Below are 72,089 nucleotides of genomic sequence, written 5' to 3' on the forward strand. Positions count from 1 at the left end.
AGAGAGCGGGAAAGGGGAGTGTTGCTGGTGTGAGGGAAGTCAATTGGGAGGGAGGAAGCCAATGTAATCCATAAGCTGTATTTTGGAAATCTATATTCATGAAATAAAAGTTAAAAAAAAAGAAAGCAGGAGAGGAATTTTATGCAATGAATAAAATTTCAATCCATAAAAAAGCTGCATAGTATATTTAATGTATAAGTGCTGAATATCTTGCTGCTAATTATATGAAAAAAATCTGATAAAATCTGATGAATATAAACCTCCACAAGTTAAGTAGATTTCAAGGATAGTTATTGTGGCACAGCAGGTTAAGCCATTGCTCTATACACCTGCATCCCATATCTAAGTGCCCAGATTGAGTTAGGGCTACACATCTTATGATCCAGCTTCCTGCTAATGTATACCCTGGGAGACAGCAGGTGAGGGTTTAAGTATTTGGGTTACTGCCACCCATTTGTGAAACCCAGAGTGAGTTCCAGGTTCCTGACTTCCACCTGGCCAAGCCTTGGCTGCTGTGGCCATTTTGGGAATGTATCAGCAGACAGAAGATTCTCTCTCTATCTCATCACACTCTTTCAAGCAAATAAAAATATAAAAAAAATTAAAAACATATTTCAATACATGGCTGACAGGAATTGTTTTAAGACCTAGACAATGAGGATATAGAAGAAATTAGCAAGGGTAAAGTGTGCAAACTTTTTTTATTAATGAAGAGATTGGTCAATTAAGTAATGGATCTTTTCTCATCCACCTCAGCAGAAACCAGATGCAATTATCCAGGAAACATCTACAGGAGACTCTGTTGGCTACTGACATGAATCCCTCATGACATAGCCGGGATATTCACACAGCTTGTGAGAATTATGTACCAAGAGAAGTACTGGCAGTTTGGACTGAGAGGGATGGGGACAGAAAAAATGGAAAGAAAGTCATTGGAATCCTCACAAGTGGGACATGTTCACTAAAAAAATTGTAAGCAAAATACTATTCAGGTAAACATATGTTACCTTTCAAGATAACAGCAATATCACTTCCAAAGCAAAGCCACAGGGCCAGAGGACAGAGTTATGAGCAAACTATGTATACCTGGGCCACAAAACATTGTTCCAGTTCCTAAAATTAATGCAAATGTTCTTGCTGGATTTCAGAATTGCTTGGAGCCAGTGAGCCACTATATTCTTTCTGTGTTGTTCTATTTTGAATGGAATCATTTAACTGTATGTTATGCCTTCCTTATCATTGTTCTTTTGAAACAGATGACTTTTTTTTTTCACAGATCTACAAAGAATTTTGTCCAAGGATACATTTTATCCATAGTTTTACCCATACCTAATTTGAATTTTTTTATTTTTTATTATTTTTTGACAGGTAGAGTTAAAGACAGTGAGAGAGAGAGACAGAGAGAAAGGTCTTCCTTCCATTGGTTCACTCCCCAAATGGCCACTATGGCCGGAGCTGCTTCAATCTGAAGCCAGGAGCCAGGTGATTTTTCCTGGTCTCCCATGGGGGTGCAGGGCCCAAGCACTTGGTCCATCCTCCACTGCTTTCCCGGGCCACAGCAGAGAGCTGGACTGAAAGAGGAGCAACCAGGACTAGAACCGGCACCCATATGGGATGCCAGTGCTGCAGGGGATAATTAACCAAGTGAGCCATGGCGCCGGCCCCCTGATCTGAATTATTTATATTATGGGTGGTGGTTGATATAGAGAGAATACAGGGCAATAAGAAGATGGAGCTAAGATAGATGTGAAAATTAGTGATAGAACCACAAGCCAAGAAATGCTCACACCCACCAAGAGTTGAAGGAGGTAAATAACAAGTTCCCTCTACAGCCTCCAAAATATATTGCAATTTACTAATGTTTTGATTTCAGTCCAGTGAAACTGATTTTAGACTTCCAGAACTATGAAAGAATAAATTTTTATTGTTTCAAACCATCGTTTGTGGCGAGTTGTTAAGTAAAGTCTTAGAATGCAACTTCAGATACCACCAATCAACAGAATCAAATCCACACACACAGAAAAGCCCATTCAACAAAAACAACAAAACATTCCTTCTAAGTGGTTACAAGACATGTACAAGACCATATCCTAAAATATATATCAATAAATTAAATGTAATTTCAATTATATAGAGCATCTTCATCATCCACAATGGAATTAACCAGGAAGTCAATAGCCCAAATATGCTAGAAAAGTATCCAAACACTTGAAAAATAAATAACACACCACCAAATCATCCATGAGTCAAAAAGAAAGCCTCTGGGGGAACATACACTAAAATAAACTAGGAAAAACAAAAATATCAAAATTATAGGACACACAAAAAAGTGCTGAGTGAAAAATGCATAGCATTAAATAAACTCAAATCAAGCATAAGGAGGGAAACAATAAAGATAAGAACAAATAAATAAAATTTAAAACAGAAAAACAGAAAAATCAATAAAACAGAACCATTTTCTTTAAAAGATCAATACAACTGGGGTCGGTGCTGTGGCTTAGCTGGTAAAGCCACTGCCTGCAGTTCTGGCATCCCATATGGACGCTGGTTCGAGTCCTGGCTGCTCCACTTCCTTTCCAGCTCTTTGCTATGGCCTGGGAAAACAGTAAAAGATGTCCCAAGTTCTTGGGCCCCTTCACCTGCGTGGGAGACCCAGAGGAAGCTCCTGACGTGGCTGTGGCCATTGTAGCCACCTGGGGAGTGAAACAGCAGTTGGAAGACCTCTCTCTCTCCCTCTCTCTCTCTGCCTCTGCCTCTCTGTAAATGCCTTTCAAATAAATAAATAAATCTTTTAAAAAATATCAATACAACTTTCACTCCCCTAGAGAGACTGTAAGAAAAAAATAAGAAGACACAAATTATCAATATGAAGAACAAGACAGGATGATATTACTACATATCCTTAATATATCAAAATATTAAAGGAATAATAGGAACAACTGTACATGTATTATGTTTGGCAATTTAGATGAAATGAAATGTTTGAAAAAGTATAATCAATCAATCAGAATCATATAGATAACTCAAATAATCCTCTACCTACCAAAGAAAATGAATTTGAAACTGAAAGCTAGTAACAAAATGAATAAAAAGTGATAAAAAACAAAAATCTTCAAGATCAGGTGATTTCACTAAGGAATTCTGTCAGGTTTTTAAAGAATTAAATCCAATTGTTCACAATCTCTTGAAAAATATAAGAAAATATGACACATCCAAAATTATTTATGAAGCTAGAGTTATAGTTGTTCAGTTATAAAATCCATGCACTTTTTCAGAAGGTTAAACATAGTTCAGTGAAATAGAATGTAGATATGTAACTACACAAATGTGCACAAATTACCTTAACAAAAATGTTTAAAACAAATCAATCAGAAAGGTAGTCTTTCTGATGAGTGATTCTAAATTAATATAACATCTAAACATTGATAGCTTCCCCTTTTGTGTCCACCAAGTAAAAATAATAATAACAACAACAATAATAGTAATAATAAGGAATCTTCTTTCTTGCCCTAACTGATGCTTTCAGAAAATATTAACTTAAAATAAACTATAGATCCAAAGCTCTGAAGAAAATTTTCAAAATTGAGGGTTAAAACCATTCTTAAGTGTGGCATGATCCATAAACAGGAAATTTATATATTTTGACTTCATTAAATTTTAGATATTTTGTTCTGTTAAACTTTGTTAAGCTACAAAATAAGTGGAACTATCTCTAGATCACGTATCCAACAAAGGAACACTACAAATTCATATGAAAAAGTAATAAAAGAACATAGTTTTAAAAATATCCAATCCAATTATAAAATAGTAAAGGACAGAGATTCAACAGAGGTTGTATAGATTTGGAATAAGTGTACGAAAATATGTTCAGTATCATTAGATGAAGGATAGGACATAATGTGGAGTATAAAAAAAAAAAAAAAAACTCTGAGATGTCTGGATCTTAGTACAATCCTAAGTAAGAATGACCAACAGGTTAAACATATATTTAAGTATTGTATTACCTATCTCTATAATGGTAAAGGGCCATTCCCAATAAAATAATAGCAAAGGATTGCCTTTGCTGGTCATTATCCTAGATCCACAAGATTCACTAATACCTTGCCTATAACATTCCAGAGCAATCTTTAGAGAGTTACAAAGAGCCCGTTACAGAATGTCAGGTATTTTCTGCAGAATCTGAGAATAGATATTTATGAAAAAATAGTTGTAAATAACACCAGGATAAATGTTCTCAATTTTAGGTATCATTTGATAACAACAGAGAGCCATTAAATGGAATATTATAAAAAAGTTTATATCAAATTACCCACTGCAGGCAAAACAAACTGCCAGTATAGTCAGTGAGGTCTTCCATACCCTGATTCACTCCCTAGGTGGTTGCAATGCCTGGGACTCAACAAGGCTAAAGTCAGGAGGAGCCAGGACCTTCTTGGATCTCCCACATGGGTGGCAGGGGCATGAAACTTGAACTATCCTCATTCCATTGCTTTTCCTAGGCCATTGCCAGGGAGCCGGATCAGAAGTGGAACACCCAAGACATGAACTAGTTCCTGTATGGGACACCAGTGCTGCAGGCGGCAGCTTTAGCCCCTATGCCACAACACTGGCCCCTTTGAAGCCACTTTATTACTGCTTGACATAAATTTTCAGGAAATGTGTGAGAACCAACAGATATTTTAAATTTAAAGTCAAACAATCTACAACTAACACAATTGGGCCTCCATAGGTAATCATGTGATCTCTGGCTTTTACGATCACCAATAAATTATCAGTTATAATGCGAAAATCTGAAGCTCATCAGGTTGAACTGGCTACAATCTCAAACCACAGTGCAGGTCTAGAATGATCATATCTCCATTAAATAATGGTCTGTACTTTAGGTCTAGGTGTACTTTGCTTACTAAAATGTATAGGTCTCTGGACTTGTGCTGGGGCTTAGAAGGCTGTCTCTGCTCATAATGCCGGTATCCCATATGAGTACTAGTTCATGACCTGTTTGCCCCATTTCTGATCCAGCTCTCTGATTATGGCCTGGGAAAGTAGTGGAAGATAGCCCAAGTCCTTAAGCCTCTGCACCCACGTGGGAGATAGGGAAGAAGCTCATTGATCCTGGATCCTGGCTCCTGGCTCTTGGCTTCAGATCTGCCGAGCTCCAGCCTTTGGGGCCGTTTGGGGTATGAACCAGTAGATGAAAGACCTTTCTCTCTGTCTTTCCCTCTTTCTGTCTATAACTCTGCCTCTCAAATAAATAAATAAAATCTTAGAAATATGCATAGATCTGGCTGGCGCCGTGGCTCCCTTGGCTAATCCTCGGCCTGCGGCGTGGGCACCCCGGGTTCTAGTCCTGGTTGGGGTGCCGGGGACTAGTCCCAGTTGCTCCTCTTCCAGTCCAGTTTTCTGTTGTGGCCCAGGAGGGCAGAGAAGGATGGCCCAAGTGCTTGGGTCCCTGCACCTGCATGGGAGACTGGGAGAAAGTACCCGGCTCCTCACTTCGGATCAGCGCAACGCCAGCCGCAGCAGCCATTAGGGGAGTGAACCAACACAAGGAAGACCTTTCTCTTTGTCTCTCTCTTTTACTGTCTAATTCTGCCTGGCCAAAAAAAAAAAAAAAAAAAAAAGCATAGATCTGTTTGTACACTCTTCATTATATTCCATTCTTCTAGGGGTCTTTGCTCATATTAATGTCACACTTCTTAGGAAGCTATACGTTTTTTAACAACCTTTTTACAGCATGGCTTGCTATAGGGAATGTAATAGAAGAGGAGAGACAGGCCTTATCTGCTGAATCACTCCCAAGTTGCCTGCCCAGACTGGCTCAAGCCAAAACTAGTTCTTGATTAGTATTTCAGGTGTTTATCATTTTAGTAACTGTTACAATTCAATTTTGAATTTGTTGAATGTTTGCTTAAGTTCCTCTCCGATATTCTTTTGCTCCTGTTCTTACCTTTATTCTTGCATTCTAAATTTCTTTGTTTTTATTTTTTTTTTTCTGTATTTTCCCAGCTTCTTAAAATTAGAATTTTGGTTTTAACATTTTTGTACTTCAACTGAATTTACAAAACAATTCATATAATTAATTTTGATTTTAATAATATTTAATTTCTATGATAATTCTAGGTCATTATAATTTGTCTTTCAACATTTCAAATGTCTTTCCTTTGACTTTTGACATTTGTAGTTTCCGTTGTAAAATGAATAAGACTTAACATTATTTTTGTGAAAATATCATTAAAAAAGATGTATTTATTTGAAATGCAGATTTACAGAGACTGAGGGAAAGAGAGAGATGGAGCTTCCATCTGCTGATTTGCTCCCTAAATGTGCCAGGTTGAAGCCAGGAGCCAGGAGCTTCTCTCATTTGTCTGCAGGGGCCCAAGTACTTGAGCCATTGTCCACTGCTTTCCCAGGCCCAGTAGCAGGGAGCTGGATCAGAATGGAGTCGCTGGGCCAGGAATCGGTGCACATATAGAATGCTGACAAGGCGGGCAGCAGCTTTATCAGCTAATCAACAACGCTGACACTCATGCTTTGTTTTTCACCTTGCTGTCTTAAGGATTTTACAAGTGTTCTTCAAAAAGGCCATAAGAAATGTACATAGTTTTTAATTCTATTGATTCATGTACTTTTTGAAGCAACCTCCTGTCTTCAATTTTATTTCTAGGAGGTTTGAGTATGGAATGTGTATATGTGATTTTCCTTGTTTCGTCTTCATGGACCCTCCAAAGCTTCTTGATTCTGTGAGGGTAAAATCTTTCTTCAGTTCTTGAAAAAATTAGTCCTTGTCTTCTAAAATATTTCCTTCAACTCACTTCTCCCTCATTCTGGTATTCTATTTATACTTAAATCCTTTGCCTATATGCTACAGTTCTTTTCTGCTTACTTCTGCATCTTTTCTCCTACTTTTTTATCTTCATCTCTTCAGTTTTGCTTAATAATTTTCTTCAAAATTTTCAATTCTGCAGTTTTTCAGATGAACATCCTGCTATTAAATAAATCCAGTGATTTCTTAAGCTTAGATATGTTTATCTTTCTAGAAAAATAAAATTATAATTTGCTTAAATTCTTTTAACTCATGAATATTTGTTTGATATTTTCTTTATTTTATTGAATAAAACATTTCAAGTATATGTTAATAACTACACTGGAATCAACAAGAAGGTCCATTCTAATTTTCCATGTTTTAGACGTTTCTTCTATATTCTATTATGATTCATTTATTTTTTCATTTATTTCCTTTTAATTTTATGATGATTTTACAGATGTTTGAAAGGCTTACTGCATAATTTGTTCAATAACATTGGTTCACTTAAATCTCATGTGAGTAAATCTGTCATATTTCTCTTCAAGTATTCTGAAAATGTGTACACTTTTAAAAAGAAAATAAATAAAACAAATAATGCCTATACATCAACTTCTAAGAATTTTTGTATTCTCAAGGCATGCATTTCATTTTACTTGGTTATTTATATCTTCGAACATTTGAATATTTCAAGACATTGAAAAAAAAGCATAAAGAAATCCCATATCCAACTTGCACAGGCTCAACAGATTATAAAATGTCCTTTAGTTTTCAATGCCTAATAAGTGTATTTCCTAAAAAGAAAATGTTTCACTTAAAGAATGTTGTAGCTTTCATGCTTAGAATATGTAACATTGACACAACACTTTAAGGCACTATGCATTGAAATTCATATTTTACATGTTGTCTTATGCAGATTTCTGTCTGTTTTACCCAAAAGAACCCAGTGAGCAAACAAATTTGCCATTGTTTTCCTTGCTCACTTTCCTTTATCTGGAAGTGTTCCCCAGTCTTTCATTGTCTTGGCAATGCCAATACCAGTTATTTCAATTTGGGACTAACTGTTTTCTGCCTTTTTTCTCCATCCTTATTTGGTTCAGGCAATGCATTTTTGGCTACAATAACATAGCATTGACACTTCCATCTCAAAATATCACATTTTCAGGCACATGGTACTTGTTTATATATATATATATATATATATATGTTAGTTTCAATAATTTGAATAACATCCATCTGGTTTCTCTATACTTATTCTATTTCATTTTGCAGTTACTATGTAATTTGTACAGAAAAAATTATGACTCTGTAAATACCCTATTCATGGTAGCTCTAAAACCCTATTGTAGGGGCCAGAACTGTGGCAAATAGTGCAAGCCTCCCATATAGGTGTTAGTTTGAGTCCCATCTGCTCCACTTCTGATCCAGCTCTCTGCTGTGGCCCCGGAGTACAGTGGAGGATGGCCCAAGTCCTTGGGACCCTGCACCTGCGTGAGAGACCAGGAAAAAGCTCCTGGCTCCTGGATTAGGCCCAAAAAAAGCTCCGGCTGTTTTGGCTATCTGAGGAGTGAACCAGTGGATGGAAGACTCATGCTCCCAGCTTCAGCCCCATCTCAACTCCAGAACTCATGCCATTTGTGGAGGAAATCAATAGATAAGAGTGCCATCTTTTTTGCTCTCTCTCTCTCTCTCTGCCTATGAAGTTATTTAATTAAAACAAAAAGAAAGCCACAAAATATTTTACTTGTACATTTTTAGTAAATAACAATTTTGTCTATATTTTCTTTACTCTAGATCAAACAAATGAAAGGAATTCAATATACAAATTTTAAATCACTAAAATAGCAAAAGATTGAGGGTAAAATGGCACTTAAATGATAAAGAACATATATTCAAAGGTTTGCTTAAAAATAACATTTTTGTTCTTTTGCAATCTGTATGATTTTCCTCAAACCAGTCCTGCACATTACTAATTTGCCTTTTTGTTATGTATTTTGCAAATTTTGTGGATTTATCAAGCCACATAATTTTTCAAAGGACAGTTAGTGTGCTTAAGTTGTTTTCTTATTACTAATGGTATTATTTTTCCTTTCTCTCACTTAGCCAAAACTAGTGAAGTCAGACAATACATACAAAAAATAATACAGAGATATCTCTTAAAGAAATAAATCCCTACAAAATATATACACATTCTTTTAAATTTGGAATAGGAAATGACACTGATAGACTACAGAGCATTTCTATTTTCAGTCAATGCATAGTAGAAGCCTAGTCTGGATTTCTCCCAAATTAGAACTTGAATCACAGCCTAACATGTTGCATTACTGAAGTGGGAGACTGCAAGAAATAGCAATGAGGCTAAAGCAGGAAAGGCTATAAAATAATTCCCTGTTGTGAATTATTCTGCAGTGAACATGGGGTACAGATAACTCTTTCAGATGCGGATTTCTTTTGGTTTGGATAAACTCCCCAGGAGTGGGATGGCTGGATTATATGGTAGGTCTGTATTTGGATTTCTGAGGTATCTCCATACTGTCTTCCATAGTGGCTGCACCATGTTACATTCCCACCAACAGTGGATTAGTGTATCTTTTTACCATATCCTTGCCAGCATTTGTTGTTTGTTGATTTCTGTGTGAGCCATTTTAACTGGAGTGAGGTGAAATCTCATTGTGGTTTTGATTTGCATTTCCTTAATGGCTGTTGATGCTATGTTTTCAAATATTTATTGACCATTTGGATTTCCTCTCTTGAAAAATGCCTGTTCAAGTCCTTTGCCCATTTCTTAACTGGATTTTTTTCTTTGTTTTTGTTGAATTTATTGAGAATTTCCCCGAATCAAAAGAAACCAACATCTGAAAGAATAATCTGTACCCCATGTTCATTGCAGCATAATTCACAATAGCTAAGATATAGAATCAACCCAGATATTCATTGACTGTTGACTGGATAAGGAAATTATGGTATATATGTGCTCTGGAGTACTACTCAGCTGTTAAAAAAAAAAGTGAAATCCTGTCTTTTGCAACAAGATAGATGCAACTGGAATCCATTATACTAAGTGAAAAAAAAGGACAGATATCATATGTTTTCCCTGATATAGGATAACTAATATATTGCAATGAAAGGACATTTTGAGATTTGATGATTGTTTATAGCCCTTGTTGCTTTTGTTGAGGAACAGCTTTTTTTTTTTTTAACTTCATGCTATTTGTTGAACTCTTTTAGTTGTTGCAGGGTTATTTATATGATCATTAACTAAACTGAAAACAGATCTTTGTAAAAAAATTGAGAGAATGTGAGAGGGAGGAGGAAGAAGAATTTGGAGCATGGGAGAGAAAGTAGGAGGGAAAGTTTCATTATGTTCCTGAATCTGTATATTTGAAATACATGAAATTTGTATAACTTAAATAAAATTAAAAAAAAGATTCTGTAAAGTCACCTCTTTTTCACTTTAATTCATGAAGGTTTTCTGACAAAGTTGTTCTTTAGTTTTGCTGTCATTCAAACCACCAGCTTAAAACTTGGGCTCAGATTTCCTGTTAGTTTCCTTTCCTATCCTGCTTGCTACAAGGGCCTCTTCTTAAATAATGGTTTGTGTAGATTTATATATGATGAGCTAGAGATGCCATGGTTCTTAACAGCAGAAAATCCTAGTCACAAAATCCTGTTGGATGCCACTGCAAGCCATTATAATTCGTGAAATAAGCCTGTCCCAAAAAAGACAAATATCATATGCTTTCACTGCTCCAAGGTAACTGGTGAAGTACCTAAAATGTAATGTTTTGGGAATAGAATAGAAATTTTGAGATTTGGTGATTGTCTACAGCCCTTTTCTCTTCCATCAAGGAACAGTGGTTTTTTTTTTTTTTCTTCACACTATTTGTTGCACTCTTAGTGTAAGGTAAACTTTATACTCATTAAGTAAACTGAAAATTGATCTTTGTAAAAATTAAGAGTAGGAACAGGTGAGGAAGGAGGAAGAAGGATTAGAGCATGGGTGGGAGTGATGGTAGGATAGGAAGCATTAATATGCTCCTAAATCCGTATATATGAAAGACATGTATAACTTAAATAATAATAAAAAAGGAAGACTGTCAGAATGAATAAATTAAGGTAAATAATTTTTAGCCCCAACTTATCTAATAAATTGCTATTCAGAGTAATAATAGCAATAAAAAAAAGACCTGGGTACTCTAAAATATCTGCTTTTCTCTCAGTCCACTCACATGAGAATGGATAATTTTTGCACTTTTTCTTATCTCTCATTGATTTAACATTTACCCCAAAGTTCATTTTGCAGAGTTTCCGACTGGTCTTGGGTGACTGAGTTCTCATCAAGTTAGCTGGGGCTACATCTTGGTAACTACAGCAGTATATGAGAAAAGAAATAAGAAGAAAAAAAACAGGGGTAAGAATAGGTACTGTAGTTGGAAATGCTTGGTAAGAAATGCTTAGTACATTAGGTAAATTGAATAAACAAGAAACAGTGTATCTTTGGGTACATTTATTGAATTTTAGGGGGAAGCATACTTAATAAATCTAGGAATAAGCAATTAATTCACAAAAGCAAGACTTGCCTAAGTTAAATAATATTTTTCATAAGGCTAAAAGTAAGGACTAGTTTTCTTGCTCCCATCAAACTAGCCAGAACTAATGCTGTCTCTGTTTCACCCATAAGAATTTTAATAGGAATTGGATATTAGGAATTAACAAAGCTAATATAATTGAGTTCCACATATTTTGAATATTTTTTGTGTTGCACTAGGCTATCGCATGAAAAATAATTGCTGGATGTGACAGAAGTCACAGAAAAAATGCCTTATTCTTTTGTTTCTTCTTCTTACATGGAGACAAATGAATAGCCAACAGACTACTAATGGCAAAGAATAACAGAAAATGAGCTCCATCAGGAATCAGTTATTTTACAAAGCTATTTTGATTAAGAATGGGTAGGGAAAATCGCTGCTCATTGTGTCACTTGCAATGTGGGCATCCCATCAGAGTGCCACTTCTAGCCCTAACTCTCTCCTTCTGATCTAGTTCCCTACTAATGCGACTGAGAAGGCTCTGCCACCCATATGGGAACCCAGATGGAATTTGGCTTCAGGCTTGTCTGGTATGGCCACTGAGAAAATGTAGGAAGTGAACCAGCAGATGGAAGGTAAATCTCTCTGTCTTTCTCTCTGTGTCTTTTAAATAAATGATAAATCTTCAAAAAACAAAACAAAACAAAAAAAGGAATGTGCAGGAAAGAAATAAATATCCCAAAAGGACTTTGTTATGTGACATATGTGCCAAATAAGAACAAATTTAAAATTACGGAATTATTAAAGATAAAAATATTGCCACATATAAAAACATGTAAAGGGAAATGATAAAATGGGTATTTAACTTATTAATAGAAATAAAGTGGATTAAGTTTCTTAAGGTCAAATGTAAATTTTTTAAAATTTTTGAAAATAGTATAGAAATAAGTGTTTCTGACATTACAAGAAGGATAGGATGCATTTATAACAGAAGAGAGTAGATTCCAAGATGGCAGATTAGGGAACAGTATACTGCAGTAGGTTAGGGATAAACAGTAAAGATAAAAAAGTGTTGGAAGTGCAGCGTCATGGCAGAAATGGAGAGAAAACCACACTAGAAATCCTACAAGAGGATGAGGAACACCATGGACCTGTGTGGAGGGTGTGGATGCCCAGCACAAAAACAAGCACAACTGTAGCAGTTGAGAGCCAGACAGCAGTTTGGAGATGGAGGTGAGACCAGACTGCAGCAACCTGTAGTGAAACAGCTAGAGAGAGCATGACGTGAGTCCAGGCTGGAGCCTTGGCGGCTAGTGGTTGCTAGTGGCTGCCCACGGACCCAGTGGAAACAGATTGGATACATTTAACTCCTCCCAGCTTCCAAACAACACTGCCCACTGACTAGCTAAGAAAGGACAGGAGCCATCTGGGGTTTGGGCAGGAGCTGCAGAAGGCTTTGTGCAGATACACAGCAACTGGCTGATACAGGACTCCATCATTTTGACAGTACTGGTGGCAATTGTGGGGAGAGAGCAACATTCAGCCGCTGGCTCTTGTGTACGTGTGACCCAGAGATTCTGTCACAGGGGTCAGTCTGCAGTAATCACTGACTTAGAGCCTGATTGGGAGGTGGCAGCACAACCAAGTAGGATGGTGAGGTGCACACAGCCTCCCAGGATCAATACACCCACACTGAGCCAACACAGGGAACATATGCTTCTCTGTTGATTGGTCAGGCTGGTAGGGCAGACAGAAACCTCTGTGCCCAGTGACTGTGAAAGTCCTGTGTGCTGATATCCTGGAGACGCAGTGGTTACATGAGAAGGTGCATGGTGTAGCTAGGTCTCTGGGCAATAACTGTGTGGTTCCACACATTTGGAGATACTTGGTTGCCTACAGCAGATCATTGCAGTGGGAACTATGTTCACAGTGAAGGCTGTGCAGATCATTTGTGGTGTTCATATTGTAGCATGGAACAACCAGGCATCGATATCTACCATGCCCAACTTGAGTGTTAACCTGGATACTTGGCCCACACTGGAGCATTGACCAAGCTTTCTGGCCACACTCACCACACACCACTTTGTATCCATTGAAAGTGCAGATATTACTCTAAGCCACAGAGGCATATCTCAAAGATAAATGCCATCATAGGAAAAAAAATCAATTACACAAATTCCCAAAAAACAAATACATATATTCAAGAAACAAAAATAAGGAAGAAAAAATTATCCACCCAAATAATAGAATAACATTTCAATAATGGAATGTGAAGATGAAGAGATTGTGGAAATGCTGGAAATGGAATTCAAAAATTAATCATAGGATTACTCAAAAGTAGTCAGAATCAATTCTATGAAATAAAGAAAACTATACATGACATGAATAAAAATTTTTAACATCAAATTGAGATTTTAAAGAGAAATCAAATGAAATATTAGAAGGGAAGAATTCAACAGATCAAATTTAAAAATGCAGTGTAAAGCAGATTTGATGAGGTAGAAGAAGTAGAAGAAAGAAAGAATAGCTCAACCAGAATACAAATTTTTGGAAATATTATAGTCAGACCAAAGAGAGAGAGAGAGAGAGAGAAAGAGCGAGAGAGAATAGAAAACTAATTAGAGCAGAGTTGTACTATCCAACAACACAACATACAGGTCTTAGGAGTTCCTGAAGGTGTGGAGGGAATGACTAAAAGCCCTATTTAGTGAAGTAATTACAGAAAATGTTAGCAATTTGGAGAAAGAAAGGTACTTCAAAGTAGAGGAAGGAAACTCCTAATAGACATGATGAGAAAAAATATTTACCACAACACATTGTAATCAAATTTTTCACAGTAAAACATAAAGAAAAGATTCTAAAATATGAGAAAAACACCAGATTACTTTCAGAGGTCTCCAATTAGAATCACAGCTGACTTCTCTTCAAAAACCCTACAGGCTAGGAGAGAATGGCAAGATACAGTCCAAGTCTTAGAAGAAAACAACCTGTCACCCCAGGATACTGTATCCTAAAAGCTCTCATTTAGGAATGAAGATGAAATAAAAACCTTTTGTAACACACAGAAATTGAAAGAATTTGTCAGCACTCATCCACCCTTACAAAAGTTGCTTAGGGCTGTGATACACATAGAAACACAGAAAGCCATCAGAAAGAAAGAATGTGAAGGTAGAAGAACCCTCTGGAAAAGTACAAATGAAATCCAAAGTAAACAATAGGAATACTTAGGGAAAAATAACAGGGCCAAGTCCTTATCAATAGTTACCCTGAATGTAAATGGACTTGATTCTGAAGGTAGAAATACACATTGACTGAATGGATTAAAAAATAAGACCCATCTATTTGCTGCCTACAAAAAATATATCTCACCAACAAAGTTATTCACAGACTGAAAGTAAAAGGAAGGAAAAAAGAAATTCCATAATTGAAAGCAAAAAAGGGCAGGTATTACCACCCTAACATCAGGCAAAATAGACTTTAACACACACACACACACACACACACAAATCACAAATCTTAAAAGAGATGAAGAAGCATACTATGTAGTGATTAAGGGATCAATTCAACAGCAATACATGACTACAATAAATATATACACACATAATTACAGGGCACTTGGCTATTTAAAAGAAGTGTTAATGGATCTAAAGAGAGAGGGAGACCATAATACAATAATAATGTGGGGATTCAACACCCCACTTTTTTTAATGGCCAGATAAACTAGACAGAAAGTCAACAAAAAAACTACAAAGCTAATTGACAATATAGACCAAAAAGAACTAACTGATATCCATACAACTTTTCACCCCACAGGTGCAAAATGCACATTCTTATCACTGCATGGAATTTTCTCTAGCATAGACCATCTGCTAAGCCATAAAGCAAGTCTCAACAAATTACAAAATAATAAAAACTAAATCATACCATACGTCTCTATCATACCAGACATCTTCTCTGATCTCAATGGAATGAAATGAAATCAACAGCTCAGAAATCTCTAAATCATATGCAGACACGTGGAACTGAACAACATATTCCTGAATAAATTGTGTGTCATAGACAAAATAACAAAAATCAAGAAATTTCTGAAAATAAATGAAGATGACAATACATCATAGCAAAACTTATTGGATACAACAAATGCAGTGTTAAGAGAGAAGTTCATAGCAATCAATGCCTACATGAAAAATACTGGAAAGGTACCAAATAAATGAGCTATCAATGTATCTCAAGGACATAGAAAACCAACAACAAACCAAACAAATTTAGTAGGAGAAAAGAAGTTAAAATTAGAGAAAAAAAATAACAAGAACCAAAACATAATCCAAAGATCAGTGAAATAAAAGATTTGATTTTTGAAAAAGTAAACAAATTGATACACCATTGGCTTAAATAACAAAAAAAAAGAGTGAGAAGAGCCAAATCAATAAAATCAGAGACAAAAAAGAAAATGTAACAACAGGTATCACAGAAATAAAAAAGAATCATCAAGAAATTGTACAAAGAGCGATTTGTCAACAAATTGGGAAACCTGGAAGAAATGGTTAGGTTTCTAGACATTCACTATCTAACAAAACTGAGTAATGAACACATAGAAAACCTAAACATACCAATAACCTAGGCAGAAATTGATTCAGTAATAAAGACCTACCTCCCTGCCTGAACAAACAAAAGCCCAAGACCAGATGGATTCACTATTGAATTCTACCAGTCATTTAAAGATTAACTAATTCCAATTATTCTCAAACTATTCAAAATAATTGAAAGGGAGGGAATCCTCCCAAACTCCTTCTATGAAGCCTGCATCACCTTAATTCCTAAGCCAGAAAAAGATACAAAAAGAATTGGAACTATGGAGGAATATCCCTGATGAAAATAGATGCAAAAATCCTCAACAAAATATTAGCTAATTGAATCCAACAACACAACAGAAATATCATTCACCCAGACCAAGTTGGATTTATCGCTAGTATGCAGGGACAGTTCAACATTTGCAAATCAATAAAGCTGATATGCCACCTTAACAAAATTGAAGAACAAAAACCATATAATTATCTCAATAGATGCAGAGAATCATTTGGTAAAATACAACATACTTTCATGATGAAAACCTTAAGCAAATTTGGTATAGAAGGAACATTCCTCATCCAAATCAAGGCAATTTATGACAAACCTGCCCAGCATCCTAAAGAATGGTGAAAAACTGGGAGCATTCTCCCTAAGATCTGGAACCAGACAAGGATGCCCACTGTCCATTGCTATTTAATATAGTCCTGGAAGATTTAGGCAGAGCCATTAGGCAAGAAAAAGAAATAAAAAGGATACAGATTGAAAAGGAGGAAGTCAAAGTACCCCTATTTGCAGATGACATGATTCTATAAAGAGGGGATCCAAAAATTCCACTGAGAGACTGTTGGAACTCATGAAAGAGTTTGGTAAAATGTCAGGATATAAAAGCAACTCAGATAAATCAAAATCCTTTGCATACACCAAAAATGCTATGGTTGAAAAAGAACATGTAAGATCAATTTCATTCATAATAGTTCCAAAAAGAATTAAATACCTTGTAATAAATTTAACCAAGGATGTCAAATAATCTACAATGAAAATTGCAAAACACTGAAGAAAGAAAGAGAGGACATTATAAAGTGCAAAAATCTTCCATTTTCATGGATTGGAAGAATCAACACCATAAAACACCTCTTCCTCTCGTAACTCTGCCTTCCAAATGGCCAACAGACAATTGAGAAAATGCTCAGGATCACCTGCCATCAGGGAAATGCAAATCAAAACCATGGTGAGGTTTCACCTCACTCAGGTTAGAATGGCTCACATACAGAAATCAACAAATGACAAATGCTGACAAGGATGCAAGGAAAAGGTACCCTGGTTCACTATTGGTGGGGTTGTAAAGGGGTGCAGCCACTGTGGAAAACGTGGAAATACCTTAGAAATCTGAATATAGACCTACCATCTGATCCAGCCATCCCACCCTGGGAATTTACCCAAGCCAAAAGAAATCAGCATATAAAAGAGTTGTCAGTACTCTCATTTTCACTGAAGCACAATTCAGAATAACTAAGATATGGAATCAACATGGATGCCCATCAACTGTTGACTGGATAAAGAAATTATGGTATATATACACTATGAAGTACTATTCAGCTATAAAAAAATAAAATCCTGTCTTTTGCAACAAGATGGACAACACTGGAAACCATTACATTTAGTGAAATATGCCAGTCCCAAAAAGACAGATATCATATGTTTTCCCTAATTGTAGGTAATTAATGGAGTACCTGAAATGTAATGTATTTGAGTGAGATAGACATTTTGACATTTATTGATTGCTTATAGCATTTGTCTCTTCTGTTGAGGAACAGTGTTGTTTTCTTCACATTATTTGTTGTACTCTTTTACTTATTGGAAGATTAACTACATGAACATAAAGTAAACTAAAAATCGATCTTTGTAAAAATAATAGTGGGGGCCGGTGCCGCAGCTCACTAGGCTAATCCTCCGCCTTGCAGTGCCGGCACACGGGGTTCTAGTCCCGGTCAGGGCGCCGGATTCTGTCCCGGTTGCCCCCCTTCCAGGCCAGCTCTCTGCTGTGGCCCGGGAGTGCAGTGGAGGATGGCCCAAGTGCTTGGGCCCTGCACCCGCATGGGAGACCAGGAGAAGCACCTGGCTCCTGCCATCAGATCAGCACGGTGCGCCGGCCACAGCGCATTGGCAGCGGCGGCCATTGGAGGGTGAACCAATGGCAAAGGAAGACCTTTCTCTCTCTCTCTCTCTCACTGTCCATTCTGCCTGTCAAAAAATAAAAATAAATAAATAAATAAAAATAAGAGTGGGAATGTGAGAAAGAGGAGAAAGAATGGTTGGACTTTAAGGAGGAGGGAGTGTGAGAGAGAAGTGTCACTATGTTTCTAAATATGTATAAATGAAATACATGAAACTTGTATAATTTAATTAAAATTTTATAAAAGCTCTAAGTATAAAAGAAGATAGAATAAAGTGTCTACACAGGAATATCTTTTCTTCAAAAAAATCATAAAAAAGTGAAAAGTGAGTCCTAAACTTGGAAAATAACATGAAATTTCTTTTATTTATTATGATTAAAGCTTCACATTATGTTTTCTCTTTTCAAAGACTGTTGTTGCACATTTTTTATTTCTTATAGTTTTCTATTTTTTTTTCTTTTTTAAATGGGTATTATCTCTTCAGTTATAATTTTGGCTATTTTCACATATATTATTTTAAAATTGTTTCACATCATTTTATCAAATTTATTTAACAATATAGAAAAACCATGCATCATTTAAAATTTGTTTTGCTTTGCTACATTTCATACACTACATAGGCAGCAGATTAAGGCCTATACCGTGCATAAAAGAACATAGTTGTTGAACTATATGGATCAAATTACCAATATCTTTGTCTATTTTTGAAAAGAAAAAAAAAGAAGAAGAGTATTTAGAGGTAAACAACAACAGCAAAACTCTTGCTTATGGAACGTAATCAAGAACTTGGGAATTCAAGAGTGGTAAGTCATTGGCTCACTAGGCTAATCCTCCACCTGTGGCACCAGTACCCTGAGTTCTAGTCCTGGTTGGGGTGCTGGATTCTGTGTTGGTTGCTCCTCCTCCAGCCCAGCTCTCTGCTGTGGTCTGAGAGTGCAGTGGAGGATGGCCCAAATGCTTGGGCCCTGCACCCCATGGGAGACCAGGAGGAAGCACCTGGCTCCTGGCTTTGGATTGGCGCAGCACTGGCCGTAGCGCGCCCGCCGTAATCGCCATTTGGAGGGCGAACCAATGAAAGGAGGACCTTTCTATCTGTCTTTCTCTCTCTCACTAACTCTGCCTGTTTAAAAAAAAAAAAAAAGAGTGGTAAGTCACATTTTTCCAAAACTATATTGCTTATATCTACTAATCTTTTCTTTCTTTAGTAAAAAAAAAAAAAAAATTGCATTTAGGATACTTTTTCCACAATTTTTACAAACAGAATCATTTCTTTAATCTAGATTTAATAATTAAATAAAACAAAGGTTGCAAATGTGTGTGTTAATAAAGCAAGGACCATTACACGCTAAATAAATTTCCTGAAGTTGTATTATGGTAGAAGCATGAGCTATTGCTGGGAGCTTGATCGGCTTTCCCCTCGTAATTAAGACAGATTGAAGCAGTGAGGGCCAAAGCTCCAATTCCCTTGGGAAAATCTTAACTAAAATCATTTTATATGCGCTTATGGCGCAAAGTAATATTTCTTGTACTACTAGTAGAGTTTATTAGAAAGTTGACCCTTTAGTCATGACACATTAATTATTGAAGTAATTCTCTGTAATACTTGATAAAATATGGTATTAAGTAGGGAGCCCACTTCTTCAATTTCCACTTACTCTCTCCAAATGGATTCATTACTTGGGATAAGAACTTTATTTCATATTATAAATGAGTATATTTTCACATGACCCTATTATCACATGGAAGGTGATTAGATAAAATACAAGAGGGGAGGGAAGAAGAAAGAGGCAGATAAAAGATGGCAGGAAAGAATATCTATTTAATCTGTAAATGTACTAAAAGGATTTTGAATATTTTACTTTTAATATTTGAATTTCTGTTTTATTGATCAAAACTATTTAAATAGCAAAAGTGATATTGAACTAAAATAAGTGAAAGAATAGCTCTGTATTCTAACAAGTGAAATTTGAATTCAATGGCTATAAGCCAGGAATTCTTTTCTGGTAATGGAAAGTAAGTATGGAAACATGAAATAATGAGTGTGCAAATAAGTGATCCATGCTAAAAATTTTTAAAAGATTTATTTATTTACTTTACAGAGAGAGGAAGAGACAGAGAGAAAGATCTTCCATCCACTGGTTCACTCCCTAAATGGCCACCCTGGCAAGATCTGGTCTAATCTGAAGCCAGGAGCCAGGAGCTTCTTCCGGGTCTCCCTTAAGAGTGCAGGAACCCAAGCACTTGGGCCATCTACTACAGCTTTTGCAGACCATAGCAGAGAGCTGGATCAGAAGAGGAGTAGCTGGGATACAAACTGGTAACTATATTGGATGCCAGTGTCACAAGTGGAGGCTTACCCCATTATGCCACAGTGTCCACCCTCCTTGTCAAAATTTAATGGCTGCAGAATGTAGAGGCCTGGGTGAAGGCTATTGAGCATAACTAAAAAAACGTTTAACAAGTGAAATTAACATCTTTGATATGATTTACTGAGAATAGGTAGCATAAGTTAGACATAGCACTAATTATTCTGAAATAAGGGTAAAATGCCTTTCATATATTTATCTATTTATTTGAAAGGTAGGGTAACACAGGTAGAGGAAGAGCTCACCTATTTTCTGGTTCACGCTTCAGCTGGCCCTAAGAGCAGGGTTAGAACAAGGCAAAACCACAGCCAGGAACTCCATCTAGGTCTTCCAGCTGAGCAGCATTGGTCTAGGTACTGGAGCCATCATCTTTTGCTTTCCCAGATGCATTAGTAGGGAGATGGATAGAAAGCAGAAGAAGACGGTCCAAGTCCTTGGGCCCCTGCACCTGCGTGGGAGACCCAGAAGAAGCTCCTGGCTCCTGGCTTTGGACCACGCAGCTCCAGACATTGTGGCAATCTGGGGAGAGAACCAGTGGATGGAAGACCTCTCTCTCTGTCTCTACCTCTCTCTGTAACTCTGTCTTTCAAATAAATATAATAAATCTTAAAAAAAAGAAATAACAAAGAAAAGTACGAGTAGAAGCTTTTCATTCAATCAGCTATGTCACAGCGATCAGTGGCAGCTATGTTTTTTTAAGCTTTATTTTATGTATTTGAAATATGTTAACTTGCACTTCATTTTATAGTTTTTTTTTTTTTTTTGGTTAGTTGGACCAATGGTACATCATTTTTTTTCTTTTTCTTTTTTTTAAAAACTTTTATTTAATGAATATAAATTTCCAAAGTACAGAATATGGATTACAATGGCTTCCCCCCCATAACGTCCCTCCTACCCGCAACTCTCCCTTTTCCTACTCCCTCCCCCCTTCCATTCACATCAAGATTCATTTTCCTTTCTCTTTATATACAGAAGATCAGTAAGTAAAGATTTCAACAGTTTACTCCCACACAGAAACATAAAGTGAAAAATACTGTTTGAGTACTAGTTATAGCGATAAATCTCAATGTACAGCACACTAAGGACAAAGATCCTACATGAGGAGTAAGTGCACAGGGACTCCTGTTGTTGACTTAACAAATTGACACTCTTGTTTATGGCATTAGTAATCAAATATAGTTCTAAACATTAAGTTTACTAACTTGACTTTTAAGCTCTTTTAGAACAAACTTAATACATCTATCTTTTAAATTTGTGTAATTTTATTTTAAATTATAATATTTAATTTTGTATAAAAATATACTGACATTATTCTAGTAAGTAAAATCCAATGCATAAACAATTTAAACAAATCAAATTATATGTATAAGAGCAATTTTCTACTGAACTATGTTCATTTTTACTTTTATTTGTTGTACTCTATTTACTCAAGCTTTAAGCTTTCACAGTAATGTAAATTTTTTATATTTCACCTTAAAAATTAAAAAGGAAAAGGAACAGAGGAAGAATAAAATAAAGGGGAGAAATGAAGGAAGGGAGCAAAGGAAATATCATTATATTCTTAGAATTCTATCTGTGAACACCATGGGATCTCTTCTCTTTCTATTAATATTATTTTAACATGAGAATTGATGAGAACTGTGTTGTAGTAAATTATCATGTATTTACTGTGACCTTAAGCATCCCATATATTGATGAATTCCTTTGAAAATTACTTCTTCTATCTTTGAAAATGTAATACCTGCCTTGGAAGTCCAGTTTGTGTAAGCAGTGTTAGAATTTATATTCATATTCAAATTAATTTCCAACCTTTAAAGCTCAGTTGGGAGGCTGGCACTGCGGTGCAGCAGATTAAGGCCCTGACCTGAAGTGCAGGCATCCTATATGGGCGCAGGTTCTAGTTCCGGCTTTGCTCCTCCTCAGATCCAGCTCTCTGCTTTGGCCTAGGAAAGCAGTAGAAGATGGCCCAAGTTGCTGGGCCCTTGCACCCGCATGGGAGACCTGGAAGAAGCTCCTGGCTCCTGGCTTTGGATCCGTACAGCTCCAGCCCTTGCAGCCATCTAGGGAGTGAACCAGCGGATGGAAGATCTCTCTCGCTGTCTACCTCTCTGTAACTCTTTCAAATAAAATAAACTAAAAAAACAAAGCTCAGTTGGAAAATTATCCCATAACTAAGTGTGAAAATGAATGGGCCCAATGAAACTTCTTCCTAAAATCAAAATGTTTTAATAAATAAAATGTTTGACCTATTTTTATATGAAGTTTGCCTTCAGATTTAAATGAAGCACAAAAAGATTTTTACTTAAACATATTATTTTAGCATACTAAGTACACTGAAAATTACAACAATTTTTGATATAAAGAGTTATTCAAAACTATAACTAGAAATGTTTCAAAAACAAAAATTTCAAAAAAGAAATTTTGCATTATCAGTACCAGTCAAGATATTGAGTTAACTGAAATGTAAGGATTTTTACTGTAAGCAAATAATTGCTTAGCAGACTCTGTGTGGTAGTATATTGCATTGCATTGTATGTAACTATATTGTTTTCGCAAATTTGAACTGCAAATTTTGTAAATTTTACCTAAGCTTGACCTTCCCAGCTAGTTCATCAGTCACATTAAATAGCTTTTATTTCCCTTCTAAAAATATAAAATGGAATTAAATAGGAATAAATTACCTTTTACACTGGTAAAATTCAATTAACCAAAGCAAATTATACACACAGTTTATCATAGTATTACTGAATTTTGTTCTCTCATTACTTTCATGTATTATAATATACTGTCATATTTAGAATACCACAGGATTATTTAATGTAAAAAATAAACCTAATCTTTTTAAAACGATACTAAATGTTAATCAATCTATGCTGATATAAACAATAGATATTTGTGTAATGTATGCAAATGATGTCAAGCACTAAAATATTATCAAAAGGTTATAATTATAACATATTTTGTGGAATTACAAATACAGTTAAATATGGTGATAAGCCTTTTTCAAACTTCAGATATCTTGATCAGAGAACGAACACCATAAAGCCAATAATGGACAAGAAATTCCAACTGAAAAAAGTATGGTTAATTCAGGTTACTAAGAGCAGGGTGTAATTGTAACCAATTAATGGTAATTTATGTAAAAAAACAGGTTTTAAGAAGCTATTAAGAAAACTTTTATTCTATCTTGTTCTATTTTGCACGTTATGCTATATGAATGTACATATTGTATGTCTAGATGGGAAAATTTATTTAGAGCTCTGATTTAATTGGCTTATAGGTAAAAGATTGCTCATAAATTTAAACTGCTAAACTTAAAAAAAAGAAACCTGTTCTCAAACTGCATTAACCAGATCTCTGTGATAAGCGAGCATTTTGTTCTCCCTCTCAGGAGGGCTATCTCTGTTTTATATCCCTTTCTACTCTTCTGTGAATTCATGGAGAATTGAGACTTGGCAAAATCACCACTTATCCACCAAAATACATTCATTGGTTTGCCCTTCACTTACTATTCAAAAGAATTGTTATTTTAATTGTTGTTTCTGTCATGAAACAAAAGAAAAATGAAATATTTTAGGAAGGAATTAAATAATTTTAGATGCTACTTTTATAGATAGATATAAGAACTTATGAAAAAAGATTTTGTTCCTATTACTCAGGATAAGTGAAACTATTATATGACATAGAGATAAAATGTAATATCTCAGCTCTCCTGTGCCATGTGAGTGGTAGTGGGGCTGTCTTTCTCTGATTTCCCAGATACATTACCAGGGAGCTAGATTGAAAGTGAAGCAGCCAGGATTTGAGCTGGTGCTTATATGAAATGCCAGTGTTGAAGGTTGTGGCTTAACGACTGTGCCACTATGCTGGCCCCTTGATCCCACTTTGATGGAGCATATGCTCTTAGCTTTGAAAAGTGGTGCTGCCCAAAATATAATGATCAGAAAAGGGAAAGGTTAACCTGAGATATATATGTATACCAATCAAGATGAATTTCTGCCATTTCTATTAATAGAAGGGCTGTTATGTGATCAACTTGGCACTTGACACCGACTAGAACCTCTGAGGGATAATGCATAATTGGGCACAACATTGATGTCTTTCATCAGCACATTGAACACTGAACAGCAGCAATGGCTGCTTCAATTTGTCCAAGTAGAATCCTATGGGTTGGGACCTATGTATATTGTCCTTTGATTTCACTCTGCATACTATGAATCTAGGAGCTTATTTTTCTGGAAGTGGAGTGGGCAAGCACAATTGATACAAAGGCATAGAGAATGGTGGATATCAGCTGAATGAGTCACTCCATCTACTTGATTACTTAGTGACTCTTTTGTAGTAGGTATACTTTGATGGGCATTACTGTGTGATTTAATAAGAATATTATTAAACATGTGCAGTACCTGCCACAGAGCTCCTAAAACAGCAGTACTTTGCCTAATAGGGCTAATAGGAAATTCTTTTTTTACAATATTTATTCTATGTTCTTGTTCTTGACACTGAACTCTTATAATACCCTTGTAGAAAGAGATGCTAGGGGAATATTTTGTTCTCATTTGTGTCCTTGACGCCAGTTACTGACACAGAGGTCCTAACACCATTTTTATTTCCTGAATGATCATTGCATCTGATACAGAATTATTAAATCTGTTGGAATTTCTTGGTTGACAGCATTATCTTTTGTTCTAACAAGGCAGGGGGCTAATCACCAGAAATATTAGCATTATTATGAGCTTGGATCTTTCAGCCCCACACTCCATTCTCTAGAGATGAGAAAGGGGCTGAAAATGGACTCAATACCCAGTACACCTACATAACGCAGTCTCTATTAAAAAAAAAAAAAAACAACACTGAACTATGGGTTCAAAGAGCTTCTAGGCTGATGAACAAGAGCACACTCTCATGGCAGGAAGGTGATCCACTTGAACTTCCATGGAAAGTCCTGCACTGAGAACTCTTCCAGACCTGGCCTTGTTTCTCCTTATCTGAGTGTTCATTTGAATACTCACAAATATTCTGGATAATGAGGGGATGTATGTAAGTGTTTCCCTGAGTTCTATGAATCATTTTACCAAGTTAATCTAACCCAAAGTGGGTTGGTCAGAAACAGGTCATCACCTGTTGAGCGCAATTGGTATCTAAAGTAGAAGGCAGCCTCCCAGGACTGAGCAACCAAAACCCTGTGGAATTACTATATCTAGGGAGAATATTGGAATTGAGTTGATGATCAAAGGTGAAAATGCAGGTTGTTGAATGTATGAAAGTAGGAAAATTGTGCTTTTTTTTCTTATATCAAATAGAATGTGCAATACTAACACCTATGCATTTGATATTCTCCTGTGTGTCAATCCACATGACTCTTTCCAAGACTTTCTTTCCCCAATCTACTGGGTATTTGTTGTTCTTGTTGTTATTCCTAGACCATAATCAGTCAGTCAATCATTTGCCATTGACCTTATGTCCATTATATGTGCTAGATTATGCAACTTCTGTAGCTTAAGTAAAGAGAAATACTACCTTCTAACAGGAAGAAGGTAGCCAACTCAGGATATTCAGAAATTTCAGGAGAATGTAAGAGTATAAGATAGATTTTCAAGCAAAATTACAAGATTCAAGGATACTCTGTCTCCAAATCATAGCCCCTATATAGCACATGTGTCACAACTGATAATACAATCCTTAATCTAGCTCTGCTCCTACATAATGACCATTAGTTTTCTCTAACATAAATATCTTTTTAGCTAGGGGTTATTACTATAATAATAGTAATACTAATAATTATTACTTTATAAATATATATTCAATAATATAATTCATAATAAATACGAAATAAAAATGTTATTTTTACAACAACCTACAGTGTACAAAAACTAATCTATATATTGGTACTTCTTTCCTCTCCTCTCCCTAAAAAGAGAGAAAGCTAATCTTTTTATTTCTTGCAATACCTATACTTCAAACAAGGAATTCACACAGTTAAAGTAGTCTGAAAACATTTGAGATAGTGCTATTTTATAAATTCAGTAATGGTTGAAAAGATAATTTATACACAAGTATTGTGACTCCCAAGACAATATTCCCAGCCACACTACCTTTTAAGATTTTCCTTTATCTATACTTCTAGAGATGATATTTTCATGAACAAAAATAATACATGTACTACAGAGCTATTTCTCAAGATACATTAAATACTCAATGCTGGTATTAGCCTTTAGCTACTCTTCACTTGTTTTCACTTTTCAATGGACATACTGGAAATATATTCATTCCAGTACATTTTCTTTCCTTCTTAGTTCAATGCTTGCACAATTTTTCATTTTGTAAGCAGTAATATTCTCAACCAATGCTCTATTTTTGCTATAGTGAATGATAATACATTAAACTACCATTATGTATGTTCCTGATTATTTCTTTGCTAAACTTATGTTTATGAGATTTCTGTATATCATTATGTTTAACAATAATTTATCCATTTGTATTTTTAAATTAATCTTCTGTGTGATAATGCATTTATATACTCATTCTAATGCACCTGGGCAATTGGGCATTTTCCAGTTGTTGACTATTATAAATCAGGCTGTAATTAGGGCAAGTTTGTGGCACAGCTATGTGTCATCTGTTGAGATGCCAGCATCCTATATTGGAGTATATAGTTCACTCCACTATTCTGGGTACTCTGCTTCCAATCCAGCTTTCTGATAATGTGCTTGAATGATGCACCTTGGATGATGGCCCAAGTGCTTGAGTCCCGGCCATTCATGTGGGAGAACCAGACGGAGTTCTGTGTTCCTGGCTTTGACTTGGCCCAACCCCAACTGTTGTGGGCAATTGAAGAGTGAACCAGAAGGTGAAAGATCTCTCTGCCTTTCAAAGAGAAATACTTTAAAATTTTAAAAACTAAAAAATATAATTCTGCTATGAACATTATAGTACATGTTTTTATAAGCATATATATGTACATTTTACTGAGAATGATATAATTCATAATATCTTTAGTGAATACTGTCATAAATTTCTCAAATTATTCTTTAGCATATCTGTTCTACTAGCAGTACACAAGAGTTCATAAAGAAATTAATGAAAAATGCATGTTATATGAAAATTGCATGGATTTCAAAATTGTTTTGCATCAAAATAAACTCATACTAACTTTTTAAAACATGTCTGAATAGAGTATGATTTGAGGCACTAAGAAGGATAACTCATCAGTTTGAAAAGAACTCTTCTCTGCAAAAAAAATTCTGCTAAAACTGGAGCAATAACAAACATCAAATTGATGTCGAAGCTTGGGTAGAAGAATAGTGAAATCATTGTTACTTCATGAAGAATTTTTGATGACCACTGCCTCTGAAAATCAGCAGTCTACAGATGGATATCTCATTTTAAGAAGGGATGTGAAGATGAGGTTGTTGAAGATGAAGCTCACAGTGGCAAACCATATTATCAGATTTGTGAAAAAAAATCTTATTTATATTCTCATGGTTACTGCCCAATGATTAGTATTGGAAATAATAGCTGACACAGTAAACATCTTGATTAGTACAACTTACACAATTATGATTGAGAAATTAAAGTGGATCAAACTTCCTATTCAATGGATGTCAAAAATCGCACATATAAGCTTCAGACAAGAGCAGAGCTTGTAATGGAAATTTTACAAAAGTCAGATCAAGATCCAGAAGCATGGCTCTCAATTCTGAGATGTCCTACTGGACTTCCAGAGATATTTTCTTTGTTAAGCTTGAACATCAGGCTTATTGCTTGTAAAAAAATAGATCCTGAAGCATTCTTCAAAGAATTATAACAGCATACAGAATGTGGCTTTACCAGTATAATCCTGAAGGCAAAGCACAATTAAATTATTGGCTACCAAGAAAAGAATGTGATCCAGCCCAAGCAAAAGCAAACAAAATAAGAATAAAGGTTATGACACCAATTTCTTTGGGATGCTCAAGGCATTTTGCTTATTGGTTTTCTGGAGGGTTAAAAGCAGGCAACGTCTGAGTTTAGTAGAATGATTTGAGAAAATTAGGCAACTATTTAGAAGAAACAATGCCCAGGAAAGCTCTGCCAGAGAGTCCTTCTCTACCACTACCGTGTTCTCACTCATCCTTCTCTTCAAAGAAGGACGACTGGGCAAGAGTTTTGAAGAAAATCATTAAGCTTACACTTTGAAATTCTTATTGGGCTTTTTCTCAATTTTTTAAGCACAATCTTAAAAAAAAATCTTTAAGAGCATCACATTTTATTCACATAGTTATATAAAAATTATTACATAGATGTGGTTAAAATCCTGTTAAATTCATAGGCTAGGCCGGCGCCGTGGCTCACTAGGCTAATCCTCCGCTTTGCGGCGCCGGCACACCAGGTTCTAGTCCCGGTCAGGGCGCCACATTCTGTCCCGGTTGCCCCTCTTCCAGGCCAGCTCTCTGCTGTGGCCAGGGAGTACAGTGGAGGATGGCCCAAGTGCTTGGGCCCTGCACCCCACGGGAGACCAGGATAAGTACCTGGCTCCTGCCATCAGATCAGCACGGTGCGACCGGCGCGGTATCGGCGCGGTGAACCAATGGCAAAGGAAGACCTTTCTCTCTGTCTCTCTCTCTCACTGTCCACTCTGCCTGTCAAAAAAATAAAAAATAAATAAATAAATAAATAATAAATAAATTCATAGGCTATAGATGACAGACTAAATGTCTGATATCATCACTTTAAAAATTGTTTCATAATTTATATGTTGAGAAATGAAATGATTTTATAATTTTATTTTTTATCTTTTAATTCCATGTTTTGCATGAGAGTTTCAATTATTCCACATCTCTGGCAATGCTAATTAACAGTAGAGTTTTGAATTTTTTTAATTTTGCAATTTATTACGTGGGCAAAGAGAGACAAGGGAGGGCGGAAAGAGAGAGAGCAAGCTTCTATCTGCTGGTTGACCTCCCGCCACATGGCCACAATAGGTACTGCTGGGTCAGGCTGAATCCAGGAACCAACAACTATTACATGTATGGAAAGAACTTTAAATAAATGAGCCATCACAAACTGCTTCTCAGGGGCACTAGCAGGGAGCTGCATCAGAAGCACAGTAGCCTGGACTTGGATTGGCATTCCCATATGGGTCGCAAGTGGTGGTTTAACCCACTGCACCACAATACTTACCCCAAAAAACATCAATTTTAATGAAATAAAATTTATCAATATTTCACTTAGAGTTAGCATATTTGTGTGTTTGTATGTATATTTGTGTGTGGTTGTGCTTCCCTGTCAAAATACATTTACCTAAACCAACGTATTCTACTTTCTCTAGAAGTCGAATAGTTTGTCCTCACATTTAAATCCATATTTGTTTTAAATTGTCTTTTTGAATGTCATGATTTAGGGTTCAATACTCACTTTCCCCAATTGCATAAAGTAGATTCTGATTAATTAATTGAAAAATGTGCTTTTGTTTCATTATAATCCAAGTATCTATTTATCTTCCATGCATCCAAAATACATTGTATTAATCATCATACATTTATTTTAGTCTTAATAAACATTTGTGTGAATTCTCCAATTGATTCCTATTTTGACTTTTTTAGTTATTCCTTGATCTTTCACTGTCCATATGCAATTTACAATCAGCATATCAATTTTCTCCAAACCATTTCTTGTTGATATACAATATGTTAAGGATTGTATTAAATCTGTAGATCAACTTGGAGATTGATTAACATCCTGACCGAGTCAAATTAAAACTGAAAGAAGGATCATCTATGTAAATAAATTCTTAGTTATGTATTATTTTCCTTCTTTCACGTATAAAACCCTCAGTATATTTGCTTAATATAATTGATTTGGTAATTAGCAATAATTATTCCTACACCATTTCTATCACTGGGAATATAAATTGGAAATAGGAATAACTGAAAAACTAGAACAAACATCCATCTATGTCCTCAGGAGTTAGTCAATAAAGAGACAAGTCAGTCTTTCTTCATTTTCCTCCACACATGGTATATTTGAGTCAATTACGCATCATTTAAATTTAATCATTTTTGTAGTTAGTCTTTAGGAAAGACTACTCCTAGAAAAACGCTCAGATAATAACATGTTTGTTGACATATAAAGTGTAATTAATATCAAAGGAATAAACTTAAGCTCATAAAGCAGGGATGATTTATTTCATTTTACATTTTGATGCTTAATTCAGTTCAAGAAAAATGAAACTTAGAAAATCTGTCTGAACTTAAACAGTTGAATAAATATTAGAAAAAAGAAAATTGTAGCTACTATGTAAGAGTGAGCAGAACATTCCTGAATGGTAGGAAGATCCAGGAGTGTGAAGATGCTTCTTTAACATATTTGGTGTGGGAGGCCTCTGTCCAGGAGAGTCAAGAGACAGAATCTAGGGGTCAGTGATGTGGCTTAGAGGGTAAAGCTGCTGGCTAAAGTGCTGGGATCCCATGTGGGCGCCGGTTTGTGTCCTGGCTTCTCCACTACCAATCCAGCTCCCAACTAACAAGCCTGGGAGAGCAGCAGCAGAAGCTCCAAGTCTCCACATGGGAGACCTGAAAGAAACTCTTAGCTCCTAGGTTCAAATTGGCCCAGCCCCAGGCATTGCGGACAATTGGGTAATGGGCCAACCGATGAAAGATTCTCTCTCTTTCTCTCTCCCCCTCCTCTCTCTGTAACACTGCCTTTCAAAGAAATAAATAAAACATTTTACAATACATATATACACAATCTAGAAAAAACTATAAAAGAAGGTGAGACAAAAAGCATTGGAGAGACAAGTTTCGCCAACTGTGGAAGGAAAAGGATGTGTGAGGCCTGTAGGACACCATAGAGTGAAAAGGCAAACTCTACAAGTTAGAAGACATTGATGAGGCCAGCGCTGTGGTGCATCGGGTTAAAGACCTGGTCTGAGGTCCCGGCATCCCATATGAGTGCTGGTTTTAGTCCCAGATCCAGTTTCCTGATGTGGCCTGGGGAAGCACAAGAAGATGGCTCAAGTACTTGGGCCCCTGCATCCACATGGGGGACCTGGAAGAAGCTCCTGGCTTTGGATCAGCGCGGCTCTGGCCATTGTGGCCATTTGGGGAATGAACCATTGGATGGAAGACCTCTCTCTCTGCCTCTCCCTGAAACTCCATCTTGCAAATAAATAAAATTAATCTTTGGGGCCGTCACCGTGGCTCACTTGGTTAATCCTCCGCCTGTGGCGCCAGCATCCCATATGGGTGCCAGTTCTAGTCCCAGTTGCTCCACTTCCAGTCCAGCTCTCTGCTGTGGCCCGGGAAGGCAGTGGAGGATGGCCCAAGTGCTTGGGCGCCTGCACCCACATGGGAGACCAGGAAGAAGCACCTGGCTCCTGGCTTCAGATCAGCACAGCTCCAGCCACAGTGACCATTTGGGGAGTGAACCAACGGAAGGAAGACCTTTCTGTCTCTCCCTCTCACTATCTGTAACCCTCTCAAATAAATAGATAAATTCTTAAAAAGAAATAAATTCAAATGCCCAGGAAACTTCCAATGATTATATAATGCTACAAGAGGAAAACGTGATTTGCCTATGATGCCAACATCAATGAAGCAAAGATGAAAAGGAGAGGAGACAGAGAAAATGCTGATTTCTTTAACATTTTACCTCTCTAAATAAAAATAAGGTCTCTATTCCTGTGTATTTAAGAGGGAATAAATAATAATATTTGAGATTTGCCATTAAATTATACTTTTATTTATAAGGAGATATTTACTATAACTATTTTCAAAATTGACATTCTAGAATTTTTAATGTTTTTACTTTTTGATTTCTTTTTATATCAAGCACTTTAGGTGTATTGCCTAATGCAATTTTTATCCTGGATCAATCTGGAGAGGAACTTTTATTTTCTCAGCCTAAGACAAACTATATTTTGTATAAGTGTTTAGAGGCCTGGAGATGCACATGCATTTGGTGCAGCAACTAAGATGTGCAACCTAAGAGGCCAGCATCACACAGCTGAGATACCTGAGTCGCATATCAGAGTGGCTGGCTTCCAGTTTCATCTTTGTTTGTGATTCCAGTTTCCTGCTAATGTAGGCCCAGAAGGCGCATATGGAGGCTTAAATACTTAAGTTTGATACCCATGTGGGGTACACATACTGAATTCTCATCTCTTGGTTTTGGACTGGCTGAACTTGGGCTACTGCAGACATTTGTGGAGTGAACCAGTTGAAGAATTATCTCTTTCTTCTTTTATTTCTGCCTTTCACATAAATAAAAATGAGACAGACAGACAGACAAGGAAAACGACAAAGTCAGGAAGAATAAGTTTTTATAACAGCTCCAATTTAACTTAGCAGATACCTCAATTTTAAAAGTATTTATAGCCTATATTTAGTGAATATTATAAAAAAATCCAATTTAGATTTCTATTAATTTGCATACCCATTCTTGTCAATTATTTAAAAAATGATAATTTAATGTGTTTCCTTATTTTGAATCCATTTTCATAATGGTAAATGTTTTTAGAGACATTAATGACATATGAATGTTTAAAATATATTTCTGGTGTTTGGTTATTGGGTGGAAGTACTCATTTAAATGTATGTAAATTTAAGTGGGAAATGCAAATAAGCCTTTAGTAAGACCTGGTTATTAAGAATATTATTGCTTAGCTTTTATTGAATTTGCTGAGACTTGATTTATAGCCTAGCATGTGGTTTATCTTCGAGCAGTCCAATGCACTGGTGTATTCTTTGTATTCTGAAACTCAGGATGAAAAGTTCTATAGATATCCACTAGGTCCATTTGGTCTATATATTCATTAACTCTGTTGTTTTCCTGCTGAATTTCTGTCTGGTTGATCTGTCCATTGCTGAAAATAGGGTATTGAAGTCCCCTTTTACTAATGTAGGGGAATCATCTCTCAGCTGCTTGCCGGGTTTGCTGAAACAAGCTGACACAGCTGTTAGGTATGTCCAAATGGCCCCTGTGCCTTCTCAACTAGTTACAGGACACCAGTGCTGGGTTGTCAAGGAGAGACAAACATGTGTCCTTTTTTCCCCTCTAACTTTGCAGGTATACTTGTCATCCACAAGACTCCAAGCCAGATGCATGCCAGGTTCATTGTGCAGCTTTATCACCAGTGGCTTGGGCTGCCACAGTTTGGTCTCACCTCACTCTCCAAAGCTGGTGCTGAGGCTCTCAGCTGATGGGGTCCTGAGGTGTGCATCTCTGTATCCTCCATGTAGATCCACAGTGTCCCTCTAAGTTGCATGCAGTTTCCTATACAGTTTTCGTCCTAACTCTTCCCTAAGATTGACCGCCAATACTTTTCAACTATTTTCCCCTAGACTAGAGCTGTAAGCTCCATTCCTATTCTGCCTAATATTCTTCTCAGCAGTGCATGGAACGTTCTCTAGGATAGACCAGAGGCTAGGTCATAAAAGAACTCCTAGCAAAATAAAAAAAAAAAATCAAAATCATACCATGTATTTTCTCAGACTACAATGTAATGATGCTGGAAATAATCAACTCAAGAATCTCTAGAATGTATACAAATATAGGGAGACTGAACAACATGCTCCTGAATGAACAGTGAGTCATTCAAGAAATCAAAGAGAAATCAAAAAATTTCTAGGAACTAATAAATGTGACAATACAACATATCAAAACTTATGGGATACAGCAAAAGCAGAATTAAGAGGAAAGATTATAGCAATTGAAGCCAACATCAATAAATTGTAAAGGCACCAAAGAAATTAGCTAGCAATTTATCTCAAGGACCTAGGAAAACAACAGCAAAAGAAAGCCAAAATTTTAGCAGATAAGAAATAATAAAAATTAGAAAATAAATAAACAAAATTGAAACAAAAATTACAAAATATCAGCAAAACAAAAAGCTATTTTTTGAACAAATAAACAAAATTGAGACACCATTGGCCCAACTAACCAAAAAAGTACAGAGAAGACCTAAATCAATAAACTTAGAGTTTAAAAAGGAAATGTAACAACAGATATCACAGAAATAAAAAAAAATCAACAGAAATTACTACAAAGAGCTGTATGGCAACAAATCAGGAAATGGAAGAAATGGATAGATTCCTGGACACACACAACCTGCCTAAATTGAGCCATGAAGACTCCAAAAACTAAAAGGATGAATAATCAAGACAAATTGAATCAATAATAAAGACCCCTCTCCCCAAAAAGAAAATCTCAGGACTAGATGGCTTCATTGCTGAATTCTAACAGATATCTAAATAAGAACTAATTCCAGTACTTCTCAAGCTATTCAAAACAGTTGAAACAGAAGAAATCCTTACAATCTCCTTCCATGAAAGCAGCATCAACTTAATTCCTAAACCTCAAAAAGATACAACAGAGAAAGAGAATTATAGACCAATATTTCAGACCAACATAGATGCAAAAATCCTCAGCAAAATACTACCCAATTGAATCCAACAGTGCATCAAAAATATCATTCATATGAACCACTTGGGATTTATCTTTGCTATTCAGGGATCAACAGTCACAAATCAATGAAGGTGATACATTGCTTCAACAAACTGAAGAACAAGAACCATGTGGTTATCTCAGTAGATGCAGAAAAAGCATTTGATAAAATACAATACATTTTAATGATAAAATCTCTAAGCAAATTGGATATAGAAAAAACATTCCTAACACAATCAAAGCAACTTATGACAAACACATGGCCATAATTCTAATGAATGGGATAAGTGTTGGAAGCATTTCCACTAAGATATGGAGCCAGACAAGGATGCCCTCTCATACCATTGCTATTCACATAGTCCTAGAAGTTTTTGCCAAAGCTATTAGCCAAGAAAAAGAAATCAAAGTGATACAAATTGGGAGTGAGTAAGTCAAAGTATCCCTATTTGAAGATGACATGATTTTATACAGAGGGTATCCAAAAGACTCCACTAAGAGACTATTAGAAGTCATAAAATAATTTGGTGGCCAGTGCCATGGCTCAATAGGCTAATCCTCAGCCTGCAGCGCCGGCACACGAGGTTCTAGTACTGGTCAGGGTGCCGGATTCTGTCCCGGTTGGTCCTCTTCCAGTCCAGCTCTCTGCTGTGGCCCAGGAGTGCAGTGAAGGATGGCCCAGGTCCTTGGGCCCTGCATCCTCATGGGAGACCAACAGAAGCACCTGGCTCCTGGCTTCAGATCAGCGCAGTAGGCTGGTCACAGCACACCGGCTGCAGCGGTCATTGGGGGGTGAATCAATGGAAAAAGGAAGACCTTTCTCTCTGTCTCTCTCTCTCACTGTCCACTCTGCCTGTCAAAAAAAAAAAAAAAAAGAATTTGGTAAAGTGGCAGGATATGCAATCAACACACAAACATCAAATAACCATTGTATACACAGACAATCCCAAGGCTGAGAAAGAACTTCTAAGATCAATGCCACAATACCTACAATAAAAAATCAAATACCTTGGAATAAATTTAACCAAGGACATCAAAAATCTCTATGATGAGAATTATAAAACCATAGAAAAATAGAAGACAAAAATGGAAAGAATCTTTCATGTTCATCAATTGGAAAAATCTATATTATCAAAATGTTCATACTGCCAAAAGCACTTTATAGATTATATGCAATACCAATCAAAATACTAAGGACATTCTTTTGTCTGGCGCCACGGCTCACTTGGCTAATCCTCTGCCTACAGCACTGGTACCCCGGGTTCTAGTCCTGGTTGGGGCGCCAGATTCTGTCCCAGTTGTCCCTCATCCAGTCCAGCTATCTGCTGTGGCCCAGGAGGGCAGTGGAGGATGGCCCAAGTGCTTGGGCCCTGCACTCGCATGGGAGACCAGAAGGAAGCACCTGGCTCCTGACTTTGGATCAGCACAGCGTGCCAGCTGTAGCAGCCATTTTGGGGGTGAACTAAAGGAAAAAGACCTTTCTCTCTGTCTCTCTCTCTCTCTCTCTCACTGCCTAACTCTGCCTTTCAAAAAAATACTATGGACATTCTTCTGAGATATAGAAAAAATGATGATGAAATTCTAATAGAAACACAGGAGACCATGAATAATTAAGCAATCTTATACAACAAAAACAAAGCTTAGGTATCACAATACTAGATTTCAAGACATACTACAGGGTAGTTTTAATCAAAACAGCCTTGTACTGATACAAAACCATACTTGTAGACCAATAGAACAAAATAGAAACTCCAGAATGAATTCACACATCTCTAAACAACTTAACTTTAACAAAGGAACAAAAATCAATCCCTGGAGCAAGGACAATCTCTTAAACAGATACTACTGGAAAAACTGGATCTCCATATGCTAAATTATGAAACTAGACCTGTAACTTAAAATTTACACAAAAATCCAGTCAAAATGGATCAAAGACCTAAATCCATGACCTGACCTTCAAATTATTAGAGAACATTGGGGAAACTGCAAGACATTGGAATATGCAGAGTTCTTAGATAAGAAACAACAAGCACAGGCAATCAATGCCAAAATTGACAAATGGGATTACATCATGTTGAGAAGCTTCTGTACAGCAAAAGATACATTCAGTAAAGAGGTAACCACCAGAATGAGAAAAATTATTTGCAAACCATGCAACTGATAAAGTATTAAAAACCAGACTCTACATAGAGCTTAAGGAACTCAACAATAATAAAATAAACAACCTAGTTAAGAAATGGGCAAAGGGCTTCAACAGGCATTTACAAAAGTGGAAATCCAAATGGCCAACAGACATATTAAAAAATGTTCAGGATCACTAGCCATCAGGGAAATGAAAATCAAAACCACAGTGAGATTTCACCTCACTCCTGTTAGAATCCTTTTCATACAGAAATCAACAAACAACAAACGCTGGTGAGGATGTGAATATAAACTGGTAACGCTACTGTGGAAGACAGCATGGAGATACCTCAGAATTTTGAAAACAGATCTACCATGTGACCCAGCAATCCCACTCTTGGGAATTTAACCAGGGGAAATGAGAGCATATGAAAGAGTTATCCATACTCCTATGTTATTTCAGCTCAATTCAAAATGGCTAGGTTGGAATCAATACAAATGTCCATAAACTGAAGACTGGATAAAGAAATTATGGGATATGTGCACCATGGATCACTATACAGTGAGAAAAAATGAAAATGGGTTATTTGCAACAAAGTGGATGAAGCTGGAAAACTTCATACTTAGAATTAAGCCAGTAGCAAAAGGACAAAGACCATATGTTCTCCCTGAAATGTGGTAACTAACAGAGCACCTAAAAATAATCTGTAGAAGTGAAATTGACACTTAGATGTGATTACTTTGAACAGTCCTTGCTTTGACTGTTGAGAAAGTTTTTTTCCATACTAGTTGTTGAACTCTTTACTTAGTATAGAGTTAATCTTATGTGTGTAAAATAAATTGAAAAGTGATACTTATGAAAAATAAGAATGAGAATAGGTGAGGGAGGAGAAAGAATGATGGGAGTGCAGGTTGGAGAGCAGGTAGGGTTGGGAAATCAATATGTTCTTAAAGTTGTATTTATGCAATGCATGAAATTGGTATAACTTAAGTAAAATAAAATATTAAAATTAAATTATTAAAGATTAAAATATTAAAATAAAATAAAATATTATAGTCTAAAATTGTTAAACTTTGCAGAGCAAGATGAGATGATTGTAACCACACACACAAAAAAACTCTCCATTGCACACTCTCTCCAATAAGCAATTCAACAAAAAGTAACTCCTTTCCTTTTCGATAAAGACCTTGGGGGAGACAGGCAAGAAGCAGAAGAAACAAACATGCCATCTTTGTTCAAGACCTCTTATCTCTATTTCAACCTCTATAATCCCACCTTTGAGCACACAACTAAACATAGGTTTTAAGCAGCCCTCCACTTATGATCCAAGAGGAAATGCTCAACTCACTCCCAATTACATTCATCTCTAAAAGAGCATGAATTCGCAGTGTCTATTAATTGGTACCACTTCCATTTTGTAAGAGCTCTGAACTATCAAATTGCAAATTCTCAAAGATCTATTTATATATCTCTACCTTATTCCACTAGGTCCATAATCAGTTATCATATAACATATGAAATTTATTTTAGCATCTCAAATTCTGATCTATCATTAAGCTGTTATTTAACCTCCACCATCATGATAGTTCCAACACAAATATATGCATACCCTGCTCTTTGTGTCTTTTTTAAAAAATTGGATATTATTAGACATTATTAAATAGGAAATCAAATATTTGCTTTCGATTTTATTTTGGAACAATTTCTGTTGCATAATCACATTCTTCTGTTATCTGAAAATAAAACATGAACTATTTCCTACATCAATACACAATATTTACTGCATATAAATAATTTAACTGCCTGGGCTACAGCTTTCACGTAGTGACCTAAGCCTCTACCTGTGGCGCTGGAAGCCCATTTGGGCATCTGTTTCTGTCCTGGCTGCTGCTCTTCCAATACAGCTCTCTGTTGTGGCCTGGGAACACAGCAGAAGATGGCCCCAGTGGGCCTACACTCACGTGGGAGACACAGACAATCTCCTGGCTCAGCTCCAGCCCTTGCTGCCATATGGGAAATGAAATAGCAGACAGAAGACCTTTCTCTCTGTCCCACTCTCTATCTGTATGTAACTCTATCTTGCCAGTAAATACATTATTTTTTTAAAAAAAGTTTATTTTCCACCCATCCTTCTATCCTGTGAAACATGGATCCCAACCTCACTTAAAATTTTGCAGAGTTGATCCCTTTAGCCTTAAGAAATTGAATGCAACAATATTATTTATATATTTAAATGTATATGTTACAGGTTTCATTTCTTTCCTGTTTACCTTTCCTATACATGCACTCATGCAGTTTCTTTAAATTTACCAGATTTTTCTTGATCTTTTGCCTCAGAGTATCTAAATCACCTAATTCTTTCAAAGATTTATTTTTATGTATTTGAAAGTCAAAGTTACAGAGAATGAGGAAAAGACAAGGGGATAAGGAAGGAAGGAAGGAAGGGAGGGAGGGAGGGAGGGAGGGAGGAAGGAGGGAGGGAGGAGGGAAAGAGAGAGAGAGAGAGAGAGAGAGAGATTTTCCATGACTGGTTTACTCCCCAAATTACCACAATGTCCATGTCTGGGCCTGGCTAGACCCAGGAGACAGGAATTCCATCCGAGCCTTCCACATGGATAAAAGAGGTCCAAGTACTCTGGCCATCTCATGTTGCTTTCCCAGGCACATTAGCAGGAAAATGGCTAGGAAGCGTAGCTATCATAGGTGTGCCACAATGCTGGCTCTGCTAATACTCTTAAGTCCTTATAATTCCCCAGAAATCTTTTTTTTTCTGGTATTTTCTGTATGTTATGTACACTTTTTCTTCATCTTGACATTTTGCATGATAAAAAAAAACAATATAATGTTAAACAGAGATTGTAAGAGTGAGCATTTGGTATCTTTTTAATAGAAGTGAAAAAGTTCCAACATGTTTTTCTCAACTATGTACAATGGATGATAACTTGTTTACTGTATTCCAACTTATGGTGATATAGTGCAGTATATCATATCCATCTTACTGGTTTTCCTTTGGAAGTTCTTGCTGTCCCAAAGATAGTATCACATTCTCTTTAACTTTATAATTCCAATATGTTGTATGATATGCGTAGAAGTGCTTCCAGAGGGATTATAATATTAAAATCATTACCCTTGGCCAAATTCCTTGATACATCCATGGCATAGGTTCCTCAAGTGTAAAATAATATCTAACTCATAATGTCATTGTGAATATAAATGTATTAATATACTGAAAATACTTAGAGCAGTGCCTGCCAATGATAAACCTTATAAAAGTATATTTTACTGTGCTCCTAAATCTTTATACATGAAATCTATGAACTTTTTTATTTTTACAATAAATTTTAAAAATTGAAAAAATAAAAATTAGTAGATTTATTTAAAAATAAGAGTCTTACTATTGTTATCTGTATTAATAAGTGATTGTGTCAATCTATACTGGAAGTTAGTAAAGATTTTCATTTGGAAAATTCAAGTCTTTCTTTTTTTTTAAATTTATTTATTTATTTCAAAGGCAAAGTCATAGAAAGGCAGAGGAAGAGAGAGAGAGAAAAGTCCTCCACCTGCTGGTTCACTCCCCAGATGACCTTAATGGCTAGAGCTAAGCCAGGAGCTTCTTCCAGGTCTTCCACATGGGTGCAGGAACCCAATGACTTGGGTCATCTTCTACTGCTTCCCAGGCCATATCAGAGAGCTGGATCAGAACTGGAGCAGCCGGGACTTGAACCGCCACCTGTATGGAATGCTGACACTGCAGACCAGGGCTTCAACCAGCTGCACCAGGACACTGGACTCCTGAAGTCTTTCTTTTCCTTCCTTTCCTCCTGTTTCTCTTTTTTCTCTTTCTTTCTTTCCCTTTTCCTTTTCTGTCATTTTTTCTTTCTTCATGACCACAAGAATGTTGACTTCTAGTATTCAGTCAATTATTTCTTGTTTTGTTTTTTTTTTTTGAACTTGTATTAAATGCAAGACACTGTGGCAAATAATGACCTAAATGAAAGATCTCTGTGAGTGAGAACCCAGTGGAAAGAACGGGCTATCAAAGAAGGAGAAACTTTTCTCTGAAGGGAATATGGCCTAAATAAGATCGGTGATGGCGAACTCAAGAGGCTTCCATAGCCTTGGCAGCTCATGACAAGAGCCTCGGGTGATTACTGACATCATAAATAAGAGTGACAATTGTTAGATCAACAACAGGAGTCACTGTGCACCTGTTCCCTATGTAGGACCTCTGTCCTTAATGTGTTGCACTGTGTGAATTAACGGTAAAACTACTACTCAAACAGTACTCTATACTTTGTGTGTCTGTGTGGGTGCAGTCTGTTGAAATCTTTGCTTAGTATATGCTAAGCTGATCTTCTGTATGCAAAGATAATTGAATATGAATTGTGATGAAGAATGGGATGTGAGAGAGAGTGGGAGATGGGATGGTTGCGGGTGGGAGGGTGGTTATTGGGGGGGGAAAGCCGCTATAATTCAAAAGTTGTTCTTTGGAAATTCATATTTATTAAATAAAAGTTGAAAAAAATAAAAAATGAAAAAAGAAATAAATATTAATTTATTAATTCTATCCTTTAAGTCTCTTATGTATGTATTCATAATTTCCCTTTTTTCCTCTGTTTTATGGAAAATATCATCACCTTAATTTTCAGGTTTAAAATTTTTATTCGGGGCCGGTACTGTGGCTGACTTGGTTAATCCTCCACCTGCAGTGTCAACATCCCATATGGGCATCAGGTTCTAGTCCCGGTTGCTCCTATTCCAGTGCAGCTCTCTGCTTTAGCCATGGAGGGCAGTGGAGGATGGCCCAAGTGCTTGGGCACCTGCACCTGCATGGGAGACCAGGAAGTGGCACCTGCTTCCTGGCTTCGAATCGGCACAGCACTGGCCGTGGCAGTCATTTGGGGAGTGAACCAATGGAAGGAAGACCTTTCTCTCTGCTTCTCTCTCTCTGTCTATGACTCTACCTGCCAAAAAAATTATTATTCTTCCTGTAATTTATTTGAAAATCTGTTTTGTAAATTAGATGAGGTGTTTTTGTTTGCTTGTTTGTTTACACTGAGCTGGAAATTTTTAAGTGATTTTTTTTAATTTAAGCTTTTGTCAATTTCCTCTAATATATGTTATATATGTTCATATATATATATATCCTCTAATATTCTAATATATATATATCCTCTTATATATCTGTTCCTCTAGTATATCTATTTCTGGACACCAGATCCTCCGACACATGAATTTTCTTTTGGAACAGAAAACACACAACTTGAATGTTGGATTCTAGTCAACAGCAGAAATCCTGTGCATGATGAGGGGCAAAGTATCTCAACAGTCATGGACAGATTGTGTGAAAGAATTTAAAATGTTTGGAACAAACGCTACATTATTACCCAGCCACTTTTGAATATGTCCTCCAAAAGTTCGTATTTTGGAAATGTACTCTCCAGTTTTATACATTAATGGTAGGCAGGGTCTTCAGGAAATAATTAGGATTAGATAAAATCGTAAGGCTAAGGTCCACAGGATGGCATTAGCCACTTTATATAGAGGAAGGGAGACCTAAGCTAACGCCCTTACAGCAGCTTATCTGTGATGCCTTCTACCTTGCTGTGATGCAACAAGGAAGCCCTCAGCATATGACAAGCAGATGCTAGCACAATACTCTTGGATTTTCCAACCTCCAGACCTGTGAGTCAAATAAATGTATGTTCATTATAAATAGTCTGGTCTTGGGTATTTTGTTATACCAACAGAAAATGGAATAAGACACACTTTGAGTATGTCTGTTGTGTGACTTTTGTTTATTATTATTATTTATTTGACAGATAGAGTTAGACAATGAGAGAGAGACAGAGAGAAAGGTCTTCCTTCCGTTGGTTCATTCCCCAAATGGCCGCTATGGCTGGAGCTGCACTGATCTGAAGCCAGGAGCCAGGCACTTCCTCCTAGTCTCCCATGTGAGTGCAGGCGCCCAAGCACTTGGACCATCCTCCACTGCCTTCCTGGGCCACAGCAGAGAGCTGGACTGGAAGAGGAGCAACTGGGACTAGAACCCAGCACCCATATGGGATGCCGACACCGCAGGTGGAGGATTAACCAAGTGAGCCATTGCACAGGCCCTGTGTGACACGTTTACAAAGATCTTTCTCCATCCTTTCACTGGGGATAGAGTGTAGATCACTAAGACCTATAGTAAACTGCAAAGGTTTCAGAATGCACAATAGGCTAAATGGACTGCCCATTGTTGTGACAGAAAATGAACTCCTTCCTCTCATGTCAGTATTAATCTGCAATCATTTTGCTCATTTTCTGGGCTTCCCCTTGATTCCTAATACTAACTTTTGAACCTATACACAATGGAAAAATAGAATTTTGAGATAAAATACATGAAATGTTATTTTGCTTTGACAAGTTACTAGCTGTGTAATTGGGTGAAATACTTAAAGAATCTGGTTTAAATTTTCTTTTTTGTAAACTCAGCTTGGTGACACCAATTCTTTAATTTTTATGAGGATTTAGTGCCATAGGTTTTGTGTTGTGTAATATGTTTTATATATACATATATAATTGCTTTTATATAAACATTATACTTGATAATACATTAAACCTTTATTTGAGTATTTATTTTTTCTGCTTATTCTAGAAAAACTGTTTGAAAGAAGTCACAATGTTGGTTTTGGTTCTCAGTAGATTTTTTTGATTGTTTGGTAACAGATTTTCCTCTTGTCCTTAGAGTTTTCAAATATAAAGGAAATCTCCAAATATATATAGTGATTAGAAGATCATAATATAGTAATTAGCAATTAATTTTCGTTACCACAAAATAACACCTTTGATTTATTTGTAAAGGAGTTGCTATTTAATTATTCATGGTGTCATTTAAAATATGCTTTTGTAGCATCTTTTATAAAAAATTAGGCAAAATGAAGATCAAAAAATAAAAAAGATTATATGAATATCTATTTTTTTTTTGACAGGCAGAGTGGACAGTGAGAGAGAGAGACAGATAGAAAGGTCTTCCTTTGCCGTTGGTTCACCCTCCAATGGCCGCCACGGCTGGTGCGCTGTGGCCGGTGCACCGCGCTAATCCAATGGCAGGAGCCAGGTACCTATCCTGGTCTCCCATGGGGTGCAGGGCCCAAGTACTTGGGCTATCCTCCACTGCACTCCCTGGCCACAGCAGAGAGCTGGCCTGGAAGAGGGGCAACTGGGACAGAATCCGGCACCCCGACCAGGACTAGAACCCAGTGTGCCGGCGCCACTAGGTGGAGGATTAGCCTAGTGAGCCGCGGCGCCGGCCATGAATATCTGTTTTCATTGCAACTATTTTAATTCCTGAAAGAAAAGACAAACAAGAGTATCCGATGGTCTGTGCAAATTTCACTCTTTAATACTATTACCTTAATCCAGGCTGGCGCCGTGGCTCACTAGGCTAATCCTCTGCCTGCAGCACCAGCATCCCAGGTTCTTGCCCCGGTCAGGGTGCCGGATTCTGTCCCGGTTGCCCCTCTTCCATCTAGCTCTCTGCTATGGCCCGGGAAGGCAGTGGAGGATGGCCCAATGCTTGGGCCCTGCACCTGCATGGGAGACCAGGAGGAAGCACCTGGCTCCCAGCTTAGGATCGGCGCAGTGTGCCAGCTGCAGCGGCCATTTTGGGGGTGAACCAACAGAAGGAAGACCTTTCTTTCTGTCTCTCTCTCTCACTGTCTAACTCTGCCTGTCAAAAAGTACTATTGTCTTAATTTAAACAATGCACTGTTATTTCTTTGAAAAATAAATTGTGGATCCTAAAAGAAATGTATTTCAGTTCAGCAAATATTTATTAATTCAAACATAGAGAGGTCAACACAGGATTTATTATAATCACTACTAAGCATGAAAACTAAGTGAAATTTTTCTTCAGTTTCCTTCTACTTCCCATTTCTATGAATTATGTACATTCTATCCAATATTGACATAGTTTCTTGTAATACTGTTTTTTTTTTTTTCCAAACCAAAGAATAACCACAACAACAGTTGACAGTAATGGAATTATTTTATTGTAAAATGTAAATATAGCAAGAACATACTTGTTCCCTGAAGGAATATTGTTCTTTTATGCCTCAAATATTCATAAAATTCTTCCAAACAGGAGTTTGGCACAATGGTTAAAATGTCTGAATCTCATATCAGAGTGCCTCCTTTGAGTCCAGGCTCAATTCTCGATTCTTGCTAATGTGCACCTGAGGAAACAGCAGGTTCAAGTAGTTGCATCCCTGCCACCCACATGGGAAACCTGGGTTGAGTTCCAGCTCATGTCTCCAGCTGCCAGGCCATTGCTAGCATTTGGGGAGTGAACCAGTGGATAGGAGCGGTCAGTCTGACCACAACACCCCTTCCTACCACCACTACCTCTCTACCTCTCAAATAAGTAAATGAATAATTTTTAATATTTGTTATGCTTAAATACAATGTATTTCCTCATTCTCATCTCAGACTGTTGTCCTGACTAGAAACTGAGGAAATGATAATTTTAAAAAATAAGAAAAAAAGGGAAAAGGAGGTAAAGAAAAAAAAAAAAAAACTTGCTTCTGTAAATGTTCCCTGACTCATTTTTGTCTCCACGTGGTTATTCTCTCTCTATTTTTAACATTAATTTCCTATAACATTTTTTAATTGTATTCCAAGATTGTCCAAATGAAAAGCATTAATTTCCATTATAAATATCTTCACCTGGTTTGAGTTCCTTGAGTACAGGAAACAATTTTTTTCTCTTACTTATTTATTTTTCATTTTATGTGAAAGGCAGACAGAGAGACAAATAGAGACTCCATTACTCAGCTCACTCCTTAACTGTCCACAACGATCAGGGCTGGGCTGGGCTGGGCTGAAGCCATGAGCCCAGAAGTCAACCCAGGTTTCCTACACGGTGACAGGGACCTAAGGATTTCAGTCATCACGTGTTGCCTCCCAGAATACATTAGCACAAAGCTGGATTTGAAGCTAGCAGAGAAGCTGCAACTGCAACCCGGGCACTCTAGTACAAAAGGCAGGCATTCCTGGCCATGCCTTTTTTTTTTTTTTTTTAAGTTTAAGTTTTATTTATTTATTTGAAAGTCAGAGTTACACAGAGAGAGGAGAGGCAAATTGAGACAGTGAGGCCTTCCATCTGTTTGCTCCCCAATTGGCTGCAACAGTCAGAGATATGCAGATCTCAAGCCAGGAGTTTCCTCTATGTCTTCCCATGTGGGTACAGGAGCCCAAGGACTTGGCCATCTTCTACTGCTTTCCCAGGCCAGAGCAGAGAGCTGGATCGGAAATGGAGCAGCTGGGACTCAAACCCATGCCCATATAAGATGCCTGCACTGTAGGCAACGGCTTTACCCGCTAAGCCACAGCACTGGCTTCCCCTTGCAGTGCTCTTAACCATTGCCCCAAAGGTCCATGGGTGTCATGCCAGGCAAGTCTTTACTTACTTTTTCAATACTTGTAGATTTTCAAATTTTACTGGGTAGATATAAAGAGAACTTATTGCCTCCATATCTTTTGTGGACAGTGTGCCCTAGCCTCTTGGTCTGTTTTCCCATTTTTCTTCACCTAAATGTTGTTAGAGAAACCCCAAGGGCCTGGTCAGAAATTTCTTACCCGTGCAACTGTTCACCAACCAATAAAACATTTAGGTATTTATTCTCTGTAAGTTTCCAGTAAGAGTTATATGATGTAAAAATTATTCTGTGTCCAAATCATCTTGGAAAAAATCTCGATTAATCATTTTTATCTTTTGAAAGAACTGTGTAACTTCTGTTATCTATCACTACCCATAATGTCCTTTGAACTATTCATTAATAAGTACAATGGTCCATTTGTTATTGTTAGCAAGTTGATACGGAATATTAATTTCTTAAGTAGATTTAACTAGAATTTGTTTTATTTTCTAGTAAATTCTGGATGTTAATTTCACATGTATAATATCATTTGAGAATCTTGGGAAAAATTCTTGCTATATTTCCTCAATTAAAAGTTTTTAAATTGCACATCCATAAAGTGAGAAATCTGAACTGTATGAACTTTATCATATATTCTAGATATAAAATATTGTGAATCTATAAACCTAAAGAAAATACTTCATCTAGCTAATTAATTCCGAGTAAATCAAATGGCTTTAATTAATAATTCAGATGTTTTCTGATTATTTTCAAATGGAAATATGCCCTGTATTAATAAGAAATGAAGACATCTTATCTCTAAGATTTCTATATAAATTTCAAAATATTAAACTGGATTTATGCTAATTTGATTTGCAAGCAATTTCTATGCAAATCACCCTTCCACATGCATCTATACTTTGTAAATTTAGCTCTCATGGCCTTGTGACTAAAATTTGGTGTCATGGTTATACCCTCCAGAATAAAATAAAATGTTCAGATGTACTTCCTGTTTTTATGACACACATTTCTTTACAAGGATATGTACCAAATGTATTTCATGCATTCATTTTCACTACTGTTGTATATTATAAAGTAATTTTGATTTCTTGTTAACTTCATTTCCTGATTTTTTAAAGCCCTTTAAATGATAGTTTATATTTTCATCAAAACGTTTATATTTTTATAAGAAAAATTCAATATAACATAAAACATTTTGTGGAAAAAGTAATGTATTATGAAAAATTCAGTGACATTAATAAGAACAAAAAACTTCTGTTAGGTCTAGAACACATAAAGTATTAAAATATTGTATTGCATAAAAACTTTATGCTGAGAATGCAATATTTATATGCAACATATAATAAGTGCACATTAAGATTTATAGCTTATTGTGTTACACATCATAAAACACTACTCAGAATAATGAAAATAAGATCAGCACTCTAGATAACTTCTAGCATCTAGAATTCTCTTTCATACCCTGAAGAATCACTGTGTTTCCTCCTGAAAACGATTACCACTCTCTTATGTGTTTCTGTGTGTTTTTAAGTAACCTTTATTTCCTCAAAGGTAATAAAAGAATTGCAATAAACTTAAAAACACAAGAAGCAGAGAGCAAATCCATCCACAATCACAAGCAGTTTAGTTCCACATGTCTTTCTTGGTCCCATGCTTATGCAAACAGCATCCACTTTTACATGACTTGAAATCATATGGAATGTATGTATCATGCTTTTTCACACTTCATGAATATTCATCAATTCAAAATTTCTAAGCTGTATGAGTATTTTTAGGGAACAAAAATCTGGTAAATGATAAAAATAGGAACATGCCTCTAAATAAAATTTTGGGCAAGTTACAATGAAGATGTTACATTCTCTTACTGACTGGTTTCAGAGACACACAGAGCAATGGTACATACTAAGTGTTCTGTTGCTAAGAGAATTCATGATCAGATTGATATTATCAAAATATTAGTGATGGGTTATGTTTGCATTCGTGTACTTAATGTACTCCTATAGCACAGCCAAAAGAAATGCACAACCACCAATCAAAATGTAAACAAGACACCTCTGCATACAAATCTCCGTTTGTATTTCTGTCTGCTTTGTGCTTTTTCACACTCACCTGGTCTTGTGTGTAGCTCCAGGTGTATAGTATACATTTATTATAAGAAAATGATTATTAATTTACATTTAATCTATTTTTCAATCAATTTACATGCGTGTCTATTCCAACACACATAATCATAATAAATACTATTGTCTTCATCTTCATCTGAAAACAAGCACTGTTTGCTGCATAGCAATAACAAAATTCATACTCAAAGAATTATCATTGACACAAAATATAATCTAATAGACATTCTATAATTACACTTTCACTGCCATCTCTAAATAATGTTGTACCTCTTACAAAAATTGTACTAAATGTATACAAGTTTCATGTATTTTATATATATGGATTTAAGATTATAGTAACACTTCCCCCTCTACCCTCCCTCCAGCCTATGCTCCTTCCCATCTTGCTCTTCTCTTTCACATTCACACTCTTAACTTCTACAAAAATCTGTTTTCAGTTTACTTAAAGATTGTATAGCTAACTATACACTTAGTAAAAGAATTCAATAAATAGTATGAAGAAAAAAAAAAACCGTTCTTCAATAGAAGAGACACAGGCTGTTAAAAATCACTGAATCTCATAATAATGTCTTTTTCATTCCAATACATTACATTTCAGGTACTCTATTAGTTACTTTGGATCAGGGAAAACATATGATATCTGTCTTCCAGGGCTGGCTTATTTAACTAAATATAATGACTACCAGCTGCATTTCATTTTTTTTTTTAATTTTTTGAGAGGCAGAGTGGACAGTCAGAGAGAGAGACAGAGAGAAAGGTCTTCCTTTGCTGTTGGTTCACCCTCCAATGGCCGCCATGGCCGGTGCTCTGCAGCCAGCGCACTGCACTGAACCGATGGCAGGAGCCAGATACTTATCCTGGTCTCCCGTGGGGTGCAGGGCCCAAGTTCTTGGGCCATCCTCCACTGCACTCCCTGGCCACAGCAGAGAGCTGGCCTGGAAGAGGGGCAACCGGGACAGAATCCGGTGCGCCGACCGGGACTAGAACCCGATGTGCCAGCGCCGCAAGGTGGAGGATTAGCCTAGTGAGCTGCAGCGCCAGCCATGCATTTCATTTTTTTTAACAGTTGAATAGTACTCCATAGTGTGTGCGTGTGTGTATGTGTGTGCACGTATATCACAATTTCTTTATATAGTCAACAGTTGATGGACATCTGGGTTGATTCCATATCTCAACTATTGTAAATAAAGCTGAAATAAGCATGGAAGTATAGAGAACCCTTTCATATGCTGATTTCATTTCCTTTCTGTGAATTTCCAGGAATGAGATGGCTGGTTCGTATGATAGGTCTATATTCAGATTTCTGAGGTATCTCCATGTTTTCCACAGGTGCTGCATCAGTTTACATTCTCACCAACAGTGAACCAGGATACCTTTTCCTCCACTTCCTTGTCAGTATTCATCATTTGTTGAATTCTATATGTGAGCCATTCTAACTTGAGTGAGGTGAAGCCTCACTTGATTTACATCTCTGTGATGACTAGTGATGCTGAGCATATTGTCAAGTTTCAATAGCCATTTGAATTTTCTCCCTTGAAGAGGAATTATTTGTTTTGCTATAGTTGAATTTCTTGAGCTCTTAAAAGATTCTGGGCATTAACCCTTTACCATTTGCATGGTTTGCAAATATTTTCTCCCATTCTGTCCACTACCTCTTCACTTTACTGAGTGCTTCTTTTGCAATGCAGAAGCTTCTCAGCTTGATGCAATCCAATTTGTTAATTTTGGCTTTGATTGCCTAGTGCTTCTGGGGTCTTTTCCAAGAAGTCCTTGCATATGCCAATGTTTTGCAGAGTTTCCCCAATAATCTCTAGTAATTTGATTGTACTGGGTCATAGATTTAGGTCTTTGATCCATTTTGAGTGGATTTTTGTGTAAAGTGTAATATATGGTTCTAGTTTCATATTTTCACATGTGGAAATGATCCAGTTTACCTACACCATTTGTTAAAGAGACTGTCATTGCTCCAGCTATTGATTTTAGCTCCTTTCTCAAAGATAAGTTGTTTGTCGATGTATGGATTGATTTCTGGAGTTTCATTCTGTTCCATTGGTTTACATATGCGTTTTTGTGTCAGTAATAGGCTTTTTTTGATTAAAACTGCACTGTAGCATTAAAACTGTATTGAAAGCAAGTATTGTGATGCCTCTAGCTATATTTTTATTGTATAAAATTGATTTAGCTGTTCAGCATTTCCTGTGTTTCTATATGAATTTTAGCATTTTTTTCTAGGTCCGTGAAGATAGTCATTGGTATTTTGATTGAGATCACATAGCATCCATAAATTGCTTTTGGTAGTATGGACATTTGATGAAGTTGATTTTTCCAATATATGAATGTGGAAGATTTTTCCATTTTCCATCATCTTCTATTTTTTTTTCAGTGTTTTGTAATTCTCACCATAAAGCTTTTTGACATATTTGATTAAATTTGTTCTTAGGTATTTAATTCTTTTGGAGCTATTTTGAACGGGACTGATCTTGAAAGTTTTTTTCTCAGCCATGACATTATTTCTTTATACAAGTATACTGATTTTTCAGTGCTGATTTTATATCCTGCCACTTGACCAAATTCTGTTATGAGTTCCAACAGTCCCTTAGTGGATCTTTTGGATGCCCAATATATAGGATCATATCATCTGCAATAAGGATAGTTTGATTACCTCCTTTCCAATTTGTATCCATTTGATTTATTTTTCTAGTCTACAGGCTCGGACTAAAACTTCTATGACTATACTAAATAGCAGTGGTGAGAGTGGTAATCGTTGTTTGGTTCTGGATCTTAAGGACAATGCCTTCAGCTTTTCTCCATTCAGTAGGAGGCTGGCCATGGATTTGTCATAAATTTCCTTGATTGTGTTGAGGAATGTTCCTTCTATACCCAATTTGCTTAAGGTTTTCATCATGAAAAGGGGTTGTATTTTATCAAATGCTTTCTCTGCATCTATTCAAATAACCACATAGTCTTGATTCTTCAGTTTGTTAATGTGATGTATCATCTTTATTGATTTTCAAATGTTGAACATTCCTGCATAAAAGGAATAAATCCAGCTTAGTCTGGGAGAATGAGCTTTCTGATGCATTGTTGGGCGCAATTACCTAATATTGATCTATAGTTCTCATTTTTTTGTGTCTTTTTATGACTGAGCAATTAAGATGATGAAGGCTTCAAAGAAGGAGTTTGGGAGGATTCCTTCCCTTCAATTATTTTGAATAGCTTGAGAATTGGAATTAGTTCTTAAAAAGTCTGATGGAATTCAGTAGTGAAGCTGTCCAGTCCTGGACTTTTCTTTGTCAGTAGGATCTTCATTACTGATTCAATATCTGTCTTGGTTTTTTTCTGTTTAGGTTTTCTATGTCTTCATGAATTAATCTTGGTTGATTGTATTTGTCTAGGAATTGACATTTCTTCTAGGTTCCCCAATTTGTTGACATAGAAATCTTTGCAGAAATTCCTGATGATTCCTTTTATTTCTGTGGTATCTGTTGTTACATTTCCTTTTTCATCTCTGAATTTACTGATTTGGGTCTTCTCCCTCTTTTTTTGGTTAGTTGGACCAATGGTGTGTCAATTTTGTTTATTTTTTTCAAAAAACTAGGTCTTTATTCCACTGATTTTTGATGTTGTTTTTCAATTTTGTTTATTTTTCTCTAATTGTAATTATTTATTTCTTCCTACTAATTGAGAGTTGGTTTTTTGTTGTTGTTGTTGATTTCTAAGTCCTTGAGAGGCATTGGTAGCTCATCTATTTGGTACAATTCCAATTTCTTCATGTAGGCATCGGTTGCTATACACTTCCTTCTTTACACTGCTTTTGCTGTATCTCATGTTTGAAATGATGTATTGTCATATTGTCATCTTCATTTGCTTCCAGTAATTATTTGATTTCTCTTTTGATTTCTTCTATGATTTTCTGTTCATTCAATAATATGTTTTTTCAGTCTCCATTTATTTGCATATCATCCAAGGTTCTTGAGCTGTTGATTTTCAGCAACATTCCATTGTGGTCAGAGAAGATGCATGGTATGATTTCAACTTTTTTGAATTTGCTGAGACTTGCTTTATGACCTACCATATGGTCTATCCTAGAGAAATTTTCATGCACTGATGAGAACAATGGGCATTCTACAACTGTAGGGTGAAAAGTTCTGTAGATATCAGTTAGGTCCATTTTTTCCATAGTGTTGATCAGCTCTGTTGTTTCATCGCTGATTTTCTGTCCAGTTAAACGATCCATTGATAAAAGTGGGGTGTTGAAGTCCCCCATTTCTACTGTATTGGAGTCTATGTTTCCCTTTAGATCAATTAAAATTTCTTTTAAATTGCCAGGCACCTTCATTGTATTTACATCATCCTTTGGAATTGACCCCTTAATCATTACATAGTGCCCTTCTTTGTCTCTTTTAACAATTTTTATGTTCAAGTCTATTTTTTCTGATATTAGGATGGCAACATCTGCCCTTTTTTCTTCCCATTAGTATGGAATATACTTTTATAGCCTTTCACTTTCAGTCTGTATGTCTTTGTTAGTGAGCTGTGTTTCTTATAGGTAGAAAAAAGATGGTCTTGTTTTTTAATCCATTCATCCCGTCTATATCTTCTACCTGGAGATTTGAGGCCATTTACATTCAAAGTGACTATTGATAAGAAACAACTGGGCCCTACCTGTAATCAAATGGAAGAGTTCATACCCAAATTGAGACTACTACACTAATAATGTGATATAGGAAAGTAGCTCATTTTCATTTCTCTCATGAAAATCCATATTACCTAAAAGTATTGATTAGAAACCTCTTACAGTGTCACTGTTACCACAAAGTCATGCTCAGTTATCTAAGAGTCTGTTCCCGTTTTCTATTCTGTTCCAGTGTATCTTTTTGTTTTTCCTTTAAATGCTACTACATTTTAAAGGGGTTCTATTGAATTTAAAACAACTGATATTATCCCAATTATTATTAACTTTTTATTTTACTTATTTTAGAGGTAGACAGTGACAGAGACAGCCAAGCAGATAGACAGAGCATTCCTGATCACGAGTTCAATCTCGCAACAGTCAGGGCAGTGCCATACCAAAGCCAGGAGCCAGTAATTCAACCGAGTTCCCAATGTAGGTGGCAGGGACTCAAAAACTATTTCAGAAATCATGGCTGCCTACCAGAGTGTAATTTAGCAGGAGGATGGAACCAAGACTCTACTCAGACCGTCCAGTATAAGATGCGGGTCGTCCAAACAGCATCTTATCCATTGCACCAAATGTTTGCCACAATTATTTTAAAAATACACTTATGGGGCCAGCACTGTGGCATACCAGTAAAGCTACTGCCTGCAGTGCCAGCATCCCATATGGGTGCTGGTTCGAGTATTGGCTGCTCCACTTTTGATCCAGCTCTCTGTTGTGGCCTGGGAAAGCAATGGTAGATGGTCCAAGTCCTTAGGCCCCCCTGCACCAGTGTGGGAGGCCCAGAGGAGGCTACTGGCTCCTGGCTTTGGATTAGCCCAACTCGGGCCATTGCTACCCTCTCTGTGAACTAGCTAATTGAGGACCTCTGTTTCTCTCTCTTTCTCTGTCTCTGCCTCTGCCTCTCTATAACTTTGAATTTCAAATAAATAAATAAATATTTAAAAAGATACACTTAGTAACAATATACATTGTTTATTAGGTTGTAGTACTCTAAGAATACCTCTTAAAAAACAAAACAGACTTGGTTTACAATTTTAAAAATACATTTATTTACAAGTAAAGCAAGAAAAAAATCATTCTGCATTGAGAGGCTTCTGAGGTTCCAGGAGATCTCCAGGAAACAGAATGGTACAGACTGACACACAGTCCCTGCTAATACTATATGGAATCCATCAAAACCAAGTGTGCTTGAAATATGTCATCGATTTTCACTTCAGATCACGAATTCTATTAGAAATTTACTGAATCAATAACGTACTGAGTTATAGATAAAAGATGAAGTAGGCTGGAGCAATCTGTTGAAACCACAATGAAACATTCTCTGTGTTTCTGAAAAAAATAGAGCTTTCCCTTTTGAATGCGCTCAATTTTAACAACTAGGAATTCAGCTGGCTGTGCAGGCATGCATGTGCATATGTCTATCTATCTCTGAACTGAGAAAATGTGTTAAGCTGCTCTGAGGCCACTGGTGATTTGTCCTAAGTGACTGTCCCTGATGTGCTTCATTGCCAAATGCTTTCGTTTATAATTTGACATGTGCCATCAGCTTGAGGAGAGTGATATTGAGAATCACAACAGTTATGAGTGTTAAATACTTTTGTCTATCAGATTTAAAGCACACTTCAAAAATGGATGTATGTATTCACACTGATAAATGTGAAACAAGTTTAAACCCTTTCAAAGTTTGTTGGCTATTTTCCAAGTTATGATTTTGATGATACAAACTATAAATGGAATAAATAGCGCACCTATGTTTCAACTATTCTTTGTGTAAGAAATCAAAAATAATTACTGCAGTTGAGCAGACATTTTTTAAATGAGGATATGTATTAACATTTAAAAGAAAAATTTAACTCAAAGAGAGATAATTTTAATGTCAACATAGATTCAAATTTTTTAAATTTCCTGATAGTTATGTGCTTTAGCAATTAACATTGTCTAGTTTATATCAACTCAATTTATTAGCTAGTGTGCTTTATTTCCATAAATGGATTATACTGAGAAATGTGTAAAAGTGCCCCATCTGCAGCAATATAGATAATCTAATTATATGTCTTGTATCTCAAAAGAAATAAAATGTAATTTTCTTCCTGATTAATTTGCAGTGAAATCATTGAGTGGCTTTAATTTTCATTAGTCAATTGAAGCAAAGCTCTGTTAGAAGCTCAATAGAAGTTGCATTTGAATTTATTACACCAAACAGGAAACAAGATTAATTCCTATATCCTCTTCCATTCTGACAGGAGAGGGACAACAGGGATTGTGTCACAAAGGACTAGTTTCCAAAGGAAAGTAGTTTGATAAGCACAATTATCCCAGCTGGAAAAACAGAATTGATTCCCAATCCAGCTTCCTCCAATAGGAACTCACAAAAAGAAGAGAAAAAAAAACAGTCAAACTAGAACTAGGATTTGAGGAAATAGATTTAGAACTTCAGCTAGAAAAAATTAGGGAATGGGGTAACTATATAACTAGAAAAAAGCTTTTGAAAGTCATAGCACTGAAACACAGACATACACTCAAATATCTAAGCATTAAATCTCAGTCAAGGTTACAGAATGTTCTCTATCCCTTGCCATTTTTCCAAGAAACAAACAGGACTTCATTATCATTAGAATGAACTTAGAAGAAAGAGGCATGCTATACACATGCTAAATAGGAAGGAATCCCAATAGTTAAGACAGGAAATAGGAATATCAAAGAATGTGAAAACTCTGTTGTATAAAGCAGGGACAAATATTAAACAATACCAGTTTCAGACATGTTAATATAAATTCCTATTTACTTGTTTCTTATTTCTCAATTTCCCAGATAATAGGGCCAACTTTCTACAAAATAGTGTGAACAGGCCAAAAGGCAAAACAAAAACAAAAACAAAAACAAAACAAAACACACACACACACACAACCAATTTTGAGAAAACAGAGCAATCATAGAACTGGCCCAAGATATAATGCTAAAATTAGAATTATTCAATGGGAAATATAAAACAGCTATGATTCATATGTTAAGACCTTTTAAAAGGAAAAACTAAGACCTGTTGAATTTTATAAAGTTTACTTAAGCAAGAAAATGATTCTAGCATTTCACAACAAAGATTCAGAACAAAGTTCAGAATGGTCCACCCCATTACATGTTCAGGTTGTACCTATAGCCAGAGAAAAGGAAGTGACATACAGAAGCACTTAATTGGATAAAGCCATCCCACTCCTGGGAATTTACCCAAAGGAAATGAAATCAGCATATGAAAGAGTTATCTGTACCCGTATGTTTATTGCAGGTTAATTCACAATAGCTAAGATATGGAATCCACCCTAATGTCCATCAACAGAAGACTGGATAAATAATTTATGATATGTATACCAGGGAATACTAGGCAGCATTACAAAATCCAAAATCCTGCCACTTTCAACAAGATGGATGCAACTGGAAAACATCATGCTTAGTGAAACAAGCAGTCCCAAAAAGACAAATACAATATGTTCTCCCTGATATGTGGTAATGAATAGAACACCTAAAAGGTACTCTTACAGAAGTGAAATTGACATTTTGAGAGGTGACTGATGACTTTTAGCAGCCTTTGTCTCGACTGTTGAGGAACAGTTTTTTTATGTATAATATTTGCTGAACTCTTTAATTATAGGGTTAGATCTTATGTGTATAAAGTTCATTGAAAATAGATCTTAGTGTGCCGGCAGCGCGGATCACTAGGCTAATCCTCCGTTTTGCGGCGCCGGCACACCGGGTTCTAGTCCCATTTGAGGTGCGGGATTCTGTCCCGATTGCCCCTCTTCCAGGCCAGCTCTCTGCTGTGGCCAGGAAGTGCAGTGGAGGATGGCCCAAGTCCTTGGGCCCTACACTCCATGGGAGCCCAGGATAGGTACCTGGCTCCTGCCATCAGATCAGCGCGGTGCATCAGCCGCAGCACGCCGGCCGCGATGGCCATTGGAGGGTGAACCAATGGCAAAGGAAGACCTTTCTCTCTGTCTCTCACTCTCACTGTCCACTCTGCCTGTCAAAAAAAAAAAAAAAAAAAAGAAAAGAAAAGAAAAGAAAAGAAAAGAAAAGAAAAGAAAATAGATCTTAGTAAAAAATAAGAATGGGAACAGGAGTTTGAGGAGGAGGAAAGTTGGGAGTTGGGTGGTATGTCGGGTAGGATGGAGACGATCAGTATGCTCCCAAATTTGTATTTATGAAATGCATGAAATATGTATACTTTAAATAAAGGTTTCTGGGAAGATAACACGCATTAACACATGGCTCAGTATATATTAGTTATTTAATATGTGCTTATAAAATTCACATAATTGGTGCACAAATGCTACAGGAGGAATTACAAATGGGAAAGATGAGTTTTCCATACTCAAAAATTGGCTCTTTGTTGTCTTTGTCTATACCATACAATGTATACAATGAAACTTCTCATTTATTAAACATGATGTATTAGAAGAATATAGAACACAATTTCTTTATGATTATATATAGTAAAAAACTGAAGATTCATAAGGAAAAATAAAATTTGGGAAAATATTTTCTATCCATTATAAGGAGAAATTTATGAGTTAAATAGAATAATTCAGAAGAAAATAGTATGTTATGAACAGTAAATCTTTTTTTTTTCTTTTAATGTTATTTTTTTTTAGCTTTTATTTAATGAATATAAATTTCCAAAGTACAGCTTATGGATTACAATGGCTTCCCCCCCATAATATCCCTCCCACCCGCAACCCTCCCCTTTCCCACTCCCTCTCCCCTTCCATTCACATCAAAATTCATTTTCGATTCTCTTTATATACAGAAGATCAGTTTAGCATACATTAAGTAAAGATTTCAACAGTTTGCTTCCACACAGAAACATAAAGTGAAAAATACTGTTTGAGTACTAGTTATAGCATTAAATCTCGATGTACAGCGCACTAAGGACAGAGATCCTACATGAGGAGTAAGTGCAGAGTGACTCCAAACAGTAAATCTTAAAGAAATAATTAACGCCTGAAAATACCTTTAAAAAATTCCCTGTACTCTTATAAAACAAATATTATATCAGTTAGAAACCTGTCCTGTGATATATGCAATCTATGTTCAAACGGTTCAGGGGAGAGATTAGAAAGAAAAGAGAAAGACCTTCTATGTAAAATCTAAATTATAATTTGATCTTATAAATAGTATATATTTGTAATTTATATTGCTTAAGTTATTCTATTTTTATAAGATACAAGTTATCCCTGTTCTTAACTTCATCAGCTATACTCCACAAAAGTATTCAGCATATCTAAAAATATCAGTATTATACATTTTTCACACATCTAGGAAAACTGCCACAGTGTCCTAGTGAAGGTACAAAGCACATGAGAGAGGGAGAGCGTGATAGCAGTCTCCCTCAAGACTGATAATTGTACCTGCAGGAATCTATGCTCCAGAGACACTCCAAAATTTTTATAGCTATAAAGCAATTTCTCTATCTACATTGCTATCAACACTGTTATAAAATATTTGCAAAATAATCATAGATTTGCTAATGCCTTTAACAAGGCACTGCAAATAGTGTCTCAAAATGAATGAGGCATCTTCAAAATCTCATGGAAAATAAGTATTATAAAAATTACGCATGGATTTTAAATTTTTGCATCAAAATAATCATCTTTAATCCCATTCTTCTAAAGATGCCTTGAAGTCCTGTTTTATGTGTGTGTGTATAAAGCTTAGAGATACAGGTAGTTTGCAATATTGTTTATAAATTACTAATATTTTATCAAAAGTTGTAAGACATTAAATTATAAAATCTAATTACATGCAGAAATTTCCAAAACTGATGTATTTTTCAAATGGATATATATTAAAGAAATATAATGTGGTGGAAACATCAAGTTGTAAAGGTTTATATTTCTGTATATGTATATCACAATATTAAAAAGAAATGATATTACTAAAAATCTGTATGATTCCAGAATTTTTTCTGCAATTGTCTAAACTACCTACTAATGATGAAAATGAGAGAGAGCACAATGAAACTCTAAATTTTCTATTATATATTTTTTAAAATATGTATATGAATATATGTTCATACTTTTTGAAATTCAAATAAAATTTATGGCATTGGAATCTCAAATATTTGTCATTCACAATTTATAATTTCTGTCTTTCTGGTTTTATTTTTTCAAAAGCATGAAGTTTCTCAAGATCTCAAAGAAGTAAAGGGCAGATCAATTGCTAGAACTTAGGTCTTCAAAAACTCTAATTCATGAATTTTTCATTATGCCTAGTAGCCTTTGTCAGCAATAATGGATGACGTTCAATGTTACCTGGTAATAGAAATGCATTAAAATGACAAGAGAAAATTAAAACTAACTTTTTACATTATGAGTTTTTTGCCCTCAGTATAAAATGTTTAGCCTAAAACAAGAATACATTTAGTTTCTCACTACCTGAGTACATAGCCTCTTAAGTTGTTAACAGGGAGTCATTGAGTCTCAACTATCCCAGATCTTAACAAATGGGCATCAACTTACAGTTTAATTCATAAGGTTATCTCACTCCATCTCCATTACCCAGAAACTTCTAATACCATCATTGTACCTTAATTCTTTGAATTAAAAGACTTACCTATTCATCCTCAGTCTGTGGAAATCAGGTGGAAAACAAGTTTCACAGGATAATTTTCCCAGATCTTCTAAAACCTAGAATGACTAGGATTAACTAAAAAATACTTTCTTTAATTGAAAATATAATATTGAATTAACATATATTTCAAACACACAAGCAGTTGTGTGTTTGGTTTTCAATACAAATTATGGCTATAAATCTAAGATAAATGTCATCTTTAACAATGAGTAACACAATGGAACATATATATTATATATATGCATATATATGTACATACGTATTTTACATATTTATATGCCTGTATACATTCATATCTATACATATTATTTAAGTGTAATGATGAGTTTAATTAATGTTCCTCTTAAATGACATATGTGATTTAGCTAAATTAAAACTAAGGGGCTAGTGCTGTGCCATAGTGGGTAAAGCGGCAGCCTACAGTGCCAGCATCCAAAATGGGTTCCTGTTTGAGTTCTGGTTGTTCCACTTCCAAGGCCCAAGTGTTTGGGCCTCTGCACCCACGTGGGAGACCCAGAAGAAACTCCTGGCTTCTGGCTTCAGATCCCTGAAGCTACAGCCCTTGTGGCCAATTAGGGAGATAACCAGCAGATGGAAGAAATCTCTGTCTCTCTCTCTACCTCTCATTCTCCCTCTCTCTTTCTCTCTTCACCTTTCCTTCTTTCTCTGTGTCACTCTAACTTTCAAATAAATGAATAAATCTTAAAAAAAACTAAGTTACCTATTCTTATTCGATGGAATATATGTAAGTCTTGAACCACAAATAAATGGAAACTACATAAAAGTTCAATAATTCAAAACACAGAATGTGTTTTTCTAAAGCACGTAAAACCCTCTCTTTCCTCCCCTTTCCCCCTGTAAAGGTTAAGAGCATCTTTGCGACAGGGCATTTATTAATTTCCAAGTGATGAACTCATTGTTTCATCTTCAGCTGACCTCCGTGTTGATATTCAAGATAGGTAGGGATTACAATTAATTGACATTGGTGAATTACCATTTCCTGATAAGGGATTTCACCTATTTTTCTTCACAAAACCCAAGCTAATCAAATTAGGAGTGCTTAATTTATGCACTCAATATTGAACACATTTATCCTAGTGTATTACAGAAGGAATTACAGGAATTCCTTTGGTTTCCTTGGCACATTTAAAATAAAGCTAAAAAATTAATTTAAACTTCTTTTCTCTCATTGGAATGCAAAATGCAGGTGGGCTAGTAATTATGGTTACAGCGGTAAATGAAAGTGTATTACTCAATTTCCTGCTGTTCATGAAAGGATCATCACTCAAAACTCCTGTATGATTTCTCTTGTGTACCTTTAAGCTGTATCCTTTCTATCCAACCTTATTTCTTTTTTTTTTTTTTTTTTTTTTTTTATCTTTTATTTAATGAATATAAATTTCCAAAGTACGACTCATGGGTTACAGTGGCTTCCCCCCCCATATCGTCCCTCCCACCAACAACCCTCCCCTTTCCCACTCCCTCTCCCCTTCCATTCACATCAAGATTCATTTTCGATTATCTTAATATACAGAAGATCAGCTTAGTATACCTTAAGTAAGTATTTCAACAGTTTGCTCCCACACAGAAACATAAAGTGAAAAATAATAGATGATTTTTTTAAAATGATGATGAAATCAGATCAGACCTATTGTCATGTTTAATCCCAGTGAGAGTCAAGTTGGGAATTGAAAATTTCTTTCTTTTTTTTTTTCTTTTTTTTTTTTTTTTTACAGAAGATCAGTTTAGTGTACATTAAGTAAAGATTTCAGTCGTTTGCACCCCCATAGAAACACAAAGTGAAATATACTGTTTGAGTACTCGTTATAGCATTAAGCCTCAGTGTACAGCACGTTAAGGACCGAGATCCTACATGAGGAGTAAGTGCACAGTGACTCCTGTTGTTGACTTTACCAATTGACACTCCTGTTTATGGCATCAGTAATCTCCCTATGCACCAGTTATGAGTTTCCAAGGCTATGGAAGCCCCTTGAGTTCTCCGACTCTTATCTTGTTTAGACACGGTCATAGTCAAAGTGGAGGTTCTCTCCTCCCTTCAGAGAAAGGCACCTCCCTCTTTGAAGACCTGTTCTTTCCACTGGGATCTCACTCACAGAGATCTTTTTGCCAGAGTGTCTTGGCTTTCCATGCCTGAAATACTCTCATGGGCTTTTCAGCCAGATCCGAGTGCCTTTAGGGCTGATTCTGAGGCCAGAGTGCTATTTAGGACATCCACCATTCTATGAGTCTGCTGAGTATCTCACTTCCCATGTTGGATCACTCTCCCCTTTATTTATTCTATCGGTTGGTGTTAGCAGATACTAGACTTGTTTATGTGCTCCCTTTGACTCTTAGTCCTTTCATTATGATCAATTGTGAACTGAAATTGATCACTTGGAGTAGTGAGATGGCATTGGCACATGCCACCTTGATGGGATTGAATTGGAATCCCCTGGTATGTTTCCAACTCTACCAATTGGGGCAAGTCAGCCCGAGCATGTCCCAAATTATACATCTCTTCCCTCTCTTATTCCCACTCTTATGTTTAACAGGGATCACATTTCTATCCAACCTTATTTCTATTTTATTTCTCTCTTCTTGGAAATGCTATTGCTTTTTAGATTTGCAGCCTTCCTAATTTTCTCCCTCTGCTTTCTGCCTGATCGCAGAGTCTACAGGGACACTTTTTTGCTTCCTACTGTTCTTCTCCAACTGAAATAGAGAATTCTGAATTACTGACCTCTCCCACTGCTAAATGAAGTTCACTCATTTGAAATGCTGGCAGTGGTAAACTCCAACTTATTATACTACAAAATGCTAAACCTAAATAATCTCTGTAGTTGTTTAAATTTTTTGGAATCAGAGTATCAGAATCTCACTACTATATAATACCCTGCAGATGGAAATGAAGCATAATTAACTTAAAATATAACAAAATGAGGTGGAAAAAATCACAAAAGAGAAACTGAATGGCTACAGCTTTATGCAGTCCAAGTCGCTAATGTTCTACCATTTAGGTGACATTGATAAAGGTTCAGTCAAAGAAAAAAACTGTTACTGGTGACTGAAGTGTTTCTGACTTATTTGCTCTTTGTCATTTGTCTGCAATGCACAGTGAAACCGAATCACTTTCCCCAGGAACAATACGTTTGCAGTTATTTCACTGTGGTCATCTTGATGTATTCAGCACTACTCCACGGCTTGCAAAAGACGGCCAAAATATTAACACAGTTCATAAACGTAAAAATTAGCAATAGAATTGCTGTATAACACATCTTAAAGATTTCCAATATTAAGGCAGCACATCTGTTTAGCTGTTAGTATATGAATGAGGCTGAATAAAGAGGGAGGGTGGATGAATAAAATAAAATACCCTTTCATACATATTTTTGGTGCTTAAAATAATGCCCAGTAATGATTTCATGATATTCATCTAAAATACCCCCCCAACAAAAAGTGTTTGATGACAATTTGTCAGCTAAATAGACCAATATGTTACATTAGGTAGATATACATATAAATATCTGTGGCATAAGAATATGTCACATTGTTTATAAAAGTGAAGATATCAAGCTCTCATTTTATGGTATAGAGCAGGGTTATGTATGAAGAGTTGTAGGGCACAAAAATACATTGAAAAACTACTGTGGTATATGTTCAAGATCTTATTATTTTATCAATCAAAAATTTTTAAATGAATCTTAATGTAGAATGGGATGGGAGAGGTAGTAGGATGTGGGATGGTTTGGGGGTGGGAGGGTGGTTATGGGGAAAGAATTGTTATAATCCAATAGTTGTACTTAGGAAATTTATATTTATGAAATAAAAGCTTTCTATTAAAATGTGCATGTTTATTGTCTTTATCATTTAAAAGGTGTTTTGGGGGGCTGGGGGGGCTGTGTGGGCATTTGGCTTAGCAGTTAATATGCTGCATGGGATACCACATAGCATATCCAAGTGCCTGGGTTTGAGTTTCAGTTCTGCTTCCAGTTCCAACTTCCTACAAATGCACACTGTGGCAGGCAGCAGGCCATAGTTCAAGCACTTGGGTCTCTGTCACCATGTGGGAAACCCGGTTTGAGTTTTGTCTCCTCACTTTGGTACGGTCCATCTAAAGGCATTGCCAACATTTTGGGAGGAAACCAGGTTATTATGATGGCATCACTCCTTTTTTTTTTATAATAGTCTTCTATATTCATTTAGATAATGGTTATAGGATTCCTTTCGGCTTTAACATACTAACAAATTTACTGAAGTCAGCAGCCAGGAGCTTCTTCCTGGTCTCCCACGTGGGTGTAGGGGTGCAAGGACTTGGGCCATCCTCTGCTCAGTGACAACTAACTGAGCACCAAAAAGGAAACCTGTTAAAGTGAAATGAACACTATGAGAAACTGTGACTTGATCAGCCCTCACCCTGACTGTTGATGAGCAACTTAATATGTTATCCCTCTTAGTATTTTTTGTTTGTTTGTTCTACTTAATACTTTTGGTTGAATACTGTAATCAATACACAATTCTTCTTAAGTGCTGAAACTTAACTGAAAAGTGATCGCTGTTAAATATAAGAGTGGGAATAAGAGAGGGAAGAGATGTACAATGCGGGACATGTTCAAACTGACTTACCTCAAATGGTAGAGTTAGAAACATACCAGGGGATTCCAATTCAATCCCATCAAGGTGGCATGTACCAATGCCATCTCACTAGTCCCAGTGATCAATTTCTGTTCACAATTGATCATAATGATAGGACTAAGAACCAAAGGGATCATATAAACAAGAATAGTGTCTGCAAATATTTATTTATTTGAAAGTGAAAGAGAGAGAGAGAGAGAGTGAGGTCTTCCATCTGCTGGTTCACTCCTTAAATGGCCACAGCAGCTGGAGCTGGGCCAATCCGAACCTAGGAACCAGGAACTTCTTCCAGGTCTCCCATGCAGGTACAGGGGCCAAGGACTAGGGCCATTTTCTACTGCTCTCCCAGGATATAGGAGAATAGCAGAGAACTGGATTGGAAATAGAGCATCTGGGACTCAAACAGGCACCAGTATGGGATAATGGCACTGCAAGTGGCAGCTTTACCCACTATGCCACACCGCCAGCTTCCAATGAATTTTGAATAATGCATAAACCAGGCTAACTTATACCATAGTGTGTGTGTGTGTGTGCGTGTGTGTGTGTAAAAATATATATATGTATAATTTGCATCAGAAGAAATTTCCTTCAAGTCCCTTCCGAGTCACTTTTCCACAAAGAATCACTGTTTAGATAGTTTTACTTTTTTTTAATCATAGATTTGTTCTAGGACATTATGTGAATGGAATCATACAAAATGAACAATTTTGCTTTCAATCATTTACATGCAATATAATATTTAACTCATTCATAATGTGCTGTTATCTGTAGCTTGTCATTTTTGATTCCAAAGGAGTAGTAACAAATGATGAGATTATTAGTTTATCTTGAAGCTAGAAGAGAAAATATCATCTGCAGACCAGCTATGGAAAAGATATCAAGAGAGGTGATGGGTGACTAAAAGAAAACATTTAATCTATGCAGAAAAGTAGACAATAATGATATGAGTAGGCTGGCATTAAGATTATGGCACATGAATTTTGATACGTGTTAGAAAAATCAAATGGAAGGTTTCATTTTGTTTTTAGATGCTCACATAAGAGCATGTTGAAGGAAATGGTTCACTATGAAATATCAGTTTAGTAAAGTTTACATTAAGACACTATTTTACATATTTTTTTCTTTTTTATTTATTTTTTATTTAGTAAATATAAATTTCCAAAGTACAGTTAATGGATTACAATGGCTTCCCCCCCCCATAATTTCCCTCCCACTCACACCCCTCCATCTCCCGCTCCCTCTCCCATTCCATTCACATCAAGATTCATTTTCAATTATCTTTATATACAAAGGATTGATTTAGTATATATTAAGTAAAGATTTCATCAGTTTGCACCCACACAGAACATAAAATGTAAAATACTGTTTCAGTACTAGTTTTAGCATTACTTCACATTGGACAACACACTAAGGACAGATCCCACATGAGAAGTAAGTACACAGTGACTCCTGTTGTTGACTTAACAATTTGACACTCTTGTTTATGGCGTCAGTAATCTCCCTAGGCTCTAGTCATGAGTTGCCAAGGCTTTGGAAGCCTTTTGAGTTTGACGGCTTTGATCTTATTCCGACAGGGTCATAGTCAAAGTGGACGTTCTCTCCTCCCTTCAGAGAAAGGTACCTCCTTCTTTGAAAGAACGGGGCCAGACACTATTTTACTTATATAAAAGCATTCCTTGAAGGAATTTTGACAGTAGGCAAAACAGCAACACTGACCATCTGGGTCTCTGGATAAGAATGTGGGAAGAACTTCTAAGAGCCCAAATTGTGCAATGATTTTATTGATTTTAGGTAAGAGAGGAATAAACTTGTGCCTTATTGAAACTGCTATATTGCATTTCTTAATTATAACAGTTTAGCATGTACCCCGTTAATAAAAATAACATAAACTTGTTATAGTCTTTTAATTATTTATTTTTTCTCAAATTATCCAATATTATGTATACTTGGAAAAGTCCTATCCTGCATCTAGTCACTTATTACTTGATTTCCTGGTGTCTCTAAATATGTGTTTGGGAGAGAGAGGTAGAAGTGCAGGCAACACCACAGTCTTATTGCTACATTACTGCTCTTCTTGGACTGTTAATTCATGCCGAAGGAAAAATTAGTTCGAAGCTGGAAATGAATTTAACAATGTGCCTTAAGAATCTCGTTGTAGAATACTGCATGTATAAATATTCAAAACTATATGTAGCACATCCTTAAGTATCATCTGTAAGGCTGGATGAGTGGTGATAAATTCTTTTAATTTCTCTATGTTTTGGAAGGTCTTTATTTCATCTTCACTTATAAATGAATAAATGAGAGGTTAGCTTGATAGTGTTATGGGTTGACAGCTTTTTGTTTGTTTTGTTTTAGGAATTGGACTATGTCTCTCCATTCTCACCAAGCCTGTAGGGTTTCTGATGAGATATCAGCTGCGAGTCTAGTTGGCAATCATTTTCATCAATTTCATTAATCTTTCTTCACACTCCAATATTGATGTGTTACTGTGTTCTTTTTGGGGAGTCATACTGTCTTTCTTTCTCATATTTCTTGTATTTCTGTTAATTTTTAAGCATCTATGTAAATATTTGTTAGTTTTTCTCCTCTGAGGGCTTTTGTCTTTGAAATATGCCGCTATGGCTTTCTGGCGTGTCTGCTCCTTCCGCAGATATCCAGAGGTATGCGTTGAGTGAGGCCAGGGATCTCAGGCCAGTACTGGAGTGTGGGACAAAAGAGCCTAGTGAGCATCCTTGTTGCACATGGTAGATCTCTGTCATTGGCAGGGGTGGGGAGAAACGGAGTGATCACATGGAGTGGCAGGTTCACAGCCTCAGCTCTTTTCTGCCAAGATGAGCCAACTACCTAGCATGATCCACCAGTGCCTCCAGACCTCACTCACTCAGGTATATAACCTGCAAAAAGGATCTGTGCACTCCTCAGTATGAGCATGGAGCCCTCCATGATGACCTAAGCCAGAACTTCATTAACTCTGAGCTGCTGAAGCCAGAATCAGAAGTTACCCAAAGACCCAATCATACCCCATGCCTTATTGCAGTCACAGAGAACAGTGGGTCCACTCTCAGCCCCATGAGCATCCCTTTCTTTGAAAAGATCCGTGGCATTCTTGAAGCCATCTGCATGCCACAGAAGTTAATTGGTGCTCCACTTTGGCAAACTGAATCCATGTACCTTGTTAGAGTGAGGGAAGGGGAGTGCTCCACTGGCCTAAGTGAGCTCCAACACCCTAACAAACCTTCCAGGCCAGACGCAAAATCAGAGGCGACCATGAATTTATACCTCCAATAAAATTTTCCTGTTGCTTTTGGGCCAATAAGTCTTTACAGAAAAAAAATCAAACAGATACAAATTGAGAATAAAAATGAGATAGTTAAATTATCCCTGTTTGCAGATGATATAATGCTATATATAGGGTAACCAAAAGAATTCACTGAAAGATTATTGTAACTCATAAGAGAATCTGTCAAAGTTGCGTGATATAAAATCAACAATATTTGTATACACAAATAATGCCATGGTTGAGAAAAATCATGCATGATCATTCACATTCACAATAGCTACAAAGATTTTAAATACCTTGGGGTAAATTTATCCAAGTGAGTGAAAGATCTCAACAATGAAAAATAAAATAGATTAAAAAAAGAAATGCAAGAATCAGAACAAGGAAAAATTTCCCATGCTTATGTATCAGAAGGATTAATATAATCAAAAAATCCATACTATAGAAAACAATTTACAGATTCAATATGATTCTAGTCAAGATATCAAAGACTTTCTTTTCAGATTTGGAAAAATTGTCTCAAAAATTCATATGAAATCACAAAAGTACCAAGATAACTAAAGCAATCCTAGACAATATATATGAAGTTGGAGGCAACATAATAACAGATTTAAAGATCTATCATGGGGCAGTTATAGTCAAAACAGCCTGGAACTTGCATAGGCATAGACATGTGGACAAGTGGAATTGATTAGGGAACCCAGAAATTAATCCATACATGTACAACCAATTTTTAGCAAACAAGTTAAAATCATTCTCTGGGGGAAAGGACAGACTTTTCAACAAATGGTTTCAGGAAAATTGGATCTTTAAGTGCGGAAATATGAAACAAGACCTCTGCATCAAATTACTAGAGGAAAACATAGAGGAAATGCTGTAAAACATGGCTATAGGCAAAGACCTCATGGATGAAGCCACCAGAAGCACAGGCAGTACAGACACAAATAGACAAATAGGATTATTTCAAGCTCAGAAGCTTCTGCCCTGGAAACACTCAAGAAAGAGGCAACTGACAGAATATGAAAAAATATTTGCAAACTATACATCTGATAAAGGATTACTATCCAGGATATACAAGGAGCTCATGAAAATAAACAACAACAAAAACAAACATTCCAGTTAAGAAACTGGTTAAGGTTATATAGACAGGCATTTTTTAAAGGATGAAATTCAAATGGCCAAGAGTCTCATGAAAAGATGCTCAAGATCACTAGTCATTTGGAAACACAAACAAAAATCACAATAAGGTTCCACCTCACACCAGTTAAAATGGCTGTCTTTGAAAAGGGATGATGATAGGGCTTATTTTTTAAAAAGTATTTCAGTGTTCAACTTTAAAATATGAATCACTTACTTTAGAAAAAAAAAAATGTGTGTTGATGAAGAAAATAGGAGGCAGCACAGCCAGTGATGGGACTTAAAACACAAAGATGGGAGTTCATTGCCAGCTAATATTAAAATATCCCTTCCTGTACCGAAAAGCATGTGATGTTATCTTTCCACACAAATATACTAATCCTAATCTGAATAAGCCAACACTTGAGAGACTCACTGTATATTACTCCAAGACTTTAGGCAGTATAAGTCTTTCTCTCCTTGTTTCCAGGGCCAGCCACGGAAAACTGCTCTCAGACTTTACAGAGAAGCCCTGACTTTAAAAGGAAACCAAGAAAAAACAGAAGCAAATTCACCAGGCTTTCTTTTTGGTCATTGCATAAAGTTTCACAGTTATCTGTGCTAGATTGATTCACAATTTAGAAATAAAATACTGAGTTTTTTTTGTTTAACTTTCACTGCTTTTATTTGTTCGTTTACGTGTTTAACACGAAAAGAGTTAATATTTTCTCTGGGAGCTAAAAAGGAAAGACTATAATGTAGAGAGTTATTACAATTCTCAAGCCTCCATACTTGGCTGTGCTTGATCTAGGAAACTCCTAGATAAGCACAGAGCAAGTTGATTTTGCAATTTAAATAATACCCTTGCATAAGTCTCCTTACTAGGTTCTCATGCATATCTGTACCTTAAAAAACATGCCTTAATATTTTCAAGGAGCTATCTTTGCGACTACTAATTTCCAGGCACTTATAAGAGAATCTTCTCTTCTGTGTAAGGGTAAAAAACTAATAAGAGAAGTGAAGATAAAAAGTGAATGAAGATTTCGTACACAGATTTGAAAGCCTAACTCTTTTGGTTATGTGATTTATTATTTGATATACATTTCAGATAGCAACCAGGTGGTATATCATAATTAAGAATATATAAAAATTTATACTGCAAAAACCAATATGTAAGAAATCTTAAGTTGAAAGAAAATACTTACAAATATCTAGTACACTGCAAATAAAAATTTTAAAAAGTTTATTTTATTTGAAAGGCAGAGAGACAAAGACAGAGGGAGAGATAGAGAACACAATAACTTGAATCTGCTATTTTACTCCATACATGCTCACAACAGCCAGGTTAGGCCAGGCTGAAATCAGTATCCAGGAACTCCATTCGTGTCTTTCACATAGGTGGCAGAAACCCAAGTACTTGGACCATCATCTCCAACCTACCAGACTCATTATCAGGAAGCTGGGTCAGAAGCCTTGCTTCTAGCCCCCCAAAATGGGATGTGGGTGTCCCAAGTGGTAGCTTAACCCACTGTGCCACGATATCTGCCTCTATCCCTCTTATCTAAACATATCATTTAAACTAATGCAAAGCGGTAGGTGTGCCATAGAGGGTTATGGCCTGTGATGCCTGCATCCATATGGGTGCCAGTTTGTATCCCTGCTGCTCCACTTCTCATCATGCTCCCTATCAATGGACCTGAGAAAGCTGCAGATGATGGCCCAAGTATTTGGGTCCCTGCATGCACATGGGAGACCTGGAGGATGCTCCTGGCTCCTGGCTTTAGCCTGGCTCAGCACCAGCTAGCCAGTGTGGCAATATGGGGAGTGAACCAGTGAATGGAATAACTCTCTCTCTGCCTCTCTCTCTCTCTGTAACTCTGGATTTCAAATAAATAAATATTTATTTATTTGTGGAGGATGGCCCAAGTGCTTGGGCCCTGTACCCGCATGGGAGACCAGGAGGAAGCACCTGGCTCCTGGTTCCTGGCTTCGGATCGGCACAGCACTGCTGGCCATGGCGGCCATTTAGGGGGTGAACCAACGGAAAAAAGGAAGACCTTTCTCTCTGCCTCTGTCTCTCTCTCACTGTCTAACTCTGCCTGTCAAAAAAAAATAAAAAATAAATAAAATACTTAAATAGATATGTAAATAAATACAATAAAAATTAAATTAAAGTGAGTATAAGTTTAACCCAAAGGTTATTGACAAATTATGTCAAATAAATACCAGTGAATGAAAATAAAGTGAGTATATATCAGTCTAATGATAAGGAGCAATAGGAGCATAACCACATTTGTTTCAAATCTTGCAAGCTATTTTCCTTAGAGGTGTTTTATTTTTAAAATTTCTCAGGATTTCTGATACTTGACAAAATAGATCTTAATCAATTGTGTATTAAGGAGATAACTAATGTTCTCTATGTCCTAGGGTTCTGTCAACAAAACTGGTTTATACAGCGACTGAGTTTGTGGTTATTCAGAGCTAATGAATAACCCCTGTATTCAGGTGCTTTCATATTCCACAACATTCTTCTTCACTGAAAAACAACCTGAAAATCCACACTCACTTATTCCTGAGCTGTCCGTCATGAATGGGGGCATTTCCACTATTCATGCCCTTGCTTTAATGTGGCCAAACTATCACATAAATAGATATGCCAATACTTCCAACTAAATGTGTTAGCAGACAATATAGGTACATTTGAGGATACTGTAAAAGAGGTTATAAAACCATCTGGTTATTCTCAAGGCATTGGTAAACTAAGATAAGCTTTATAAAAACATAGCAAGGTCAACTACTTGACAATAATTAATTTATGAGCCATTCTTCTTAGAGATATCAAAGCCAGGGAAATACCTAGTTATACAAGGATACAGGTTACTGATATTCTCCCCCAATCTGATTAGCAACCAGCAAGGAACATTGGCTTTAGGCAAGTGCAAATTTATGCCTTTTAGAAGCTGCACAAAGACTCCAGGCTTATGGGAATTTAATTGAACTGGCTTTGATTTCAGACTTTACCACTTGTTAACAGTGTGACTTTAGTTACTCAATCAATTTGAGTATTAACTTCCTCATCTTTTAAAAAAGAAGCAGAGATTTACCTTGCCCATCAGTTCGTAAAGTAAAAAGGAGTAAAATGAATTGATATTTATAAAATCCCCAGTGAATGAAGGATTCTTAACCAATGATGAGTATTTTATTCTGTATTTTTTTTTAAATTGGAAT

This window comes from Oryctolagus cuniculus, chromosome 4 (assembly GCF_964237555.1).
Source record: "Oryctolagus cuniculus chromosome 4, mOryCun1.1, whole genome shotgun sequence".
NCBI lineage: Eukaryota > Metazoa > Chordata > Mammalia > Lagomorpha > Leporidae > Oryctolagus > Oryctolagus cuniculus.